Here is a 62,184-nt window from a genome sequence, read left to right as displayed (position 1 = left end):
TTAGGGTTTAGGGTTTAGGGTTTATGGGTGAGGGATTAGGGTTTATGGTTTATGGTTTAGGGTTTAAGGTTTATGGGTGAGGGATTAGAGTTTATGGTTTAGTGATTAGGGTTTAGGGTTTAGGGTTTATGGGTGAGGGATTAGGGTTTAGGTTTTAGGGGTTAGAGTTTAGGGTTTAGGGTTTAGGTTTTATATTTTAATGTTGGTTAATGAACCAATAAAATTAAAACAAAACAATAAAATTAAACCCTATACTTTTTCCTTAAAAACAATGTAACGAGATTCGTGGGCAATGGTGCTCATAACCGGGATAGGAATAGCTACTACTAATCCGCGCACGATAGTGGAAATCAATATCCGCCACTAATTTCCTTGCAATACGCACGATGCGAAACTTTATGACGCGCTGACCTAGAGTCTGGGTAGCTGCAGACGAGCGGGTGTGATGAACGTAAATATTCTTATGCCGATTAAAAACTAGTGATAAATCCGATCGTGAGTATAGTCTAACCAACATTCGAATATCGCATCAAACAATTCTAAAATCTATGACCGAGAGTATTGATCCCGGGTCGTTCTCCCTAGGAATTGCTTTAGAATGTGCATCATTGATTAGGAAAGCTTTTATGGTTTTGAGTGTTGGTGCAAGAATTCAAACTAGCAAGCAATCAACAATTAATGAAAATAAAAGCCTTGGCCAAGGGTAAGCATTGGAAGTTCCATCATTATAGTTTCCTTCAATTATGATAAGAGTTGATTATTGCTTTACTTAATTAACCCCCTAACAATGGAGAAAAGTCAAGTGAGAGTAACTAACTTGAGTCACAAGTCCTAGTCTCACCCTAGGGAAGTCTAGCTTTAGTGCACTCCAAGCCAATTAGCAATTCTCAATTCATAATCTACAATTGATATCCACTATTCAAGTGTCTCCAATAACTCAACCCCTAAGCCAAGTGAGAGAAATCTACTCCATAGCTAAGGTTGTCATTATCACAAACAATTGGTAGGCAATTATAGAAAACATGAGGCAATTGAGAGAAGAGAATCGAATTAAAGCTATCTATTCCAAACAATCATCAACAATCACACAATTGAATGAAACCTCAATTCATTAATCCACATTCAAAGTAGCAAAGTGAACCAAATCTAGATCTAAGAGATTGAACAAAAGAACATCAATTAAGAGTAGAAGAAGAGTAGATCTATACTTGTAGCAAAACAAAAGGTCAATTAGCAATGGATCTCACCAAGAATTCAAAGGAAACTTGCAATGGAGGATGAAAACCTAGAGAGAAGTTGGAGTTTCTCTCTCTAAAAACAAAATGTAACTAACTTCCTAAAAAATATCTAGAATTATGACTCTCTCCCCAACACCCCTAAGCCTTGGTCTTCTTAAGCTTTTCCCTCCAAAATCTGCTCCAAAACAGGGCCTAGAAACCCCTTGAAATCGCTGGGCACGTGTTTTATTTAAAAAAATCATGTGCGCATATCGGCGCGTACACGCACTGCATGCGTACGCGTCCTTGGGCTCTTTTGCGATCTGCGCGCAGGCGTACGTTGCACGGGAGCGTCATAAGGGATATGGCCAAGCCATATAAGTGTGTCGGCTCCTCGCTCGGCTCCACTGCGGTGGCTTTGGATGAGCGCATCCACACGTACGCGCACGGTGCACGTGCGCGCACATGTCCAAACTTCAATTCTTTGATTTATTTCAAGCTCCTTCTATTCATGCATGCTTCCTCCATTCCCCTTGGCCGTTTTTGCTCTATAACTTCTGAAATCACTTAACAAACGGATCAAGGCATCTAATGGTAATAGAGGAGGATTACAATATCTCAATTTTGATGCAAAAGAAGCATGTTTTCATCTATGAGGTAAAAATGGGAAAGAGACACGAAATCATGTAGTTTTATGAATAAGTGTGGAAGATCATTGATAAAACCCTTGGATTCTATGCATGATAAACCCTAAAAACGGGGTTTATCAACCTCCCCACACTTAAAGTATAGCATGTCCTCATGCTATGAGAAAGCAAAAGATCAAAGGACTACAAGGGTGTAGGACTCATGTGATGCGATCTACCTACATGAATGCAACTAGGGTACATGCTACTATCTACTTGGCCAAGAGTAATTCAATCTTTCTAGAAGACACATATGTATGTGCACATAGAGCAGAATGATGGCAATGTATGAACTCTACCAATTCTAGTCATCAGAGTAAAGTATGCATAACTTGTATGAAGAACGCTCGCGAGAGCCGGGAACAAGGAATTGAGCTTCGAACCCCTTACCGGAAGTGTTTGCGCTCTATTCGCTCGGTGTATAGGGTTGATCACTCAATCCTTCCCTACTTCATGCTTTTCCATGATTTGTTTTTCTTCTAACAATCAACATATATTCCATGCATGCATACAAGTATCATGGGGTCTTTTCTTTAGGTTGTAATGGGGCTAGGGTCAAGGTAAGGGTGCATATTTGGTCAAGTGAGCTTGAAATTTGAATATTTGATAAGCTTAAACTTCCCACCTAACCTATGACATCCTATACAATTCAAAAGCTAACCTAACTACCCATTCTTCACTTTTTTAACATACTCATGCATTTACTTTTCATTTCACAACACTTATGCATTGATCCTTATTGAGCTTTACTTTGAGGCATTTTGTCCCCTTTTTTATTTCTTTCTTTGTTTCTTTCTTTTTCTAAAATTTTTTTTTCTTTTCCTTTTTGATTTCTCATTTTTTTTCTTTCTATATACAAGAACATCAATGCATAAGGTTTTACATTCATTACACATGAGCATGTACCCAATTCCCAATATTTACAATAAAAATACAAGGCTACCTTTTTATTCACCAAATATCCCAAGTCTTCCTAATAAACCCGTATTTTATGATATATTTTGTACTCAAATTGAGTGATTTATTCAATCCTTCACCCACTTATTCATATTAATTGCATGGTTTTACTTTCCCTTTCCTTATTATGTTATGTATGTGAAAAATATGTTTCCTATTCTTAAAAATAATTATTTTAATTACCCTTTATTTCCATTCGATGCCATGATTAGTGTGTTGAGTAGTTTCAGATCTTCTAAGGCAGGAATGACTTAAAGGATGGAAAGGAAACATACAAAAATGGAAGGAAAGCACAAAACGGAGTTTTTGAAGAAACTGGCATCCACGCGATCGCATGGGCGACGCGGTCGCATGCCAGCGCGAATCAACAGCGACGCGACCGCGTGACTGACGCGATCGCGCGCCACAAGCAGAACGCACATGATGCGGCCGCATGACTGACGCGACCGCGTGATAAGAAAAACTCCAAATGACACGACCGCGTGACCCACGCAGACGCGTGACAGAGGCCACGTACCAAAAATTACAGAAAACGCTCCCAGCGATTTCTGAAGCCCTTTTTGGCCCAAATCCAAGTCCGGAAGGCATAAACCAGAGGTTATGAAGTGGGAGAATGCATCCATTCAGTGGAGAGTCTCCAATTAGTTAGTTTTCCATGATTTAGATTTAGTTTTGAGAGAGGTTCTCTCCTCTCTCTTTAGGATTAGGATTTAGAATTAGGATTTTATTCGCTTTCAGGATTATCTCTTTACCAGGTTCAATATTCCTTTTTCTTATTTTCTCAATTTTATTTATTAATTCTTCCATGTTACAGATTACTCTTTGAATTAATGTTATTTGGGGTATTTCAGTTTACAATTGCTTTCTTTTATTTATGTTACTTTTATCCCCAATATGAAGATATTTTTATTCCAATAGATTTACTTTCCCCCTTTTGGTCTTGGTTAAGAAATTAGTAACTCAGGAGTTATCAAACTCAACATGATTGATAATCGTTATCTTTGCTAATTGAATTGAGCTTCAATAATCCCAATCTTCCCCTAGGGATTAACTAGGATTTGAGGATCTAACTAATCAGTCACTTGACTTTCCCTTGCTCTAGCAAAGGTTAACTAAGTGGAATTAAGATTCAATTTTCATCATCATTGATAAGGATAACTAGGATAGGACTTCTAATTCCTCATACCTTGCCAAAAGTGTGTTTTACAGTTATTAATTTAAATTACAGTCTTTTACTTACTTTAATTACAATTTAAATTACTTGTTCCTCATCTTCAAAACCCCAATTTACAATCTTCATAACCAATAATAAGAACATACTTCCTTGCAGTTCCTTGAGAAGACGACCCGAGGTTTGAATACTTCGGTTATCAATTTTTTTAGGGGTTTTTTACTTGTGACAACCAAAACGTTTGTACGAAGGGATTTCTGTTGGTTTAGAAACTATATCTACAATGCGACTATTTTTACAAAATTCTTTACTGGCAAAAATCCTAATGTCAAAATGGCGCCGTTGCCGGGGAACTGCAACTGTGTGCCTTATTATTGGTTATTATAAATATTTTTCTTTTACTCGTCTATTTGTTTTTATTTTTTCCTTTTATTTTTGTTAGTCACTATGAATTCTTACCCCTCTCGCTTTGCGTTTGGTTCTAATATTGTTGAACTTCCATGGGAACCCAGAGTTGTGGAGAATTCTGTCGAGGCCGTTATAATTGATGCTAAAGAGGATAGTGTACAACCCCCAAAGCAAGTCTCTTATGAAGAAATAGATGGAATAATCCAAGAAGCAAATTTTCTTGATGATGATAGTCACAAGTCAAGTTCTCCTAGTAATGAACTTGCATCCGCAAGTGAATTCCCTGAGATCGAAGAATCTTCCCTAAGTGAATACGAAGATGACGCAGAGGTAGATTTCTCTCAACCTCCTGTTTATGACTTAAGTGACGAGGAAGACATAGAAGGCTTTGATCAGGACATGGATGCATTTGAAGAAGTCTGCATGGAAGTGGAGAAATTCACAGAAGAGCACAAGGGAGTAGAGCTCACAGAACCACTAGAAACACCTATCCCAAGGCCATTACCACCCAATACAAGCTTCAAGTGGGTACAATCCTTAACCTTTAGCTTTATTTTTCCACTTGAATATGGTTTGCTTGAAATAGATGGCCAGCTTAGAGCTCTCTGCGGCTTTAAGAGTAAAAGGGAAATGGCTCATGCTCAGAGCTGGTGCACAAAGTTCCATAAGGTTCCACGCTTCAACTCGAAGTGTGCGGATTGGCATCATGATCTATCAAATGGATCTCGGAAAATGTTTGGTTATCTTGGTGAGAATCTAATTTCTAAACCGCCCGGATGGAAAAATATAGATCAAGACGAAGGCGGATTTAAAAGCCAAGTTTGGGATCCTAGAATCTATTCTGACATTCGTCACCCCGGGAGCCTGAGAATCTATTTGAAGCTGCTCAGAAGCTTTACATGCCTAGTTTGGGAACCCGGAGGCTATTGGCATTCCAAGCATTGGTGGAGATTCCTGGATGAGTTCAAGCACAAGCCACCATAACAGGAAGCTCATCCAATGTCCAACTTAAGGACTTTAACTAAAAGTGCTAGGTGGGAGACAACCCACCATGGTATGATCATTCCTTTTTCAGTTTTAATTTTATTTCGTTTTATTTATTTTTGAGTTTTATTTTATTTTATTTCATTGAACCTGGAATCATGCATAACATTCATATTAGCACTGCATTCTGCATTTTGCACAAAAAAAAGGGTGTGCGACGCGACCGCATCATTCATGCGATCGCGTCAAGTTGCGAAAACACTCTCTACGCATCTGCGTCTTTCACGCGGCCGCGTGATCTGGAGATTGGCATAAACATCCAATGACCAGAAAGTTAGGCTGGAATCGTGCGGCCATTGTGCGTTTTGTACAAAACGCCCACGCAGTCGCGTTCCTGACGCGATCGCGTCCCTTGCACAACGTCAATCCCACGCGACAGCGTGAGCGACGCGATCGCGTCGCATGGATTACATAACAACCCAAAAGGAGACAGAGAGTTGCGCTGAAATGATGCTGGAATCGTGCGTTTAGCACAATTTCCAGCAACGCGATCGCATGCCCCAGGCGATCGCGTCATTTGCTCCCTAATCCATTCCATGCGATCGCGTGTCCCACGCGATCGCGTCAACCACCATTTCAGCCCAACCACACGAACGCATGCCCCACGCGATCACGTGGATTCAAATTTCATAAACCCCCCAGTCACGCGAACCCTACCATTCGCGCCCCCAAACCCTTCTCCTTCCTCTCTTCTTCTCCAACCACCCAACCACCACCCAGCCACCATCACCGACCGCCGCCACCCTGCCGACCACCCAGACCCCGTCGCCACGCCACCCCCCTTCCTCCTTCCCCTTCTTTCTTCTTCTTCCTTCTCCTTCCTCCCTCCACCGCCACTGCCCCCCTCCGCGATCACCACCCCACCGCGCCGCCGTCACCGCCGCGTCCCCATCCGCCACCCACGCCCCCTTCCCTTCCTTCCCTTTCCCCTACCCCCATTACCCTTCCCGAAGCCCCTGCTTTCGAATAGTACCTGCCGCCACCACCATCCCCCAGCCACCTCTCTACCCCACTTTTCTTTCCTGCACTTTCTAGGTTCCGCTTAACGCCACCCTTCTATCATTCGTAGTTAACTCCATATTTTTTCTGATTTTGTTCATCATTAGGCTAGTTAGAGAAGCATGTTGTAGTGGATTTTAGGTTGTTAGATAGCCTAGGATGTGGTTAGTGGATTTAGGCCTGATTAATTGCGCTGTTTGTGTTTCTTGTTTTCTACTTTTTGCAATTCTGCTGTTACTGTTAGTATTGTTCATATGCTGTAATTTCCTGTTTCATGCTGCTCTTTACACTACTTTTCCATGTTCATATTCCTTATATGTAACTGCAGCTATATTTTTAACTCATATAAACGCTTATGACTGCTGTTTATTTTCTGGGACAATCCAATTTTAGCCTGAATGCTGTCCAATTTTCTGTAAAACTGTTCTGCTTTCATTCATGTTTTGGTTTTAGCACTTTTAAATTCTACTTCACTCTGCTTTTACCAAACCAATTCATGAATGCCAGGGCAAGCTTTCTTATCCTTTTTCTTAACCTTTAACTGTGTTTTTCCACTTGAATATGGTTTGCTTGAAACAGATGGCCAGCTTAGAGCTCTCTGCGGCTTTAAGAGTAAAAGAAAAATGGCTCGTACTCAGAGCTGGTGCACAAGGTTCAATAAGTTTCCACGCTTCAACTTGAAGTGCACGGATTGGTATCATATTCAATCGAATGGATCTCGAAAAATGTTTGGTCACCATGGTGAGAATCTACTTTCTAAACATGCCTAGTTTGGGACCCCGGAGGCTATTGGCATTCCAAGCATTGGTAGAAATTTTTGGATGAATTTAAACATAAGCTACCATAACAGGAAGCCCTTCCAATGTCCAACTTAAGGACTTTAACTAAAAGTGCTAGGTGGGAGACAACCCACCATGGTATGATCGTTCATTTTTCAATTTTTATTTCGTTTTGTTTGTTTTCAAGTTTTATTTTATTTTATAATATTGAACCTGGAATTTTGCATCGCATTCATATTAATCATTGCATTCTGCATACTGTATAAAAAAAAGGGTTGCGCGACGCGACCGCATCATCCATGCGATCGCGTCATATTGCGAAAAACACTACCCACGCGACCGCGTCATCCATGCGGCCGCGTGATATGGAAATCGGCGTAAAAATCCAACGTCCAGAAAGTTAGGCTGGAATCGTGCGGCCGCGTGATATGGAAATCATACAAGACGCCCACGCGATCGCGTGCCCCATGCGATCACGTCACTTACACACAACCAATCCCACGTGACCGCGTGAGTGACGCGATCGCGTCGCATGGATTGAACAACACCCCAATAGGAGACTGAGAGTTGCGCTGAAACGATGCTGGAATTGTGCGTTTAGCACAATTTCCAGCGACGCGATCGCATGCCTCAGGCGATCGCGTCATTCACTCCTCGATCCATTCCATGCGACCGCGTGTCCCACGCGATCGCGTCAACCACCATTTCAGCCCAACAACGCGACTGCGTTCCCCACGCGATCGCGTGGATTCAAATTTATAAATCCTCCCCAGTTATGCGAACCCTACCATTCGCGCCCCCAACCCCTTCTCCTTCCTCTCTTCTTCTCCAACCACCCAACCACCACCCAGCCACCATCACCAACCGCCGCCATCCCGCCGACCACCCAGACCCCGCCGCCACGCCACCCCCTTCCTCCTTCCCCTTCTTTCTTCTTCTTCCTTCTTCCTCCTCCCTCCACCGCCACTGCCCCCCTCCGCGATCACCACCCCACCGCGCCGCCGTCACCGCCGCGTCCCCATCCGCCACCCACCCTTTCCCCCTACCCCCATTACCCTTCCCGAAGCCCCTGCCCCCGAACAGCAGCCACCGCCTCCGCCACCCTCCTCCGCCGCACCAGACGCCACCGCCACCATCTCTCAGCCACCTCTCTGCCCCACTCTCCTTAATTCGCCTACCAGGTTCCGACGAACGCCTAACCATTAACCATCCGTAGTTAATTCATATTTTTCTATTTATGTTCATATTTAGGCTAGTTAGATATGCATGTTGTAGTGGATTTTAGGTTGTTAGGTAGCCTAGGATGTGGTTAGTGGATTTAGGCCTGTTTAATTGCGTTGTTCGTGTTTCTTGCTTTATCAATTCGCAATTCTGCTGTTGCTGTGATGTTCGTATTGTTCATATGCTGAAATTTACTGTTTCATGCTGCTCTTTACACTGCTTTTTCATGTTCATATTCCCTATATGTAATTACAGCTGTATTTTTAATTCATATGAACTATTCTGATTGATGTTTATTTTCCGGGACAATCCAATTTTAGCCGGAATGCTGCCCAAATTTTTATAAACTGTTTTTGACTTTCATTCATGTTTTGGTTTTGGCTATTTAAACTCTGCTTTACTCTGCTTTTACCAGAACAATTAATGAATGCCAGGGCAAGCTTTCCTATTCTCTTTGATTTCCTGGTTCATAATCTACATTTTTGATGATTAGATTCCAATTTTTGCTATTTCTATATCTATCTGAATCATCATCAACCTAATTTCCTTGTTTGAATATGAGTTACCTATATCTTCTCATTGTGAATGCCTGTTACTTAGAATATGATCATTATGCCACTTTCCTTAAACCACTTTTTACTAACTCCCTAGTTTTAACTTCCTAAACTCTTTTTCAATTCTAACCAACCTAACCTTTCACAACATCTCTTCTGTTTTTTTTTTCACTTTCTTTTAACCTTCTAACCAAGGCATAATGTTAATTTTCATAATTAACATGACTTCCATTACATTTTGGATTGTGAATTCTTCTTTTTGGACTTTTAACTCCTATACAATCCTTAATGCACATTTACTTAAATCATTTTCATTATCCTATTGCTCCTTTGCCACTTTGTGTTTCTTTTGATTATTTGCCTATTTGCTTTCCCTGTTTTTATTATATCCTGGTTTTCTATTTTTCAGGATGTCTGCCAGCCAAAGAAAAGGAAAAGCAAAGGCTACAACTGGCAAACGTAAGAGAGGAGAATCCTCTATGTCCATCATGGATATCATGCACGATGACTCCTGGCGGGAGAAAAACTTTACCCCACAGGAGAAGGCCGACCAGCTACTCCCTGCTACTGATCCAGCAAAGTTTGCAAACCGATACTGTGAGCTGAAGTATCCGGTGTTTGCAACCTCCAGGAACCTGTACTTGGAGAGGACTTTGAAAATCCCAAAAGAACTCCAGCAATACACCTTTGAGCAAATCAAACAAAGAGGCTGGTTCTTTCTCGAAAGAAACTTGACTGAGGTCAATGCATCTTGGGTAAGGGAATTCTACTGCAATTACTTCAAGACTTCCCTAGATGCAGTGAACCTAAGAGGGAAGCAGATTCTGGTCACTAAAGAGGCCATAGAGGATGTTCTGAAGCTTCTGCCTAAATCTGATCAGCTGGATGGTTATGAAAAAACTGAGGAAGATATGCGCTTCATGAAGTTTGATTGGGATGCAGTCAAGGCCAGGATAGCCCTTGACACGACCGTTCCATGGATCATGGGTCAGAACACCACCATGCCAAAGGGAATCAGGCAGATTTACTTAAATGATGAGGCTCGGCTATGGCACCAGATCCTGAGCAATTTTGTCATGCCAAGTACCCATGAGACAGAGATACCTGCCGCTATGATCACCCACCTATGGTGTGTAATGGAGGGTAAGGACCTGTACCTGCCACGCTTTATCCGGTACCACATGGCCAGGGTCCACGTCCGAGGCACTCTTCCCTTTCCATATCTGATTACACAGCTAGGCCATCAAGCTGACGTGCCTTGGGAGGATGCTGATGAAAAGCCACCTGCTGTAGAATGCAAGAAGATTATCCCTCACAGCAGGAACTTTCTGGCTTTGGGCTACAGACCTCTATTCCTCACTACTACTACTGAGATAGCCACACCATCTGCCGGCCCTTCTTCTTCCACAGCTGCCCCAGCTACCCCTGTCACCACCACTGCACCTCTACCTGCCTCAGAGCCAGTTTATCACCTAGTGCACTGCCTGTTTCGGCAGCTTGACCAGATGGAGCGTCGCAACAAGCGATGCTATGAGCACCTGAAGTTGATGATACGATCTGGCGACATCCCCTCCGAGCCTGACACACCATCCGAGGCATCTGAGGAGGAGGCAGATGATCACGAGGCAAAGACCCATCCACAGAGCGAGGCTGCGCCGGCAGGCACAGAGCAGGCCGCATCACATCAGGAGGCCCCGCCTCAGATTCAGGCTGTAGACCCCGAGATCCCTATCCAGTCAGCACCTCCTCTGCAATAGGCAGATCCTCAGACCACCACCACAGAGAGTCCAGCTACCCACCCTTCCAGTGATGACACCCCTTCACACCCTGCTTGAGTGAGCATCAGGGACGATGTTTCATTTTAAGTGTGGGGAGGTCGCCATCTCTGGCGTATTTTTTCTGGTGAACCACTACAGACTCTTTCATTTTATTTTGCTATTTTTTGTATTTTTCTCTTTATTTTTATTTTTATTTTCCCAATACTTATACATTGCTATTTTCATATATTTATACTCTATTTTCTGCATTTTGCACTTTAGTTCATATTTTAGCCATTTAGTTTAGTTACAATTCTAACTTATTAGTTATAGAAATTGTGGATTAATTAGTATAGTTTACCCTTTTTAGCATAAGATAGCTTAGTTTATATTGAAAATATAAAAAGGAAGTAAACTAGGAACTTGAACATAATAGAAACAATCCACACACCTTGTGTATATAGCATTATATGTTAGTTAGTTAACAACATTTCATCAAGGAAAAACACTAGAACTTTAAAGCCACCTTAAGTTTTACATTGAGAATAATGGGAACTTTTAATTTTACTTGCATGACATACATAATTGATAAATGATTTTTGAGCTAGAGAATACACAGCCTGTGAGTTTTGAGCTTAATTGTATGGTTACATTCAAACTATAAATTTTATTCCTGTGTGTTCCGCCCTTCTTATTTATTCTGGTGCTCTTTACTTTGTTTTAATCTATATGTCCGATTATAGAATAGAAATACATACCAAGAGAGTGATTGAGGCCATTGTTTAATTTTAGCTCACTTATCCCAAATTAGCCTAACTTTTACATCACCCTTGTTAACCCCCTTGAGCCTTTAAGTCCCCTCTTATTCTATAAGCCACATTACTAGCCTTAAGCAGAAAAATAAAATAAAAATCCCAAGTTGAATCCTTGGTTAGCTTAAGATAAAAAATGTGTAATTGTTTAAGTGTGGGAAGCCTATTGGGAACATGGATGATAAAAACAAAGGGTAGAAAGTTGAAAAGAATAAAATAATTCAAAATAAAATTTTTGGGAAGCGTGCTCATGTGAAATCAAAATAATTGAATTACCATGTGCATTAAAAAAAAAAGAGAGAAAAATATTTATTTTTCAGTATCTAAATAAAGGGGATACAAAAGAATTCCCCACATGCAAAATAAAGCAATGCACATGGGATAAGATAAAAAATTAAAATATGAGCATGTATCAAAAGTGGGAAAAATATGGGAAAATAGGTAAAGAAGCTCTGCTTTACAAAGTATGTATGTTAGGTGAGATCTTAGACTAATCAAGGATTCGCTTAATTAGCTCACTTAGCCTTATACATATACCCTTACCTTTACCTTGGCCCCATTACAACCTTAATTAAAGACCTCATGACTTTGGTATGTCTATATTCTATAATTGTTGATTGGTTAGATGAAGAACAAAGTTATAGAAAGTAAGAATAAAAAAGAAGAATAGAGTGTTTAACCCAATAAACACTGAGTTACTAGAGAGTAAACACAAAATCCAGTGAGGGTTCAATAGCTCATTAACATATATCTCTGCTTAAATTATAAATTGTCTTGCAGGTTTATAAAATATTTTTCTCTCCCATCTCAATTGTAAAGGAACTTTATCACTATCTAAGGCTTGGCTATATATATATTTCCTTGAGAATGTAAATTAATTGAACTACATGTAAGCTTTAAATACAAGTGAATAAAAATTTAGAATTGCATGATTCATTTAGGTAGTTGCATTTAGATTAGATTGCATTGCATGACATTCCACCACTTTAACCTAACATTATTCTTGGATTTAGCATGAGGACATGCTATTGTTTAAGTGTGGGGAGGTTAATAAACCCATATTTTATAATATATTTTGTGCTCAAATTGAGTGATTTATTCAATCCTTCCCCCACTTATTCATATTAATTGCATGGTTTTACTTTCCCTTCCTTATTATGTGATGTATGGAAAAACATGTTTCCTATGCTTAAAAATAATTATTTTAATTACCCTTTATTTCCATTCGATGCCGTGATTAGTGTATTGAGTAGTTTCAGATCTTCTAAGGCAGGAATGACTTAAAGGATGGAAAGGAAACATACAAAAATGGTAGGAAAGCACAAAACGTTGTTTTTTAAGAAATTGGCATCCACGCGATCGGATTGGCGAAGCGGCCGCATGCCAGCGCGAATCAACAGCGACGCGACCGCGTGACTGACGCGATCGCGCGCCACAAGCAGAACGCACATGACGCGGCCGCATGACTGACGCGACCGCGTGATAAGGAAAACTCCAAATGACGCGACCGCGTGACCCACGCGGACGCGTGACAGAGGCCACGCACCAGAAATTACCGAAAACGCTCCCAGCGATTTCTGAAGCCCTTTTTGGCCCATATCCAAGTCCGGAAGGCATAGACCAGAGGTTATGAAGTGGGAGAATGCATCCATTCAGAGGAGAGTCTCCAATTAGTTAGTTTTCCATGATTTAGATTTAGTTTTGAGAGAGGTTCTCTCCTCTCTCTTTAGGATTAGGATTTAGAATTAGGATTTTATTCGCTTTCAGGATTATCTCTTTACCAGGTTCAATATTCCTTTTTATTATTTTCTCAATTTATTTATGAATTCTTCCATGTTACAAATTACTCTTTGAACTAATGTTATTTGAGGTATTTCAGTTTACAATTGCTTTCTTTTATTTATGTTACTTTTATCCCTAATCTGAAGACATTTTTATTCCACTAGATTTACTTTCCCCCTTTTAGTCTTGGTTAAGAAATTAGTAACTCAGGAGTTATCAAACTCAACATGATTGATAATCGTTATCTTTGCTAATTGAATTGAACTTCAATAATCCCAATCTTCCCCTAAGGATTAACTAGGATTTGAGGATCTAACTAATTAGTCACTTGACTTTTCCTTGCTCTAGCAAAGGTTAACTAAGTGGAATTAAAATTCAATTTTCATCATCATTGATAAGGATAACTAGGATAGGACTTCTAATTCCTCATACCTTGCCAAAAGTGTGTTTTACAGTTATTAATTTAAATTACAGTCTTTTACTTACTTTAATTGCAATTTAAATTACTTGTTCCTCATCTTCAAAACCCCAATTTACAATCTTTATAACCAATAATAAGAACATACTTCCCTGCAGTTCCTTAAGAAGACGACCCGAGGTTTGAATACTTCGGTTAACAATTTTTTTAGGGGTTTGTTACTTGTGACAACCAAAACGTTTGTACGAAGGGATTTCTATTGGTTTAGAAACTATATCTACAACGCGACTATTTTTACAAAATTCTTTACTAGCAAAAATCCTAACGTCACTTTTCCACACTTGAATGATACACAAATACTAGCTTAAGCCAATCAAAGATCCAAATAAGGACATTTATTGTTTTCCGCTTTAAGGCTTGTAATGTGCTAAATTAAGAACAAGTGGGTTAATCATAGGCTCAAAGTAGCTAACAATGGGAGATAAAAGGTAAGGCTATTTGGGTAAGTGAGCTAATGAAATGATGGCCTCAATCATATACATGCATAAATACAAGGAATAACGGACATATAGAATTAAACAAATCAAAGATGACAATCATAGGAAGAGAACAATTTCACACAAGAAGGAAAAATAAGTGATTATAAGATGTAACCACACCATTAGGCTCAAAACTCACCTGCTTGCGGTCTTGGCTCAAATCCCATGTTCCAAAATACATTCTTCAAACAAGTTAAGCATCAAAAGATTTTCAAATTTCAAAATTGGTAAGTTTGCCGTAAAATTTTAGTTTTCTAGAATAGAAGTCTTTGCTCTAACCAAGTGGATTTATTAAGAGATACTAATATGCAAAAGATGCCAAGAATGAAAGACCTAGTATGCAATCTACTCTAGTTAAGAAAAGAGGTTCAAGGAATTTATTTGGGTGTTACCTACAGAGACCGGTCGGTTGACCGACCTCCCCACACTTAGAAGTTGGCACGGTCCTCCGTGCCTTGAGTGAGACGGAGTAGTTGATCGGCTTCCGCGTGTCCATCCACTTCTTCATCATTATCGCTTTCATCATTATTGGTATCGGTGGATGTGAAAATTTCCAGTTCTTCCATAGGCGGTGCTAGGCAACTTAGAAGCTTCTTGACAAAAGTGTATCGGCGTTGGTTACGCCGCTCATAACAGTCAAGCTTCTTGTGGAGTTCCTCTATGCGTTGCATGGATGACTTTGGTGGTGCGGATGAGGAGGGGGGATGCACATGGGGATGGATAAATATGGCTCTTCGGTGTCCGTCGAAGGGTAAAGGTACCTCCCGCTTGGAACAACATCTCCATCCATCGGGATCATGGTCCTTCTATCCTTGGTCTCTCGGGGAACGCCGGCTGCGGCGACAAAGTCGGTCACTAGAGCGGGAAAAGGTAGATTCCCCTTAGCGTGAATGCGGCCCATAGATTGGTGGATGAGGCGAGGAATATGCACCGGTCTCTCTGTGAGGACACACCAAACCAACAAGGCTAACTCGGCAGTGATAGATGAGCCATGGGTGCTTGGGAGCACATAGTGGGCTAGAATTTGGGCCCATGCTTGAGCCTCTCGGGTGAGAAAACGTGCGTCAATGCCCTTGGGCCGGGGCCTCATCCTTCCTCGAATCCAGAATGATTTGGGTGTGGCAATGACCTTAAGGATAGCATCCCAATCAAACGCATATTCGCACCGGGCCGACAAAATCTCCTGATAGATATCAGCCCCGTCCGCTAATGGTCTGGTCTTAAGCACATTTTGAATGGCCTCCTCCGTGATGGGAACTTGCCTTCGGCACACCAATACCGATGTGAGGGAAGGGGAATGGTAATTGGTGTAAAATTCAGCCACCCATGACAAGTTCGCCTCCCGTGGTTTCCTCAATAGGAATTCTCATTGCCGCCGTTCGATGCGAGGCAAAATGAATGGTAGGACATGCGCCGGAGGGGCCAAAAGGGGCTCGGGATGATAATTCCTTGGCTTGATCGAGGGATAGACAAGTTCACAGTAGCGGTTGGGGAACTTGTTCGGATCCCTCGCCAGATTGTCTTTTTCCAAAACATCAATGTTAGCAACGCTCCTGGGCTTGGTGAGGAGGGCCTTAGCTTGCGGGCCTTGGTGTGCTTTGCCAGTAGACCGTGATGGTGCCCGTTTGGGCACCTTTCCATTGTCTCTTTTGAGCACCATCCTAGAAAAGAAGGAAAGGTGGTGAAATTAAGCTTAAAGAGGCGACAAGAAAGAACAATCATGCAAGTGATAAAGCATAAAAGAATAAGTGGCTTAGATACATGACAGCTGCAACATGTAACTAAGATAATAATAAAGATCATAGCAAGTCACTAGCATGTGATACATGAGTGGTATAGGCATGCGAACACGAAGCATGAGAAGCACACACTCATAACAATAACAACAAGAGGTAAGAAAACTATGGGATGAGCTTGTAGAAAGGAAACAAGAAATGTAGTAAGTTCAATGTATACATGAACAAACAAGTGAATGAGAAGGAACACCAAAATAGAGAACACTTAGTCAAAATGAGTCCAAGAAGTCATATAGTTCTTTCATCAAACACTTGGTGTGCATCCCTTTATGACAAAAACTTAGAGAAGAGGGACAATGTAGCATCCCATAAAGTATTAACACTCATCATATCACACCACTAAATACAAAAGAAAGCAAGTAAATCAAACAAACTCATCAATGCCCATGAGAAAATGAAAAGAAATGAAGAAATAAAATGCAATAAACAAGGAGAACATGAATGGCACTACTTAAAAAAATATAAGAGTATGTAATTGGGGGGATGGAAAAAAAAGGGAAACTAAAAATAAAGATTTAGAAAGGAGTGGTACCTTAAAGGGGGAGAGAAGGAGATAGGGTATGGAGGTGAGAGAAGGGTTAGTGAAGGAGAGGAGAGGGAAAAGAGGTGTGGGTATGCCGGAGGTGGTGGTTGCCACCGGAGGTGGAGGAGAGGAAGAGGTAGGGATGGTAGAGGAGGGTAGAGGTGAAGAAGAGGGGTGATGGTAAGAAGAAGGAAAGAAAATGGAGGGAGAAAGGCACACTCTCATTCAATTGTTTCGCGAAACCGACGCGGACGCACCATGCACGCGTGCGCGCGCATGGGTAAAATAGTAACGACGCGGACGCGCACGGTGCGCGTGTGCGTAAAGTAGCGAAATGTGAGTGTGCGCGTGAGCGCCAGGTGCGCATGCGCGCGCATATGTGTTGTGCCCTCAGCACAGGTTGGGCACAACTCTGGCCCAACTCTCGGAAAAAAGTACTAGAAAGTAAAATTTGTTGAGCGATGCGGACGCGCATGGTGCGCTGACGCATCGATTGGCATTATGATCGGGGTACGCGTGGCGCCAAGTGCGCCTACACGTCAGTTGAGCTGGGCCAGTAGCATGAAATTGGCCCAGCTCGGGCACAACTCTCTGGATGATGGCCCAGGGCCACAAAACGCAGCAGTGACGCGGGCGCGCACGGTGCGTGTACGCGTGTATTTGCGTGAATTGACATGGACGTGCACGCGTCTCGTGCACGCACGCGTGACGTTGGTTATGCCCAGGGCCCAAAGCTGGCCCACAATTTGCACAACTCTCTGGTAAATGACCGAGGAGTTGCGAAAGCCTAGGGCCACATACGCGCACAGTGCGCGCATGCGTGCCCCCCCCTTTTTTTTGAATGAATAGAACAAATGCCTAATTATCATGTATTCACTGGCCAAACAAGCCAAAGAAGTCAAAAACACCTAAAATCAATGCAAAATCTAAAGAGAAGTGTGCTTCTACCATACAATCAACTCATTCATGGAGAAATCAATGCAAGTCTTTATGAGCAAGTCATCCATGGTAGGCACAAGCAAAAGTGTAGCTAAGCAATTACAAAACAATGAAGAGTTCAAAAGGAAAGATGGTATACAAAGGAGGGAAAGGATAGATCTCACCATGGTGAGGTGTCTCCCACCTAGCACTTTTGTTTAATGTCCTTAAGTTGGACCTTCACTTGTTCATTGCTCTTTGCTAAGAGGTGTGTCTTCCAAAAGGAATACCTCAACCTCTTTGTTGCTCTTCATTTGCTCACCATGATACAACTTGAGACGGTGCCCATTGACCTTGGAGATATCTGACCTTGAGGGATGGCACAAATGGTAAACCCCATAAGGTTCCGCCTTCACTACTTGATATGGGCCTTCCATTTTGACATTAGTTTACCGGGCAACAATCTCAATCTAGAATTGTAAAGAAGGACTAGATCACTGGCTTTAAATTCTTTGCCTCTTATGTTCCTATCATGCACGGCTTTCATCTTTTCCTTGTAAAGTCTAGAGTTCCCAAAAGCTTCAAGCCTCAAACATTCCAACTCCGCTAATTGTATCTTCCTCTCAATTCCGGCTCCACCCAAACTTGGATTACACTCTTTGATGGCCCAATACGCCTTGTGCTCTATTTCCACCGGCAAATGGCAAGCTTTGCCATACACCAACCGAAAGGGGCTCATGCCAATTGGCGTTTTGTATGCCGTTCGGTAGGCCCATAATGCATCGGTGAGCTTGGCACTCCAATCTTTTCTATTGGGTTTCACAATCCTTTCTAAGATGCGTTTAATCTCCCGATTGGAAATCTCAGCTTGGCCGTTTGTTTGTAGGAGGTAGGCCATGGCTACTTTATGCATGATGCTATACTTCTTCATGAGTCCTTCCATTCTTCTGTTGCAAAAGTGTGAACCTTGGTCGCTCACGATTGCTCGTGGCGACCCAAATCTACAAATGATATTACTTCTCACAAAAGAAAGGACTACATTAGCATCATCCGTCCGGGTGGGTATCGCTTCCACCCATTTAGACACATAATCAACGCCGAGTAGAATGTAGAGAAAACCATTAGAATTTGTGAATGGCCCCATGAAGTCAATTCCCCACACGTCGAAAATCTCACAAAATAGCATGGTTCGTTGGGAAATTTCATCCTTCTTAGAGGTATTACCAAATCTAATGCATTGAGAACAAGATTTACAAAATTGAGAAGAGTCCTTAAAAAGAGTTGGCCACCAAAAGCCACAATCTAGGATCTTCCTTGCCGTTCTTTGAGGACCAAAATGGCCTCCTCCTTCGGAGGAGTGCCAAGCTTCCAAGATTGAGTGGAATTCGGTTTGCGAGATGCACCTTCGAATTACTTGATCTGCCCCACATCTCCAAAGGTATGGGTCATTCTACACATAGTATTTGGATTCACTTTTTAGCTTATCCCTTTGGTGTTTGGAGACATTAGGAGGGAAGGAGCGAGATACTAAGTAATTGGCGATGGATGCATACCAAGGAATGGTTTTCGAGATTGCATGCAAGCCCTCAAGGGGAAAAGAATCATTGATAGAAGTAGTATCACCTTTTGTGTGTTCAAGGCGACCTAGGTGGTCCGCCACTAGGTTTTGCGTACCACTCCTATCCTTGATTTCCAAGTCAAACTCTTGCAACAATAAAACCCATCTAATCAATCTCGGTTTGGATTCTTTCTTTGCCAGCAAATACTTTAATGCCGCATGATCCGAGTACACTACCACCCTTGAACCGAGAAGATATGCTCGGAACTTGTCCAAGGCAAAAACAATGGCCAAAAGTTCTTTTTCGGTAGTAGTGTAGTTGGATTGGGCTCCATCTAATGTTTTTGATGCATAGGCTATGACATATGGATTCTTACCTTCGCATTGTGCTAACGCGGCTCCCACGGCAAAATTTGAAGCATCACACATTATTTCAAATGGCCTACTCCAATCCGGCCCTCGCACAATGGGAGCTTGGGTCAATGCTACCTTGAGCTTGTCGAAAGCCTCCATGCATTCCTTGCTTAAATCAAACTCAACATCCTTTTGTAGCAACCTTGAGAGAGGCAATGCTACCTTGCTAAAATTCTTGATGAATCTCCGGTAAAATCCTGCATGTCCAAGAAAAGAGCGGACCTCCCTCTCGGAAGAGGGGTAAGGAAAACTAGATATAACATTAATTTTAGCCGGATCTACGGAGATACCATCCTCGGAAACAATATGTCCTAAAACAATGCCTTGTTTGACCATGAAATGACATTTCTCAAAATTTAAGACAAGGTTGGTTTTAGTACATCTTTCCAAAACTTTTTCAAGACTATCCAAGGAATGATCAAAAGAATCACCATATACCGTGAAGTCATCCATGAATACCTCCATGCATTGCTCTAGAAAATCCGCAAAGATGCTCATCATGCACCTTTGGAAAGTTGCCGGTGCATTGCATAAGCTGAATGGCATACGCTTGTAGGCATAAGTTCCAAAAGGGCAAGTAAATGTTGTTTTTTCTTGGTCCTCTAGAGCAATGTGTATTTGGAAGTATCCCGAATAGCCATCTAGGAAGCAATAATGAGACTTACCGGATAATTGATCGAGCATTTGATCGATAAACGGGAGTGGAAAGTGAACTTTCCTAGTGGCCGCATTCAACCTACGGTAGTCTATGCATACTCGCCAAGAGTTTTGCACCCGTGGTGCTATGAGCTCCCCGCTTTCGGTCTTAATTGTAGTTACTCCGGACTTCTTAGGTACAACTTGAATGGGGCTCACCCATTCACTATCCGAAATAGGGTAGATGATGTCCGCCTCAAGTAACTTTGTTACCTCTTTCTTGACAACCTCCAAAATAGTAGGATTTAATCGCTTTTGAGGTTGTCTCACGGGTCTGGCTCCCTCTTCCAAAAAGATACGGTGCCCACATACTTGGGGACTTATCCCTACTATATCCACCAAACTCCACCCTATTGCCCTTTTGTTCTTCCTCAAAACGCGTAGCATCTTCTCTTCTTGTTCAGGATTAAGTTCCCTTGCTACAATCACCGGAAACTTGTGGGCTTCATCAAGGTATAAATACTTTAAGTGGGGTGGTAATGGCTTCAATTCTAGCTTTTGCTCTTGGCTTGCCGCTTGAACTTCTTCACTTGGATCTTCACTATTTTCTTCAATCATATTTTTCTCTTCTAGCTTTGCACAATGCACTTCCGCCACAATGTTGTCAATTAAATCACATCGGAATACGAAATGGTTCTCCGGTGGGTGCCTCATTGCTTCTTCTAGGCTAAAACTTACAACTCTCCCATCTATCTCGAATGAATAAGTTCCCGAACGGGCATCCAACTTGAATCTAGAGGTCCTCAAAAATAGCCTCCCAAGTAGGATAGATGATGCCCTCTTGGATTCGCTTGGTGGCATCTCAATGATATGAAAATCAATTGGGAATATCAAACCCTTTATGTCGACCAACACATCTTCCGTAATACCCGACACGGTTATTATGCTCTTGTCCGCCAAGACAAACCTAGCCGCCGACCGCTTCAACGGTGGGAGCTTCAATAGATGATAAATGGAAAGAGGCATAATACTAACGCATGCACCAAGGTCGCACATACAATCAATGAATTGGACTCCATCAATGACACAAGAAACTAAGCAAGGGCCCAGATCAACACATTTTTCCGGAATGGATCCCATCAAAGCCGAAATGGAACTACCCAATAGAATGGTTTCCAACTCATGAATTCTATCTTTGTTCATACACAAGTCATTAAGAAATTTTGCATATTTAGGCACTTGGTGTATAGCATCAAAGAGGGGGATAGTTACCTCCACTTTTTTGAACATCTTTACCATTGTTGGGTCAAGCTCCACACGCTTCTTAGCCTTTCTTGCCAATGTAGAAAATGGAATTGGTTGAGCCACTTCCTCTAAAATTTACTCCTTTCTAGGGACTTCACTCCTTGGTTGTGGTTTTTCATATTCAACTATTACATGTGACTCCTCCTCCTCTTCAATTTCTTCTATCTCAACTCCATCCTCTTCTTGAGCAACTTTCATCGGATTAGGTGCCATTGAATCTCTTTCCTTCAATTGCATTTCGGACCCCAAGGTTACGGTGTTGATGCCACCCTTGGGGTTGGGCGAAGGTTGAGAGGGTATGGCACTAGAGGTTGAGGCTTGAGGAGTGGGAATAGAAGGTGGCTCCATGCGAGCAATGAGAGCTTGGAGAGTAGAAGTGAGGCCATTAAGACTTTAGTTGAGGGTGTTTTGGAGTTCCTTTTATCCTTAGAGTATGGATCGGAGTGTGTCATCTTGATTTGGAGATGTGGAAGGGTAGGTAATTTGTGGTGCTTGGGGTTGATTGGGTGGAAGTGATTGTCTATGAGGTGGTATGTAGGTTTGATAGTTCCTTCCTTGATTTGGTTGTTGGTTTGGAGGGTTTTGTGAATAACGGTTTTGTGAAGTGTTGTTGTTCTATCTTTGGTTGCCTCCGTTGTCCCTTCCTCCTTGTTGATAATTGTCCCGCCAACTTTGGTTGGAGCTATCCCTCCATCCTTGATTGGAATTGTTACTCCCTTGGCTATAGTTGCCTCCATGTTGGGGGTACCCTTGGTTAGAATTGCTCCCTTGGTTATGGTATCCTTGATTAGAACGTTCATAGTAGGGGCGATCATAAAAGTTATGGGTAGCCGCTAGAGTGTTATCTTCTTGGAGACTTGGACATTCGTCCGTGTTGTGGGAGTAGCATAAGCAAATGTCACACACTCTTTGAGGGACCAATTGTTGACATTGTTGGTTTTGAGGAGGAGGTTGTTGTTGAGATGGAGGTGGTTGTTGATTCACTTAGAGTTGCTTTAGAAGGCTTGTTATTTCACTCAAAGTCTTGGTAAGGGTAGCGGTCTCACCACTAGAGGAAACTTCATTTACGGCCTTTGGACGGTTGACTCTTCGTCTAGCATGTTGAGTGGACTTGGCCAAGTCGATAATGAGTTGCCATGCCTCCTCTGCCGTCCGATACTTTGACAAAGAACCGTTGCTTGAAGCATCCAATAAATTCTTATCTTGCTCCCTTATGCCTTGGCACACATAGCTAAGCAAGACTTGAGTGTCAATCATATGGTTGGGATATGAATCAAGAAGTTTACGAAACCGTTCCCAATATTCATACAAAGTTTCCATCTCGCCTTGTACAATACATGAGATCTCCTTCCTTAACTTGTTCGTCATTTCCACGGGCATGAACATATCAAGGAATTCTCTCCTAAGAAAATCCCAATCGGACATAACATCACTAGGCAAGGTATAGAACCACTCCTTGGCTCTTCCCTCAAGAGAGAAGGGAAAGGCAAATAACCATATAGCCACTTCATCCGATCCTTCCCGCCTAGTAGTCGAGCATACACCATGAAAATCCTTGAGGTGTCTAATTGGATCTTGTGCGGGAAGTCCATGGAATTTTGGTAAGAGATTGATGATAGTGGTCTTGAGTTCAAAGTTTGCATTCAAGTTGGGATGAAGCACATGTAGAGGTTGGAGAACAAAATCCGGACCCGCTTCCTTGAGAGTAACTCTTCTTGAAGCGGCTGAACGATCGGTTTTTCTATCGGTAAAGAAATATAAAAATATGATCGCGTTGTAAGTATAGCTTCTAAACCAACAGAAAATCCTTTCGTACAAACGTTTTGGTTGTCACAAGTAACAAACCCCTTTAAAATTGATAACTGAAGTATTTAAACCTCGGGTCGTCTTCTCAAGGAACTGCAGGGAGGTATGTTCTTATTAATGGTTATGAGTTTTGTAAATTGGGGGTTTTGAAAGTAGGGGACAAGTAATTTAAATGACAAATAAAATAAATAAATTACTGTAAAATAAACTCTTGGCAAGGTATGAAAATTCAGAAGTCCTATCCTAGTTACTCCTATGAGAATGGAAGTTAATCCCACTTAGTTAACGCTTATGAAAGCAAGTGAAAGTCAAGTGAACTAATTAGTTAGATTCCCAAGTCCTAGCCAACTCCTAAGGAAAGACTAGAGTTAGTGGAATACCAGTCACTTTAGCCGACATAACAACCAATCACGGATAGTTGATAACTCAATAGCTTCCAGTTAATCAATTGAAGCCAACAATATAAAAAGCTAAATAAGAATCTTAGATCTGAAATACCTCAATTGCATTAATAAGAGAAAATCAATCTAAACATAAAGAGTTCATAAGCCAATCTGGCAACATAACTAATTAAGGGATAGCATTAAGATATCTGAAAGTAAAAGAGAAATATAAAGTAAAAGGAATATTGAACCTGATGAAGAGTTGAAATTCTAAATCCTTTAAGAGGAACCCTAATCCAAAAACCTAAGAGAGAGGAGAGAACCTCTCCCTCTAAAAACTACATCTAAATTGTGAAAAGTGAATAATTGGAGGCATCATAATGAATGGATGCATTCCCCCACTTTATAACCTCTAATCTGTGCCTTCTGGACTTGGATCTGGGCCAAAAAGGATTTCAAAAATCACTGGGAGGTTTTCTATAATTTCTGGTGCGTGGCGTCTGTCACGCGTCCGCGTGGGTCACGCGGTCGCGTCATCTAGGAGTTTTTCTTGTCACGCGTTCGCTTTGGTCACGCATACGCGTCATCTGCGTTCTTCTTAAGGCGCGTGTCCTCGTCAGATACGCGTTCGCGTCGCTGCTTTTTCGCGTTAGGCATGCGGCCGTGTCGTCCATGCGTTCACGTCACTGCCAGTTTCTTCAGAAACTTCATTTTGTGCTTTCCTTCCATTTTTGTATGTTTCCTTTTCCATCCTTTAAGTCATTCCTGCCTTAGAAGATCTGAAACTACTCAACACACAAATCATGGCATCGAATGGTAATAAAAGGTAATTAAAGTAATTATTTTCAAAGCATAGGAAACATATTTTTCACATATATCACATAATAAGGAAGGGAAAGTAAAACCATGCAATTTACATGAATAAGTGGGTGAAGGATTAAATAAATCACTTAAATTGAGCACAACATATATCATAAAATATGGGTTTATCAACCTCCCCACACTTAAACAATAGCATGTCCTCATGCTAAGTCCAAGATAAAGAGTAAGGTAAGGTTAAAGTGGTGGAATCTCATGCAATGCAATCTATTCTAAATGCAAACTACCTAAATGAATCATGCAATTCTAATTTGTTATTCACTTGTATATAAAACTTACATGTAGTTAAATTAATTCACATTCTCAAGGAATCATATATGCATAGCCCAACCCTAGATAATGTTAAAGAACTTTTACAATTGAGATGGGTAAAACATTTTACAAACTTGCAAGACAATTAACAATTTAAGCAGAGATATATGGTGATGAGCTATTGAACCCTCACTGGATTTTGTGTTTACTCTCTAGTCACTCAGTGTTTATTGGGTTAATCACTCTATTCTTCTTTTTATCCTTACTTTCTATAACTTTGTTCTTCATCTAACCAATCAACAATTATAGAATACAGACATACAAAAATCATGAGGTCTTTTTCAAGGTTGTAATGGGGCCAGGGTAAAGGTAAGTATATGTATAAGGCTAAGTGAGCTAATAAGTGAATCCTTGATTAGTCTAAGATCTCACCTAACATACATATTTTATAAATCAAAGTTTCTTACCATATTTGCCGAAATTTTCTCACTTTGTATTGCAAGCTCATGCATTAACTTTAATTTTATCCCATGTGCATTGATTCTTTTTATTTTGTAATTGGGGAATTTTTGTATCCCTTAATTAAATACCGAAAATGTAAATTTTTATTTTTATTTTTATTATATATATATTTTTAATGTACATGGTAATTCAATTGTTTTGATTTCACATGAGCATGCTTCCCAAATTTTTATTTTGAAACATTTTTATTCTTTTTAACTTTCTACCTTTGTTTCCATCATCCATGTTCCCATAAAGTTCCCCACACTTAAACAATACACAATTTCTATCTTAAGCTAACCAAGGATTCAACTTGGGATTTTTATTTTGTTTTTCTGCTTAAGGCTAGTAATGTGGTTTATAGAACAAGAAGGGATTAAAAGCTCAAGGGGGCTAACAAGGGTGATGTAAAAGGTAGGCTAATTTGGGATAAGTGAGGAAAAATTCAAATGATGGCCTCAATCATCTCTTAGTATGTATCTATACTCTATAATTGGCCATATAGATTAAAACAAAGTAAAGAACACCAGAATGAAAAAGAAGGGCAAAACACACAGGAATAAAAATTATGGTTTGAATGTAACCATACAATTAAGCTCAAAACTCATAGGCTGTGTGTTCTCTAGCTCAAAAATCATATATCAGTTATACATGTTACACAAGTAGAAATTAAGAGTTCCCATTATTCTCAATGTAAATCTTAGGGTGCCTTTAAAGTTTTAGTGTTGTTCATTGATGAAATGTTGTTAACTAACTAACATGTAATGCTATATATACAAGGTGTTTGGATTGTTTTGATTTACTAGAGTTTCTAGTTTACTTCCTTTTATTTTTAATTTAAACCAAACTATCATATGCTAAAAGGATAAACTATACTAATTAATCCACATTTTCTATAACTAATAAGTTAGAATTGCAACTAAACTGACTGGCTAAGATATAAACCAAAGTGCAAAATGCGGAAATAGAGTAAAAATACAGCAAAAGAACAGTGTGCAAGTACTGAAAAATAAAAACAAAGATAAAAATACAGAAAAATAAACAAAATAAGATAAAAAGAGTCTGTAGTGGTTCACCAAAAAGATATGCCAGGGATGGCTACCTCCCCACACTTAAAATAAAGCATCGTCCTCGATGCTCACTCAAGCTGGGTGTGAAGGGGTGTCATTACCGGAAGGATGGGCTGCTGGAGTCTCTGTGGTGGCCTGAGGGTCTACGGACTGGATGAGGGTAGGAGGATCTGTCTGCTGCAGTGGAGGCTCTGACTGGATAGGAATATCTGGATCTGCGGCCTGTATCTGGTGTGGCTCCTCCTGCTGTGGCGCAGCCTGTTCTGGTCCTGCCTGTGCAGCCTGGGTAGGTGTCTCCTCCTCGTGATTGTCCTCCTCCACCTCAGATGTATCAGAAGGGGTGTCAGGCTCGGAGGGGATGTCGCCGCCGAATTGGATCATCAACTTGACGTGCTCATAGCATCACTTGTTACGATGCTTCATACGATCCAAGCGGGCGAAGAGTCGATGCACCAAATGGTAAATAGGCTCAGGAGCAGGTGGAGGTGCAGTGGGTGGGGCTGGTGTAGCAGTGGAAGAAGAAGGGGTAGCTGAAGGCGTAGCTGTCTTATCAGAAGCGGTCAGGAATAGAGTTCTGTAGCCTAAAGCCTGAAACTTCCTGCTATGAGGGATAATTTTCTTGCAGTCCACAGCAGGTGGCTTCTCATCAGCAAGCTCCCGAGGCACGTCAGCTCGATGGCCGAGCTGGGTAATCAGATATGGGAAAGGGAGAGTGCCTCTGACATGGACCCTGCCCATGTAATACCGGATGAAACGTGGGAGGTACAGGTCCTTACCCTCCATCACACACCAGAGGAGGGTGATCATAGCAGCAGGCAGCTCTGTCTCATGAGTTCTCGGCATAACAAAGTTGCTCAGGATCTGGTGCCAGAGCCGAGCCTCATCATTCAGATACATTAGCTTGATTCCCTTAGGCATGGCGGTGTTCTTTCCCATGACCCATGGGACAGTAGGGTCAAGGGCTATCCTTTGCTTGACAGCATCCCAGTCAAATCTCAGAAAGCGCATGTCCTCTTCAGCCTTTTGGTAACCGTCAGGCTGATCTGACTTAGGCGGAAGCGCAGAATATCCTCAATGGCTTCTTCAGTGACCAGTATCTTTTCCCTCGGAGGTGCACTGCTTCCAGGGAAGTCTTGAAATAGTTGCAGTAAAACTCTCTTACCTAGGAAGCATTGACCTCTGTCAGGTTTCTCTCCAAGAAGAACCAGCCTCTCTGTTTGATCTGATTAGAAGTGTACTGCTGTAGTTCTTCTGGAATTTTCAGAGTCCTTTTCAGGTACAGGTTCCTGGAGGTGGCAAACACTAGATACTTCAGCTCACAGTATCTCTTTGCAAATTTAATGGGATCATTGGTAGGGAGGAGCTGGTCAGCCTTCTCCTGCGGGGTAAAGTGCTTTTCCCGCCAGGAGTCATCATGCATAATGCCCAAGATAGACATAGAGGATTCTCTTCTTTTCCTTTTACCAGTGGTAGCCTTGCCTTTTCCTTTTCTTTGAGGGTCAGACATCCTGAAAAGCAAAAATTCCAGGATATAAATGAAGAATAGAGCAGGAAAATAAGTAGGCAGATAGAATAATCGCAATATAAGCACATAGTGGCAAAAAAGCAGTAGAATTATGAAATGCGTTGAATAATTGTGCATTTTGGATTGTGTCGGAGTTAAAAAGCTGAGATAAAAAAAATCACAATCTAAAATATATTATAAGTAGAATACCTGTTAATTAGGAGAAACAATAATCATGCTATGAGTTAAAAAGTTGAAGGAGTTAGTTAAAAAGCAAAGGGAGAAGTTAGAAAGTTAAAAGTGGTTAAAAGTGAAAAAGTGGAAAGCAGTGAGTTAGGAGAAAGAAAGTGAAAGTAAGTGGCATTGAGAATTGTTTCCTAAGTAACAAGAAATTCATAAATTTAAAGACTAGTCAACTCATATTCAAAAATATCAGGTTATTGATGATGATTCATAAATATATAAAAATAGCAAAAATGAATCATCAAAAGTGCAATTTATTAACCAGGAAATCGAAAGAAATAAGAATGCCGGCCCGCGCATTCATAAATTGGTTTGGTAAAAGCTAAGTAATGCAAAATTCAAATTGCCAATACCAAAATATGAGTGAAAATCAAAATAATTTGCAAAAAATTGGGCAGCATTCTGGCTAAAATTGGATGTTCCCGGGTAATAAACAGCAAGTAGAATAGTTCATATAAATTTAAATAAAGCTGCAAATACACAAACGGAATATGAACATGAAAGAGCAGGGTAACAGTAGCATGAAATAGTAAAGAACAGCATATGAACAGTATTAACATCACAGCAACATCAGAATTGCGAGTTTGATAAAACAAGAAGCACAAATAGCGCAATTATCAGGCCTAAATCCACTAACCACATCCTAGCTACCTAACCACCTAGAATCCACTACAAACATGCATCTCTAACTAGCCTAATTTTTAAACATAAACTGAAAAAATGTGCAACTAACTACGAATGAAAGAAAAATGGCATTCGGCAGAACCTGGTAGGCGTATGAACTAAGGTAGGGGGCAGAGAGAGATGGCAGGGTTGTGGTGGTGTTGGGGCAGACGCGGCGGTGAAGGGCGGTTGGCGCGGCGGTGAAGGACGGCTGTTCGGTGGTAGGGGTTTCGGGTTGGGGTAATGGTGGAGAGGGGGTTAAGGAGGAAGGAAGGAAGGGAAGAGGGTGATGGTGGTGGGAGTCGCGGCGGTGATGGCGCGGTGGTGGTAAGGGGGGTTGGGGGGAAGAGAATGGGGGCACGATGGGGGTAGGGTTTTGCGTCACTGGGGTTAGTGAACTTGAATCCACGCGAACGCGTGCCGGCACGCGATCGCGTGGCTAGGGTGGAATGGGGTTGACGCAATCGCGTGAGTGACGCGATCGCATGGAATGGGTAAAAGGAAGAATGATGCGATCGCGTGAGGCACGCGACCGCGTCGCTACAAATTGTGCTAAACGCACAATTCCAGCGTCGTTTCAGCGCAACTCTCTGTCTCCATTGGGGTGCCATAATATCCACGCGACGCGAACGCGTCGCTCACGCTTTCGCGTGGGATGGGTGTTTTGCAAGTGATGCGTTCGCGTCAGGGACGCGAACGCATGAGCCGTTTTGTGCAAAACGCACACCAGCCGCACGATTCCAGCGCAGATTTCTGGGTGTTGGATTTTTACGCCGATTTCCAGATCATGCGTCCGCGTGATTGACGCGAACGCGTGGGAGGTAGTCTTCGCAATTGACGAAAACGCTTTAGCGATACGGTCGTGTGGGACAATTTGTGCCAAAGGCACACCTCCAGCCACGCTTTTGCGTGACTCTCTGTTCACTTTCCTTTTTGTTCTAATGCACTTATGACGCAGACGCATCAGCGACGCTTACGCGTCGCGTGCAAAAATATATATATATTTATGCAAGTATGCAATTATGCAGTATGCAATGCTAATGCAAATGCTACGAATAACATCCAGGTTCAAGAAAAATAATATAACATAAAAACAAACAACACGAAATAAAACTGAAAAAAAAAAAGAAATGACCATACCATGGTGGCTTGTCTCCCACCTAGCACTTTTAGTTACAGTCCTTAAGTTGGACATTGGATGAGCTTCCTGTTATGGTGGCTTATGCTTAAATTCATCCAGAAATCTCCACCAATGTTTGGAATGCCAACAGCCTCCAGGGTCCCAAACTCGGCATGTAAAGCTTTTGAGCAGCTTCAGACAGGTTCTCAGGCTCCTGTGGTGACGAATATGAGAATATTTTCCAAGATCCCAAACTTTGCTTTTGAATTCGCTTTTGTCTTGATCTATATTCTTCGATCCAGGCGGTTTAGAAATTGTATTCTCACCAAGATGACCAAACGTCTTCCGAGATCCATTCAATTGAAAATGATACCAATCCGTGCACTTCGAATTGAAGCATGGGACCTTATTGAATCTTGCTCACCAGCTCTGAGTACGAGCCATTTCCCTCTTACTCTTAAAGCCGCAGAGAGCTCTAAGCTGGCCATCTATTTCAAGCAAACCATATTCAAGTGGAAAAGTAAAGATAAAGGTTAAGGATTGTACCCACTTGAAGCTTGTATTAGGTGGTAATGGCCTTGGGATAGGTATTTCCAGTGGTTCTGTAAGCTCTACTCCCTTGTATTCTTCTATGAATTCCTCCACTTCTTTGTAAAACTCTTCAACTGCAACTGCATCCTAATCAAAGTCTTTTGTGTCTTCCTCATCACTTAAGTCATACGTTGGGGTTGAGAGAAATCTACCTTGATGTCATCTTCGTATTCACTTGGATAAGGTTCTTCAGGTTCAAGGAATTCAGTTGCGCATGTGAATTCGTGACTAGGAGAGCTTGATTCATGATCATCACTGCCCATGGAATCAACTTTTTGGTCTGTTCCGTCCAATTTGTCACAAGGTATATGCTTTGGAGGTTGTTCACTATCCCCCTTGGCATCAAATTTGGACTTCTCAGCGGAATCCTGTACAGTTCTTGATTCCCATGGAGGTTCAGCATCTCCTAAATCTTCAACCACTTCTTCCTCTACAACTATGATGGCTTCCTCTACTTGTTCCAATACAAAGCCATGCTCCTCATTGTCCACCAGAGTTTCTAGTGTTTCCTTCATGCTACGCTCTTCTTTTGATTCTCCACATGCAGCCATGGGAGTACTTTGAGTTCTCAGATGTCGGGAAGCTATTAAATTTACTACCTCAGTTACGGCATTAGTGAGTTCCAGTACGCTCCTTTGCATCTTCGCTTGCCCTTGAAGAAGAACACAAAGTCTGTTGTCCATAGGAGGTTGGGGTGGGTATGAGGGTTCAGAACAAAAATGTGGTGGTTCTCGGGAGTAATTGGATTGGGATTGTGGTGGATAAGGGTCATACGGTGGTGAATGGTGAAAAGGAACTTGTGAGTGTGGTGATTCAAAGCTACGTTGAGAGGATGGTCTATAAGCACAGGGTGGGGATTGTTGGTAATTACAAGGGGGTCCACCATGTCTGTCAGCTTGGTATGCATTGTATAGTGGTCCTCATCTATGATATCTTGGAGGGTGTTGTTGCCTAAAGGGTTGACCAGATTCTCTTGGCTCCATCCATCTTTGATTGCTCTGACCTTGATGCATGTTCCTGCTATAACTTCCGTTCCCTTCAACAATATTAGAACCAAACTCAAAGCGAGAGGGGTGAGAATTCATAGTAGCTAATGGAAATAAAAGAAGAAAACAAAAACAAATAAATAAATAAAAGAAAAATATTTACAATAACCAATAATAAGGCACACATTTGTAGATCCCCGGCAACGGCGCCACTTTGAACGAACGGTTTTTCTATCGGTAAAGAAATATAAAAATATGATCGCGTTGTAAGTATAGCTTCTAAACCAATAGAAAATCCTTTCGTACAAACGTTTTGGTTGTCACAAGTAACAAACCCCTTTAAAATTGATAACCGAAGTATTTAAACCTCGGGTCGTCTTCTCAAGGAACTGCAGGGAGGTATGTTCTTATTAATGGTTATGAGTTTTGTAAATTGGGGGTTTTGAAAGTAGGGGATGTAACAACCCCGATTTTCGAGTACGCGAGAACTTTTCTAAAGGCACGGATTTCTCTGGAAGATTAGTAAAGAGAACACCTCTTCTATATCAACAATTATCTCGATCCTCATTGTCATTATGTCATCCTTAAGCTAGAACCTTTTCTGAGGCAAGCTCGATAATGCAATCACGAAGAACCTAGTTTTTGAACCGTACCGGTTTGGAGTTTTGATTCTGATTTTCGTAAATAGTCTCTGTTTGACGAACCGGACTCGATTCATGAGAGGAGAGAGATAATAGTATAATATTTTCATTATATTAGTATTAGAAAATGCTTGAATGATATTATAAGGTTACCTGGTCTATTTTAGTTAAAAACAGAAAATCGGTTTAACCGGGTTTACGGTTTACTGGTGCAGCGTAGCACCAGCACTCTCTGATGAATATAGCAATGCTAAGGCCTCATTATACATGTTCTATTCTCATAATAAATATGTTACTAGTGTCATTTATTCTAGTAGCTCAGAAAATAATTTTTAGAGATGTTTTTACGAGTGTTCCGATACACCTAGTTTTAGTAGTTGTACACCAGAGATATTTTAATGTTATTTTAATCCACCTCCAAGACAACCAATCACAACTCACCTTACACCCCCAAGACACTCCAAGGCTGTCTCATTTCTTCATTTTGGACGAAAATAACAAGAGAGAAAAGAGAGAAACTTTCATGAACACTTAATCTTCAAAGCTTGATTTCTTCTAAACTAAAACTCAAATCAAAACTCCGATTTCACCAAAATAATCCTCTCTTCTTCCTCTACATAACCATGTAACTTATCAAGGATGGAAATAAGGTGAGATGGCTGTCTCCCTCCCATTTCAATTCGGTTTTCAAGGAAAACCATGCAAAACATGTGTTTTCTTGATGTTCTTCCTTAGGAATCATGCTTAACTTGACTTGAGGGCCAAGAAACGTGAATTTCCAGAAAGTCTAAGGTGATATATCTCTTCCTAACATACTGAGTGATATTTGGTCAGTTGAGAGTTTTTGGATTTAAAGTTGTTCTTGATGTGATTTAGGAGGAAAAAAGTGCTTTAAGAACACTTCAAAGAGTAACCGGATTTGGAGCAGCAAATCAAGGTAGGGTTTGACGAATTTAATCTTGATTGATTGTGTTTGAGTTGTGTGATTATGATATGGTTTGGCTGTGCTTGAAATTGATGATTTATATGAGTGATTCTTGTTGAAATTTTGGTGAAAATTTGATGAAATTTGATGATATTCAACTTTGAAATTATGTTCTTTATGGCTGCTGGAAAACGAAACCCTAGAGCTTAAATTGAGGTTCAATTTGTGTTAAAATCATGTAGAAAAGATGGAGTTTTAGTGGCTGGAAATTTATTTTGAATTTTGGTAAAAAATCGGTTGCTGAAAAGACTGAAAAACGGGTAAAAACAGAGAAAGAATTTGAAGAATATACGATACGAAGAACACGAAGAACACTTTGAGTGTGGTGAAGAACATTGAAGAACACCTTTTAGATCTTAGAAAGTGCAAGGAAGTAAAATTCTTGGTGTTTAAGGGGTTATATGGTAATTTCTGGAAGTTAGGGTGGTAAAAGTAGAAATATTAAAAGTTACGGGTGGTAAAAAGTGAATTTTAAAGGTTAAAAGTAAAAGGAAAGTTAATTTTCGAAAATTTAGTATCAAAATAATAAATAATAATAAAATATTAAATAATAATATTTAATTAAAAATAATATTATAATAAAAATAATAAAATAATGCGGAAAAGGCAGTTTTCTGTAAAAGCTTTAGAAAGACAACTTTAAGCGCAGAATCTCATAATTACCTTCATAAAACACTTAGGGAGTGGTAAGAACATATTAGTGAGGCAAAGATAAATAAAAGATAAAAAGTTAAAGAAAAGATAAAAACCAAAGAAAAAGCCTGTAAAATTTTAATGACAGAAAAACAGACAGAGACTAGTGAACGAACTAGGGCAACTTAGTTAGTACTTGAGTTGCGATTAGGGTTAGGTGTTATATGAAAAGTTAAACTATTTCAGTATAGACTTAATGAACCTATACCTAGGACAGGCTAACTATTCATACCGAAATTTACATAAGCTTTAAATACACATGTTAAACAGAGAAATCAGAGCAGAATAAAGTAACAAATTAATTCATACACAGCTAGAATGCCGCACTTGTAAGGCAAGGATTGCTTACAGAGAATATGATTTCATACACGGCTGGAATGCCGCCACCTGTAAGGCAGAGTTTGCTTACAGAGGATATGACGCATACGTCGGTTAGTGAGAACTGTACCTATGCTGACTAGAAAACCATACCCGTTTCAGCTGCTTCGGGTTACGTCGGGAGCGGGTAGAAACCGACAGATGAGCTCATTACCTGCGCTAGGGCTAGACATGCATCATACTTGGTTGCGCATTTCCTTTGTTATGGTTGTTGTTTGAATGTATGCTTTCTTTGTTTGTATTCTATTCACTGTGTCTGTGTTTTGTTTTCTTGTATTCTCTTGTTTGTGTTTTGCTTTCTATTTTCTCTGTTTCCTTTAGTTATCTGTTTCTTCTGTTCACTGCTTCTCGGTATTCTGCTAGTTATCTGCTAAACAACACGGAATTAATGAACGTAACTAATAACCCCGACCCTACTAAGAACTCCCCAGTTCTTACCCCTTCTCTCTCCCTTCCCTCTTCAGATGGAAGCATGAGTTCCCTTCCGTAATTCGCTGACGATCGTACGCAAAAAAAAAAAAGAATTCTGCTCTAGGTAGTCTTCTGAGTCTAGAGTGAACTCCGTTTCTGTTTATATGTATATACTGTGAGACCAGCCAACGTCTGCACCCCGTTCGTATGCGCACTTTAGCCTAAATCCTGTGTACGAGACTTCTGTTGTGTCACTACTTGATGGAGTACCAGTAGGACGTCATATGGAAATGTATGATCGTACAGAGGAGTAGTAGACGACCTTCAACCTTTTGATGAAATTCGACTTGACTCGATTTTTGAAGACTTGGAATGTACTTTCCCTCAGTTTAGTAGTTTAGAGGGACTAGGTGAGTATAGAGTCTAGGCTAGCCTGGGCGCCAGCTTAGGGACTTCTTGAACAGGTCAGGGCCTAGGATGTTGTATGTATATAGTTATTATCTAGCTATATCTAGGGGTGTTCTAACTAAAAGTCTATACTTAAATAAAAGTTGGATCACCAAATGTTGTCAACTACTTGTGATGTATTTATGTGTGGTTCTTTATAACTATTTTATCTGTTATTATTTGTGAATTTATTATAAATGATTCTGTCTATTAATCCAAACGTTTTCAAAAAAAAAAATACACCTCGCAAATTAACTACGCTTTTAACAACGAATCAGGCTCATATGATAAGTAATAGATAATAATTAGGAAGACAAATTGGTAGTGCTCAGTTTCCGGTATAATATAGACATATTGAAAATTGGGTCGTTACAGGGGACAAGTAATTTAAATGACAAATAAAATAAATAAATAACTGTAAAATAAACTCTTGGCAAGGTATGAAAATTCGGAAGTCCTATCATCGTTACTCCTATAAGAATGGAAGTTAATCCCACTTAGTTAACCCTTATGAAAGCAAGGGAAAGTCAAGTGGACTAATTAGTTAGATTTCCAAGTCCTAGCCAACTCCTAAGGAAAGACTAGAGTTAGTGGAATACCAGTCAATTTAGCCGACATAACAACCAATCACGGATAGTTGATAACTCAAGAGCTTCCAGTTAATCAATTGAAGCCAATAATATAAAAAGCTAAATAAGAATCTTAGATCTGAAATACCTCAATTGCATTAATAAGAGAAAATCAATCTAAACATAAAGAGTTCATAAGCCAATCTGGCAACATAAGTAATTAAGGGATAGCATTAAGATATCTGAAAATAAAAGAGAAATATAAAGTAAAAGGAATATTGAACCTGATGAAGAGTTGAAATTCTAAATCCTTTAAGAGGAATCCTAATCCTAAAACCTAAGAGAGAAGAGAGAACCTCTCCCTCTAAAAACTACATCTAAATTGTGAAAAGGGAATAATTGGAGGCATCATAATGAATGGATGCATTCCCCCACTTTTTAACCTCTAATCTGTGCCTTTTGGACTTGGATCTGGGCCAAAAAGGATTTCAAAAATCGCTGGGAGCATCTTCTGTAATTTCTGGTGCATGACGTCTGTCACGCGTCTGCGTGGGTCACGCGGTCGCATCATCTGGGAGTTTTTCTTGTCACGCGTTCGCTTCGGTCACACATACGCGTCATCTGCGTTCTGCTTAAGGCGCGCGTCCACGTCAGTCACGCATTCGCGTCGCTGCCTTTTCGCGCTAGGCATGCAGCCATGTCGTCCATGCGTTCGCGTCACTGCCAGTTTCTTCAGAAACTCCATTTTGTGCTTTCCTTCCATTTTTGTATGTTTTCTTTTCCATCCTTTAAGTCATTCCTACCTTAGAAGATCTGAAACTACTCAACACACAAATCACGGCATCGAATGGTAATAAAAGGTAATTAAAGTAATTATTTTCAAAGCATAGGAAACATATTTTTCACATATATCACATAATAAGGAAGGAAAAGTAAAACCATGCAATTTACATGAATAAGTGGGTGAAGGGTTGAATAAATCACTTAAATTGAGCACAATATATATCATAAAATATGGGTTTATCAGCGACCATGTTGTCAAAACCTAGATCAAAAGAAAAACTATTAGTAGTATCAACGGAAGAGTAATTGGTGCCTTCGTTGGATTACGATGATATAGTTGGTGAATTGGTAAGAACCTTTTCACCTTCCCCAAAGACCAACCGCCTCCGAGCTTGCCTAATATGAAGCAAGGTTCTTTTAATTTCCGAATCAAAAGGTGCTAAGCTCGGATTTGGTAGTGAACGCGTCATACAATGAAGGAGATAAGAAACTCATGACATCAATCGGCATCTAAACAAAGACTAATCCTAACTAACAATCAAACAAGCAAACAATCAATTAAGAGAGAAATGCAAGTATTCACATATCAACATATTCACACTAACCAATAGAATGGGACACATAAGCAATTCCCCGGCAACGGCGCCATTTTGATGAACGTAAATATCCTTATGCCGATTAGAAACTAGTGATAAATCCGATCGTGAGTATAGTCTAACCAACATACGAATACCGCATCAAACAATTCTAAAATTCTATAACCGAGAGTATTAATCCCGGGTCATTCTCCCTAGGAATTGCTTTAGAATGTGCATCATTGATTAGGAAAGCTTTTATGGTTTTGAGAGTTGGTGCAAGAATTCAAACTAGCAAGCAATCACACAATTAATGGAAAAAAAAGCCTTGGCCAAGGGTAAGCATTGGAAGTTCCATCATTATAGTTTCCTTCAATTATGATAAGAGTTGATTATTGCTTCACTTAGTTAACCCCCTAACAATGGAGGAAAGTCAAGTGAGAGTAACTAACTTGAGTCACAAGTCCTAGTCTCACCCTAGGGAAGTTTAGCTTTAGTGCACTCCAAGCCAATTAGCAATTTTCAATTCATAATCTACAATTGATATCCACTATTCAAGTGTCTCCAATAACTCAACCCCTAAGCCAAGTGAGAGAAATCTACTCCATAGCTAAGGTTGTCATTATCACAAACAATTGGTAGGCAATTATAGAAAACATGAGGCAATTGAGAGAAGAGAATCGAATTAAAGTTATCTATTCTAAACAATCATCAACAATCACACAATTGAATGAAACCTCAATTCATTAATCCACATTCAAAGTAGCAAAGTGAACCAAATCTAGATCTAAGAGATTGAACCAAAATAACATCAATTAAGAGTAGAAGAAGAGTAGATCTATACTTGTAGCAAAACAAAAGGTCAATTAGCAATGGATCTCACCAAGAATTCAAAGGAAACTTGCAATGGAGGATGAAAACCTAGAGAGAAGTTGGAGTTTTTCTCTCTAAAGACAAAATGTAACTAACTTCCTAAAAAATATCTAGAATTATGACTCTCTCCCCAACACCCCTAAGCCTTGGTCTTCTTAAGCTTTTCCCTCCAAAATCTGCTCCAAAACAACGCCGGGAAACCCTTGAAATCGTTGGGCACGTGTTTCATTTAAAAAAATCATATGCATATATCGGCGCGTACGCGTCCTTGGGCTCTTTTGCAATCTGCGCGCAGGCGTACGTTGCGCGCGAGCGTCATAAGGGATATGGCCAAGCCATATAAGCGCACTGGCTCCTAGCTTGGCTCCACTGTGCTGGCTCTGGATGAGCGCATCCACGCGTACGCGCACGGTGCACGTCCGCGCGCATGTCCAAACTTCAATTCTTTGATTTATTTCAAGCTCCTTCCATTCATGCATGCTTCCTCCATTCCCCTTGGCCATTTTTGCCCTATAACTTCTGAAATCACTTAACAAACGGATCAAGGTATCTAATGGTAATAAAGGAGGATTACAATATCTCAATTTTGATGCAAAAGAAGCATGTTTTCATCTATGAGGTAAAAATGGGAAAGAGACACGAAATCATGCAGTTTTATATGAATAAGTGTGGAAGATCATTGATAAAACCCTTAGATTCTATGCATGATAAACCCTAAAAATGGGGTTTATCATGTAGCAGGCCTGTTAATAACTATCTTTATTTACTCTTCATTTATTACCAAACATCCATGCATGTTTCATTTTTTTTGAAGAAAGAAAAGAAAAGAATGCACCGAGAGAGAAAAAGAAAACCGTGAGAGAGAATGAGAGAAACCATGGCACCATAAAACTTCCAACTCTGATTTCTTGTGATCCGTAACTCCAATAAAAAATATAATCTGATAAAAGTGTTCGTATCTTCTTCTTCTACGTGTTGGTGTCATTTTTGTTCGACAAAAGTTGACGGTGACATAGCTCTCCTTCCCCTTGAGTTCAGCCAACTAGAGTTCTAGGAGGTACAGACGATTTCTGACATTTTCTTCTTCGACAGCTCGGTCAAAAAGCTTCTCCGTAGCCTCAAGTATTTTGATTTCGTACGGAGGAAAGGTTTTGATAAATTCTCACTAATTAAATTGGTGTTGGATAAGTGAATGGTTATTGTGATTGATTATTAGAGTTTGATTGACTTTATATTGAATTTTCTTGATATATTGTTATATTGATTAAGCTTGCAATTTGGTCATGTTTGTGCTGCCCAAACTGTGATAATGAGGCTGATTTGGGGCTGTCATTGTGTTAGTTTTTGAATAAAATGGGTGAGGTTTAATGGCCGAGGAATTAAAACTTGTGAAAAATCGGTAATCGTAAATGTAACAACCCAACTTCCAATACGTCATGATCGTACCAAAAGTAAGGCGTTACTGACCTATTTTCCTTATTAACTATTTACTATTAAGCTTTTAGTTTGATATCGCGATTCAATTTTAGTAAAAATACCAGAAATTTTTGTTTTTATTAATTAAAATCATATAGCAAACATCACCAAGTAATAATAATCACATAATTATTAATAATAATATCTGTCATACAAAAGATTTCAAATAAAACTCAGATACAAATCCTATCCCTCTGTATAAAATAAAAATCTTAAGCAATAAGGGCGAGGGAATTCTATGAAAGCAACTCAATTCAAAAAAACTTAACTCATAAATAAGGTCTAACAATCACCCGCAGCTTCAAACTGAGTCTTCGAACCTGTATCACTGAAAAGGGTGGAAGATTTTGGGGTGAGAACAAACCACATGTTCTCAGTAGGGAATGGGAATGCCGTAAAAGTAATGATTAACATGCAAATAATTAACTCAAGTTTCTAATGTAGTTTTCTTTATCAAACCTTTTCAAAAATTTCTCAAGACTTACTTGAAACCGTTTAAATCCCTTTCTTCAATTCGTATTACTTACATAAAGTCTCAATCGCACTAGCAATTCATCAGCTACAAATAGCATTCCTCAACCATCACAGTAACTAAGTAAATCAGCAACATAAATAATATACCCAAACCTCATTTCACAAATACCATTCCTCAATACTTTACTAAGTTCACAGCATCAACAAATATATCTAATCAAACACACAAGCAAGTCACTAAAACAAACAGCACAATCACAAAGAAACAAGACAAGCAACACAAATTACAAAGAAATAAAACAAGCAAACACAATCAAATGCAGATGCGCAAATAAGGATGATGCATGTCTAGCCCTAGTGCAGATAATGAGCTCATCTGTCGGTTACTAACCCGCTCCTGATGTTATCCAGCAACCTCTGTCTAGATAAGGCTTTCCTATTGGCTATACCCCTGTGTACAGGAAATAACCCCTCTGCCACCACAGGGTCCACTGCATACAGGAAATAACACATCTGCCACTGCAGGGATGTATGCCGACACACCTTTTGTATACAGGAAATAACCCATCTGCCACTACAGAAATGGAACAGGTGGTCACGGTACTTCTGTAGCATGAAATAACCCCTCTGCCTTACAGAAATAAAATATGGATCTGTACCATAGGAAAGCGTTCTCAGTGATCACACCATTATCTATCTGACTGCCTCACTGCAGCAGATAATCACACAAGTATATCTGGAGTTGCCTTAATGCAACAAATGAATAAACACATCTCTTAGGTTGCCTTAAGCAACAAATGACCTTTCAACAGGTCCTCTGCTTTGTATTCTCTTTTATAATCATAAATATGCAAGCGGGACAAAACCCACGTCCTTGCCAACAATTTCATAAACTGAATACCTTTCCTCAAAAGAATCAGTGTAATTATCATTATAAGTTATCATTCTTGATATTCATCTCCAGTTACATATTCTTATACAGTATCTCTCTTTCTTTGTTCAATCATGATGCACAAACTTTACGACTTCCACTTTTGCAACCTCTTAACTCGAACCAATTTTAAAACTATTTTCTAGTTAAATTTTCTTTCAAAAGACTCAAGAAAATCATTTATTTTAAATTCGCTAAATACTTTTCAAAACATCACCCTCTTACTAAAACTAACCAAATAAGACTCTTTTTCAAGTTTACTAACTTCCCAAAGACTCAAAAATCATCTCTCTTTACTGTTTACATTCAAATATTATAAATTCATCAAACTTCTAAACAGCAATCCTTTATTTTAAACCCAAAACATAATTCTCTTCATATTAATTCAATCTTAAAAGATGGTTTCTTTCTTAAATAATTTATTTTTGAAGCATAAACCTTTCCTTGTTAAATAGAATTCAAAATAGAATAATTCTTTTCTTAACTAAATAAAACTCAAGTAATATAATTTTCCAAATTCAAAGCTTCTAAAATAACTTTTCAAATAAAACCTCAGATTTTTATAAAATTTCGGCAGCACCTCCCCTAAAACTCGGACTTAGCCACCCTTACGGGTTCCCTCTTTTCAACATCTCATCAAACTTTCTCATCAATTATCACAACAGGAGATTCTCAATTAATCAAAAATTCATAATTCGCAATAATCAACAATTAAATCATAGTCCGCAATTTCCACATAATCCATCTATCCCACTTCCATCTCATCAATTTATAACTATTTTCATAAGCCATAGAATCCTTTCAAATTAAAGTCAATCAATTCTCCATCTGTTTATCAACAACTATCATAACAGATTCTCAATAATTATTTTATCATAATTCAGGTTATGAACTAACATTATTTCATCAACTAAAATCAGAATCTCACCCAGTCATCATTTTTTTTCTAAAAGTAAACGAGTCTAACTTTAAAAACTCATAACCAATCTCCCAAACCAATCTTCAATCAGTCACCAACCAAATCCACTACCATTACAATATATCAAATAACCAGCACATCATTGAATCCAACATATATCCATCCAAGAACAGAATTTCAGTCAATTCGCAACCATCAGGCAAACCAGCCTATAACAACCAGCTCAACATAATCAAATAACAGGATTCTCAGTAATTTCAAACAATCAGAAAATCGGTAACAGTTACAGCCTCAAATCAAAATCAATATCATCAATTAATCACTTAAAACCATGAAACCGGCCACAATCACAGCCAAGTCAAAATCAATAAATCAGAAAATTAGTCTAACCATTACAAAATTATTTATATACTCTTAAAATTTACTATATTATTTCAGAAAATCAGGTTCTCAAGACAGTTTAATCCTTTAAGTTCTAATCCTTCAATTATAACCAAAATGAATTTCAGCCAGTCACAAGTCAAATTCACAGCCATTCATATATATCAGATAACTAAAATCAACAGTAAGCACTTATCCTCAATAAATATAATATAACCACATCTCAACCAATTTAGCATAATCACCTAAAATCAGAATTTTCAACAATTACATCAAAATCAAAAAACCAATATCAATCATAGCCTCAACCAGAATTAATCTAATCAATTAATCTATCACTCACAACAAGAACACCCAATGATTTTCACAGCCACACTCTAAAATCAATAAATTAGTTGAAATATTAGAAAATCATCTCAATACCAAACTTAATCCAAATTTCACAATCTCAAATCAATCAAGCTTATTTCTATCAATTAATCATAATTATGAATTATTTGCAATTACTCACTAAACCTCATTGGCATTTATAAGTTAAAACTGTTAATTTTGAAATAAATCCCTACCTCGATGTCGAAACTCACGATCACTAAACCCAGCAGCTCCATTGGGAGTTCTAACATCCATTCTGCTCTCTTAGCAGCTACTATGATGATTCTGGGCAGCTCCAGTGATGGTGAAAGGTCTCAGCGTCAGCCAAACAGTGATGGTAACGGCTCAGAGTGGATCTAGAGCAAGGACAGAGCAACACAACCAACAGTTCCAGCAGTGGCGGTGGCTTCTTCTCAGATTCCATAAACTAGAAGCAGAGGTAGAACTGGCGAACCTTCTTCCTCTAGCAGCGGCTTGGTGAGACTTAGCAGCAGCAGGGTGCGACAACAGCGGCGCTGCAGCTCAGTATCGGCGATGCGGTGGCAGCTCGCAAGGATGGCGACGGCAACCCGCAGCGCTGACGGCGACAAGGCTGGTCGCGGGCTTCTCTTCGTGTGTCTCTCTCTCTTCACGTTTATGTTTCCTCGACGGAGGCTTGTGGACGGATCGGCAGTAACGCAAGCTTGTGGCTCCGTGGACGGGACGGCGCTGTGAAGCAGCTCGACGGCGAGCTCTAGGGTGGCGACAACGACGGCAGACAACATCTCTTATCTCTCAGACGCAGGCTCTCTCCTCTCTACCCTTCACGCTTGACGGCAAACGCTCAGTGGAGGCGACGGTGCAGGCAAGACGTGGCGGTGGCGGCGACGGTGACGGTGGTACCAGGCCGGCGACACTCTTCTTCCCTTCCGCCGGCGCTATCTTTTCCTCCGGTATCCTCTCTGCGCATGTGTGTTTGTTGCGTTGAGGGAGGGTGAGGCTGCGGCTGTGTGGTGTAGAGGAGGGGGTTAGGGTCTCTGATTGGGAATTTAGGGTTAGGGTTTCCAATTTGGGAATTTAGGGTTTCTGAATGAATTTGGGAATTTTGGGATTTAGGGTTAGAAATTAGGATTTTACAAAAGAATATGGATAGATATGAATAGATATTTTGATAAAATTGGAGGGTAGGATAATTTTAAAATCAAATATACTCTCTTAAAAAATATTTAGGAACATTATTTATCAAGATATTGCTAAGTTCAATCAATTATTTCTAATTTACATTATAAAATGAACAAGTTAATTATATTTTGTAAAGTACAATTTAAATTCAAATATCAATTTTCTAGATTAAATCATACAAGTCTCTATTATTTTTCTATCTCTGAAACTTTAATTTCAATTTATAAAATACCTAATTATAATAAAAATTGTACATAAATATTAATTGACTTAAACTTAAAGTATTTATAAATATTAATCTAATCATTTCTAATAAAATAATTTTTAGGAGTTCAAATTAATAACATAATTCATTCAAAATAGAATTTATTTAAATTAAATTATACAATTCTTTTTATTTTTCAATTACCAAAATTATAATTTCATTTATACCAAATATCTAATAAAGATTATACAAAAATTCTAATTAATTTAAACTCCAATTATTATGAAACTCTATTTAATTACCTTTAGTAAAATAATTTTCTTAAAATAAATCACAAATAACTAATTATTTGATTTTCAAAAACTAGGGTTGTTACATTCTACCCACCTTAGAAAAATTTTCGCCCTCGAAAATTGCTAGAATAAAATAAGTTTAAACTTAAATCAAAGAATATAGAATATATGAACAGAAGCATAGGCATTATCAAGAAAGAATATTCTAAGTGTCAGATTCATGGGCAAGCAAAGGTATACAAGAATGACAAAGTCTTATTGGGAAACAATCAAATCACATTTTAAGGAGAAAATTCAAACTAGAGAATTCCAATGAAAGCAACGAAGAAAAAGATGGCACGAGTTTGCGTGGCACGAATAAAGATTACACGTCAAAACGAAGCTAACTTTATAACTTCTAACGCTCCTAAACCCCATGAATCGAATTACCTATTCTTCTATTTCGTCTATGATAACCTATTAGTGTTCCCATATACATAAATCATTAGTATTAAGTTGGCCAGACCTAATACCATGAAGTATGAAATGGTAACCTAACAGCGTTAATCATCAGACAGTCATGCATATAAAACTCAAACTCTTGTTACCAGAACAAGTAACAAAGCATGACAGACACTCAGAGTATGCAATGAAGCATAGTCAGTCCATTCCCAAGGCGCTAACAGGAACGAACTGCTTTGATACCATATTGTAACGACCCAACTTCCAATACGTTATGATCATTACCAAAAGTAAGGCGTTACTGACCTGTTTTCCTTATTAACTATTTATTATTAAGCCTTTAGTTCGATATCGTGTTTCAATTTTAGTAAAAATACTAGAAATTTTTGTTTTTATTAATTAAAATCATATAGCAAAAATCACCAAGTAATAATAATCACACAATTATTAATAATAATATCTGTCATACAAAAGATTTCAAATAAAAATCAGATACAAATCCTATCCCTCTGTATAAAGTAAAAATATTAAGCAATAAGGGCGAGGGAATTCTATGAAAGCAACTCAATTCAAAAAAACTTAACTCATAAATAAGGTCTAACAATCGCCCGCAGCTTCAAACTGAGTCTTCGAACCTATATCACTGAAAAGGGTGGAAGATTTGGGGGTAAGAACAAACCACACGTTCTCAGTAGGGAATGGGAATGCCGTAAAAGTAATGATTAACATGAAAACAATTAACTCAAGTTTCTAATGTAGTTTTCTTTATCAAACCTTTTCAAAAATTTCTCAAGACTTAGTTGAAACCGTTTAAATCCCTTTCTTTAATTCGTATTACTTACATAAAGTCTCAATCGCACTAGCAATTCATCAGCTACAAATAGCATTCCTCAACCATCACAGTAACTAAGTAAATCAGCAACATAAATAATATACCCAAACCTCATTTCACAAATACAATTCCTCAATACTTTACTAAGTTCACAGCATCAACAAAAATATCTAATCAAACACACAAGCAAGTCACTAAAACAAACAGCACAATCACAAAGAAACAAGACAAGCAACACAAATTACAAAGAAATAAAACAAGCAAACACAATCAAATGCAGATGCGCAAATAAGGATGATGCATGTCTAGCCCTAGTGCAGGTAATAAGCTCATCTGTCGGTTACTAACCCGCTCCCGACGTTATCCAGCAACCTCTGTCTGGATAAAGCTTTCCTATTGGCTATACCCCTATGTACAGGAAATAACCCCTCTGCCACCACAGGGTCCACTGCATACAGGAAATAACACATCTGCCACTGCAGGGATGTATGCCGACACACCTTCTGTATACGGGAAATAACCCCTCAGCCACTACAGAAATGGAACAGGTGGTCACGGTACATCTGTAGCAGGAAATAACCCCTCTGCCTTACAGAAATAAAATATGGATCTGTACCGTAGGAAAGCGTTCTCAGTGATCACACCATTATCTATCTGACTGCCTCACTGCAGTAGATAATCATACAAGTATATCTGGAGTTGCCTTAACGCAACAAATGAATAAACACATCTCTTAGGTTGCCTCAAGCAACAAATGACCTTTCAACAGGTCCTCTGCTTTGTATTCTCTTTTATAATCATAAATATGCAAGCGGGACAAAACCCACGTCCTTGCCAACAATTTCATAAACTGAATACCTTTCCTCAAAAGAATCAGTGTAATTAAAAAATAGAATAATTCTTTTCTTAACTAAATAAAACTCAAGTAATATAATTTTCCAAATTCAAAGCTTCTAAAATAACTTTTCAAATGAAACCTCAGATTTTTATAAAACTTCAGCAGCACCTCCACTAAAACTCGGACTCAGCCACCCTTACGGGTTCCCTCTTTTCAACATCTCATCAAACTTTCTCATCAATTATCACAACAAGAGATTCTCAATCAATCAAAAATTCATAATTCGCAATAATCAACAATTAAATCATAGTCCGCAATTTCCACATAATCCATCTATCCCACTTCCATCTCATCAATTTATAACTATTTTCATAAGCCATAGAATCCTTTCAAATTAAAATCAATCAATTCTCCATCCGTTTATCAACAACTATCATAACCGATTCTCAATAATTATCTTATCATAATTCAGTTTAAGAACTAACATCCTTTCATCAATTAAAATCAGAATCTCACCCAGTCATCATTTTTTTTCTAAAAGTAAACCAGTCTAACTTTAAAAACTCATAACTAATCTCCCAAACCAATCTTCAATCAGTCACCAACCAAATCCACTACCATTATAATATATCAAATAACCAGCACATCATTCAATCCAACATATATCCATCCAAGAACAGAATTTCAGTCAATTCGCAACCATCAGGCAAACCAGCCTATAACAACCAGCTCAACATAATCAAATAACAAGATTCTGAGTAATTCCAAATAATAAGAAAATCGGTAACAGTTACAGCCTCAAATCAAAATCAATATCATCAATTAATCACTTACAACCATGAAACCGGCCACAATCACAGCCAAGTCAAAATCAATAAATCATGACACAGAAAATTAGTCTAACCATTACAAAATTATTTATATACTCTTAAAATTTACTATATTATTTCAGAAAATCAGGTTCTCAAGACAGTTTAATCCTTTAAGTTTTAATCCTTCAATAACCACCAAAATGAATTTCAGCCAGTCACAAGTCAAATTCACAGCCATTCATATATATCAGATAACTAAATCAACAGTAAGAACTTATCCTTAATAAATAGAATATAACCACATCTCAACCAATTTAGCATAATCACCTAAAATCAGAATTTTCAATAATTACATCAAAATCAGAAAACCAATATTAATCATAGCCTCAACCAGAATTAATCTAATTAATTAATCTATCACTCACAACAAGAACACCCAATGATATTCACAGCCACACTCTAAAATCAATAAATTAGTTGAAATATTAGAAAATCATCTCAATACCAAACTTAATCCAAATTTCACAATCTCAAATCAATCAAGCTTATTTCTATCAATTAATCATAATTATGAATTATTTGCAATTACTCAGTAAACCTCATTGGCATTCATAAGTTAAAACTGTTAATTTTGAAATAAATCCCCTACCTCGATGTTGAAACTCACGATCACTAAACCCAGCAGCTCCGTTGGCAGTTCTAACATCCATTCTGCTCTCTTAGCAGCTACCATGATGATTCTAGGCAGCTCCAGTGATGGTGAAAGGTCTCAGCGTCAGCCAAACGGTGATGGTAACGGCTCAGAGTGGATCTAGAGCAAGGACAGAGCAACACAAGCAACAGTTCCAGTAGTGGCAGTCGCTTCTTCTCAGATTCCATAAACTAGAAGCAGAGGTAGAACTGGCGAACCTTCTTCCTCTAGCAGTGGCTTGGTGAGACTTAGCAGCAGTAGGGTGCGACAACAGCGGCGCTGCAGCACAGTATCGGCGATGCGGTGGCAGCTCGCAAGGATGGCGACGGCAACCTGCAGTGCTGACGGCGACAAGGCTGGTCGCGGGCTTCTCTTCATGCGTCTCTCTCTCTTCACGTTTATGTTTCCTCGACGGAGGCTTGTGGACGGATCGGCAGTAACGCAAGCTTGTGGCTCCGTGGACGGGACGGCGCTGTGAAGCAGCTCGACGGCGAGCTCTAGGGTGGCGACAACGACAGCAGACAACATCTCTTATCTCTCAGACGCAGGCTCTCTCCTCTCTACCCTTCACGCTTGACGGCAACCGCTCAGTGGAGGCGACGGTGCAGGCAAGACGTGGCGGTGGCGGCGACGGTGACGGTGGTACCAGGCCGGCGACACTCTTCTTCCCTTCCGCCGGCGCTATCTTTTCCTCCGGTATCCTCTCTGCGCATGTGTGTTTGTTGCGTTGAGGGAGGGTGAGGCTGCGGCTGTGTGGTGTAGAGGAGGGGGTTAGGGTCTCTGATTGGGAATTTAGGGTTAGGGTTTCCAATTTGGGAATTTAGGGTTTCTGAATGAATTTGGGAATTTTGGGATTTAGGGTTAGAAATTAGGATTTTACAAAAGAATATGGATAGATATGAATAGATATTTTGATAAAATTGGAGGGTAGGATAATTTTAAAATCAAATATACTCTCTTAAAAAATATTTAGGAACATTATTTATCAAGATATTGCTAAGTTCAATCAATTATTTCTAATTTACATTATAAAATGAACAAGTTAATTATATTTTGTAAAGTACAATTTAAATTCAAATATCAATTTTCTAGATTAAATCATACAAGTCTCTATTATTTTTCTATCTCTGAAACTTTAATTTCAATTTATAAAATACCTAATTATAATAAAAATTGTACATAAATATTAATTGACTTAAACTTAAAGTATTTATAAATATTAATCTAATCATTTCTAATAAAATAATTTTTAGGAGTTCAAATTAATAACATAATTCATTCAAAATAGAATTTATTTAAATTAAATTATACAATTCTTTTTATTTTTCAATTACCAAAATTATAATTTCATTTATACCAAATATCTAATAAAGATTATACAAAAATTCTAATTAATTTAAACTTCAATTATTATGAAACTCCATTTAATTACCTTTAGTAAAATAATTTTCTTAAAATAAATCTCAAATAACTAATTATTTGATTTTCAAAAACTAGGGTTGTTACAGTAAAACTCAAAAATGGATTAAGATTTAAATGTATATTTTAAAAAGAAAATATGGAGGGTTTCGGTTCTTGGTGAAGAGAAAAATCAGCCAATAAGAATTATTTTTGAGGAAATATACTTGTATTTTAATGAAAAGATTGAGTTTAATATTATAAGTTTTTTTGGGTATTTTGGGTAATAAATAAAGTTCAAGGGTAAAAACGGGTATTTTATAAAAGTTCGGGGTTATTTATATAAATTTTAGTAAATTATTATTACAAATTATTATTTATCAAGATATTATCTTTTTAGAATATTATTGTATGTATTATGAAAAAAAAAATAAAATAGAGAGTGGTAAATAGACAAGTTTTTCAAAAACCTTTAGAAAGACAAATCTAAACTAGGGATTTCATGATTCCCTCTTCATAAAATATTTAGGAAAAGATAAGGGAAGAGTGTGAAGATGATTTTTTATGTTAAAAGCAAGGAATTAAAAGAATAATGAGAAAAGAAAAGAAAAGAAAAGAAAAGAACATATTAGTTAAAAGAACCTCTGCCACAGGAGAGCAGAGAGTCAAAAGATTAAAAGAATCTAAATAACCTCTGCCACAAGAGAGCAAAGAATAGAAAAGAAAAGAAAGAAAGAATGAAAAGAAAAAGAGAGAAGTAGAGATGATTGTTTACTTGCTAAAAACGAGCAGAGATATGGTGGTGAGTCCACCGAGATTTGCTTTCCAGAGATACATCGGCCAATCCAGGGGATGGTCGCACTTGTAAAATAGAGGTTGCTTAAAGAGGTTATCGCTACATACATTGGCTAGAGAAAGCCTCACCTGTAAGACAGAGGGTGCTTACAGAGGTTATGTTTGCATACATCGGCTCAAGAGAGTCACACCTGTAAGACAGAGGTTGATTACAGAGGTTATGACACTGGAAACCAAACTCAGACAAAGGTTGCTGAGTTGCGTCGGGAGTGGGTCGAAATCGACAGATGAGCTCATTACCTGCGCTAGGGATAGACATGCATCATACTTGTTTGCGAATATTTGTTTTTGAGTGTAAATTTTTGTGATTGTGGGTATATGCTAAATGACTGTTTGAATTCTGTGTTCTTTAATTGTTGAATTAGATGGTACCTTGTTGACTGTTATTGCTGACCAAGTATATATAGAATGAACTTAACTCCTAACCCCGACCCTGCTAAGAACTCCCTAGTTCCTACCCCCTATCTCCACCCCTTTCAGCTATAGGTGCGAAGGCGCTTATTGCGAAGCTGTGGGAACACAGTGAAATATATTTACGAGTTAAGTTATTAGAATTTATTTTTTTCTCGCCTTGTTAGTTAGAGTTTTATTTAGAGGGGTAGTGTTCATACCCTGGGTCGAGCTAGACGATTTAGGTTGGACGAAGACAAACGACGACCGACCTCTTATAAGGTTGGCTGTCACCGACCTCTTCCTAAAGAGCTCGGCCAAAATCACCATGGAGGCCCAAGCAAGCCCAAACAAAAGGACGCAGTCCACTCTAAAGGCAGCTGGCCTAAAAGATAGGTGAGCTCGCCGAAAGATAAGATAAGATAACTAACTTATCTCAAAGAAAGGTCACTCCCCGCTACTATAAATACACTGGAGCACCCAGGTATAACTCATACTCTGATTCTATGAAAAAAACTATCTAAAACACGTGCTAAATTAAGCATCGGAGTCTCTTGTAGGTACCACCACCCTATGGTGATGAAGCATCAGCAGCATCTCCAACTCACTCAGGTCGGACACAGCAGAACCGACCAGCATAAAAGATCTCGTCCAAGATCGACCTTCAGTTTCAGGTGACCCTCGGAACATTGGCACCGTTGTCGGGGAACCTGGAAGTCATTCCATCATCATGGCGGACAACCTTGACAACGATCACAACTCCAGTTTGGAGGAAAGAATGCCGCTTAAAAACACAGATGACGTATCAAAGGATACATCTCAACCCAACAGAGACAAGCAGTCTCCAAGAACATAAATTCTAGATGCTCTCCGAGAACAACAGGATCATTTCAAACAGCTCGAAAAAGAGGCTGAGCATCAGCGGAAAGCCGAGAGAGACCTCTAGAGAGAAACAAGACAGCGCCGAGAGATAGAGGACAAGCTCCTAAAGCTCGAGGCCGACCTTAATACTAAAACCACTCGATCCAGTCACGAAGATAGCCCCCACAAGGACCAAGACCCGTTCACCAAAGAAATCATGAAAGCTAAAGTCCCAAAGGACTTCAAAGCTCCAGACATGACCCCATACGATGGTACATCTGATCCAAGCCATCATCTCAACAATTTCAGAAGCAGGATGTATCTCACAGATACCTTGGACGCCATTCGATGCAAAGCTTTCCCGACTACTCTAACTAAAACGGCAATAAAGTGGTTCGACAGTTTGCCTCCAAGATCGGTCACAAGCTTTGACGACCTTGCCAAAAAGTTCCTCGCCAGGTTCTCCATCCAGAAAGATAAAGCCAAGCATGCTCCAAGTTTGCTGGGAATCAAACAAGGAGATTGGGAAAGCCTTCGTAGCTACATGGAAAGATTCAACAAAGCATGCTTTGACATACAAAGTCTTCCAATAGAAGCGGCCATCATGGGGCTCATCAACGGCCTAAGAGAAGGACCTTTTAGCCACTCAATATCTAAGAAGCACCCAACATCTCTAAACGAGGTTCAAGAAAGGGCGGAAAAATATATCAAACATAGAGGAGAACTCCCAATTGGGAGATAGCTCAAAAGCCGGATTCTCCTACCCACCTCGGGACAAGGATAAAGAATCCAGAAGGAAAGAAGACCAACCCACTGAGAAACCTAGAAAATATCACAACTACACCCCTATTCGGGTGTCTCTTGTGGATGTCTACTGAGAGATATGCAACACTGAGAAGATCCCACCGCCTCGCCCGATAAAACACAAAAGAGGAGGAAGTCGGACAGAGTATTTCAAATACCAACAAATCTACGGATATTCTACCAACGAGTGCTTCGACCTAAAGAATGTCATAGAAAAATTGGCACGAGAAGGGCAACTAGATCGGTTCTTAGGCAATAAAGTGGATGAACCGAGAAAGAAAAGAAGGGACAAAGAGTTCGAACGAGTTGAACATCCACCTCACACCCCTTATAGACATATTCATATGATAAATGGAGGATTCGCAGGAGGAGGGATCTGTAAATCATCTCGCAAAAGACACCTTAAAGAGGTATATCATGTCGGAGAAGGGGACAGGTCACCCGACCTCCCCACTATTACATTTACCCAAGAAGACACAACAGGCATCATCCCGGGGCATGGTGATCCCAAGGTCATTACCATCATACTCACCAACGTTAATATCCACCGAACGTTGGTAGACCAAGGAAGCTCTGTGGATATCTTATTCAAATCCGCCTTCGACAAACTCGGCCTGCAAGAAAAAGAGCTCAGAGCATATCCAAATAGCTTGTTCAGACTCGGAGACACCCCAATTCAACCACTAGGATACATCTCACTGCATACAACCTTTGGAAAAGGAACTCGGTCAAGGACACTAAGCATAGACTACATCGTAGTCAACGTAAGCTCAACATACAATGCCCTAATAGGTCGAACAACCTTGAACCAGCTCGCCGCAGTAGTCTCCACTCCACATCTGTGTATGAAGTTCCCAACTCCAGAAGGGATTGCCACGATAAAAGGAGACCAGAAGCTTGCGCAACACTGTTACAACGAAAGTCTGAACCTTAAAGGCAACTCCAGAGGAGAGGAAATCAACACCATCGAACTCGGGGGAGTTCAAGCTCGCGAAGAACTTCGTCCACAACCTGAAGATGAGACCGAAGAAGTCCAGATCGGGGATTTCCGGGATAAAATAACAAATATAGGGGCAACCTTAAAGGGAGACCTAAAGGAGATACTGATACAGTTCCTAAAGGATAATTCCGATCCCTTTGCATGGAAGGCCACAGACATGCCCGGCATAGATCCCGTGCTAATGTGCCATAAACTAACAGTATATCCTGGATCTCAGCCAGTGCAACAGAAGCGTAGCAAGCTTGGCCCAGAAAGATCCCAAGCTGTGGAAGAGCAGGTACAAGCCTTACTCGAGGCAGGGTTCATAAGGGAGGTCGAGTACCCATTGTGGCTAGCCAACGTCGTCTTGGTAAAGAAGTCAAATGGAAAGTGGCGGAAGTGTACCGATTACACCGACCTCAATAAGGCCTGTCCTAAAGACCCCTACCCGCTCCCAAGTATAGACACTCTAGTGGATGCCTCTTTCGGATATAAATACCTCTCCTTCATGGACGCTTATTCAGGATACAACCAAATACCAATGTATCTTCCCGACCAAGAAAAGACCTCGTTCCTAACCCCAAGAGCAAACTATTGCTACATAGTCATGCCTTTTGGACTCAAAAATGCAGGAGCTACATATCAAAGATTGATGAGCAAGGTTTTTGCCGATCACATCGGAAAGCTAATGGAGGTTTATGTAGACGACATGCTGGTAAACACACAAAGTGAGGAATCGTTGTTATTCGACCTCAGCAAAGTGTTCGACACCATAAGAAAGCATGGGATGCGACTTAACCCAGCAAAGTGTACCTTCACGGTAGAAGCTGGCAGATTCTTGGGCTTTATGCTCACCCAGAGAGGAATTGAGGCAAACCCAGATAAATGCCAGGCCATACTCAACATGAAAAGTCTGACCTGCGTCAAAGAGGTACAACAACTCAATGAAAGACTGGTAGTCTTATCCATATTCTTAGCTGGATCAGCTTTAAGATCTCTTCCATTCTACGTAACACTAAGGAAGGGAAAGATTTTCGAATGGACCCTAGAGTGTGAACAAGCCTTCCAGTATTTCGAGAAATTTCTGGGACAACCACCCATCCTTACCCGACCACAGGAAGGTGAGGAACTAATATTATACCTCGCCGTATTATACCTCGCCGTAGGAAGTCGGGCAATAGCTTTGGCACTAGTCAGAGAAGACGAAAGTGGGCAACAGCCCATTTACTTCATTAGTAAGGCTCTACAAGGGGCCTAATTAAACTATCAGAAGATAGAAAAATTTGCCTACGCCCTCACACTCACTTCTCGACGACTCCGTCCATACTTTCAAGCTCACACTATCAGAGTACGGACCAACTAGCCCATAAAAGGCATCTTGCAGAAAACAGATCTAGCGGGAAGAATCCTATAATGGGCAGTCGATTTATCTGAATTCGACCACAAATATGAAGCTCGGGCAGCCATTAAATCACAGTATCTGGCTGACTTCATCGCAGAGTACACTGACACCCCGGGTATCTAATTAAATGGAATCTCTACGTGAATGGCTCCTCAAACAAAACCGGGAGTGATGCAGGCGTAATTATAGAGAGTGATCAGGGAACCCAAATCGAGCTTTTATTAACGTTCGAATTCTCTATCTCAAATAACCAAGCCAAATACGAGGCACTACTAGCTGGTTTGAGACTGGCTAAGGAGGTGGGAGTTCAAAAGCTTACCGTCTTCAGTGATTCACAAGTAATCACCTCACAAATAGAAGGAAGCTATCAAGCTAAGGACCCACCATGAAAAAATACTTGGACAAAACCAAAGAATAACTCAGACAATTCAAGGGATATGAGGTCCGACATATACCCCCAGAACAAAATGCCCGAGCTGACGCACTTTAAAAACTAGCCAGCACCAAACCAGGGGGCAATAATAGAAGCCTCATCCAAGAAACACTATAAAATCCATCAATCTCAGATAAAGAAAAGGTCCTAACCATATCAGGTCGGGATCAAGGATGGATAACTCCCATAATCAACTATCTCCAGTCTGAAACACTGCCTACAGATAAAAAGGAGGCAAAAAGGCTAGTACGGGAATCATAGTACTACACCATAGTAAACAATATCTTATATAAGAGAGGGATCTCAACACCCCTCCTAAAATGCGTTCCAACCCCCGCAACAAAGGAAGTCTTAGAGGAAGTCCATGGAGGCATGTACGACAACCACCTCGAGGCAAGAGCTCTTGCCAAAAAGGTACTCCGAGCTGGTTTTTACTGGCCGACCTTACAAAAAGAAGCAATAGAGTTCGTCAAGACATGCCTACCATGCCAGAAGCATGCCAACTTCCACATAGCTCCACCAGAAGAGCTCATCTGTGTTACCTCACCCTGGCCATTTGCAAAGTGGGGGCTTGATCTCCTTGGACCCTTCCTCCAGGGATCACGGCAAGTCAAGTTCCTCATCATAAGAATATATTACTTTACAAAGTGGATTTAAGCAGAGCCATTGGCTACTGTCACTGCCCAACGAAGTCGGAAATTTTTTTTATAGAAATATTATCACAAGGTTCGGGATTCTTTCCTCCATCACCATAGATAATGGCACTCAGTTTACAGACACGGGTTTCAGAAACTTGGTAGCTGACTGAAAAATAAAGCACCAATTCACCTCTGTAGAACACCCGCAGGCTAATGGACAGGCAGAAGCCACCAACAAGGTCATATTGGCCGGGTTAAAATGGAGACTACGGGATGCAAAAGGAGCTTGGGTAGAAGAGCTCCCACAAATCCTATCAGCATATCGGACAACACCACACTCCACCATCGGAGAGTCACCGTTCCAACTTGCTTACGGAATGGGGGCAATAATTCCTGTGGAGGTAGAAGAGGAATCCGTTAGAGTGATCCTCTACAATGAAGATACCAACTCCCAAACTCAAAAGGAAGAGCTCGACCTACTTCCAGAAGTCCGAGAAAGAGCTCGGATTAGAGAGGAAGTGCTAAAGCATCGAATGGCCCTAAGGTATAATCAGAAGGAAGTTGATAAATCCCGATTTCACGGTTTATCTTGTGCTTATTTTAGGGGATTTTACCACCTTTTTCCACATTTATTTAATGAAATAGCATGGTTTTGTAATTCTCCTTTGAATTGTGCTTAAGTGTAAAAACATATTTTTTAGGCCCTTAAATTGGTGATTTTAACTCACTTTAATTCCATTCAATGCCTTGATGTGTTTGTTGAGTGATTTCAGGTTCATAAGGCAAGTATTGGATGGAAGAAATGAGGAGAAAAGCATACAAAGTGGAGAATGCATGAGAAAACAAGAATTGGGAATGCATCGATGGGCGCACACGCGTACAAGGCGTGCACGTACAGAAGTGACTTCACATATAGACGTGCACGCATACATGTCACGTACGCACGGATGAAGAAACAGCCAATCGATGCGCACGCGCACATGGCGCGTACGCGCAGATACCAGCACGTGACTCACTTAAAGGCAAAATGCTGGGGTGATTTCTGAGCTGCCCAGGCCCAAATCCAACTTTTTTCTGAGTGTATTTCATGCAGAATTGAAGTCCAAGCAAAGGGGGAGTAGTTAGTTAGTCAACATGAGTCTTTAGTTAGTTTTCTAGAGAGAGAAGCTCCCTCTTCTCTCTAGAAGTAGGTTAGGATTAGGTTAAATTGTCATAGATCCATGTTTAATTCTTTGCTTTCATCTTGTTTCTCTTATAATTTCTCATTTCTACATCTTGATTTTCTTAGTTGTATTGTTAATTTCTCATTTTGCTCTCTTGTTTGCGATGATGAACTCATGTTGGAATTGGATCTCTTTTATGAAATTTGTGTTTGATGTCCTTTTAATTGTTAATTTGAGTTGTTACTTTACTTTTCTTGCAATTGGTAGTTGGTAGATTTATTATTCTTGCATATTTACCATGATTTCCTTTATTACCCACCAAGTGTTTGACAAAATGCTTGGTTGGGCTTTAGAGTAGAATTTGAGCATTCTTGGCTTGGAAAGAGTAATTAGGCAATCTTGAGTCATGAAAACCCAGCCTATGTTGGTGATCTAGAACTGTTAGTTAGTATAATTTCCATTGACTATAATCTCTTACTAATCCAATTAGTGAGTTGATTAGGACATTTCGATTGAGATTAGCTAATCTTGTTAGACTTTCTCTCATGGAAGATAACCTATATCTTCTTCTATCATTGGGGATAACATAATAAGATAAATTCTTGTTAAGCATTGCTATGATTAATGACTAGGATAGAAAGCCTATGATCTCAACCCTTGCCATGAATGTTTCTCTTTACTACTTGCTTTCTTTAGTTACTTGCTTGATTTACTTTTTCTTGTTCCTCTTATAAACCAAACCCCCTTGCCTCTTCATAGCCAATAATTGACCACTTCATTGCAATTCCTAGGGAGACGACCCGGAGTCTAAATACTTCGGTTAATTCTTATTTGGGGTTTGTTCTTTGTGACACAAAACCACACATCTTTAATTTGATTTAAGAGTTATTTGTTGGTTTGGAGCTATGCTTACAACGGAGTAATTCCTTTTTTTAGGAGGAAAATCCAGACCGACGACAATTCTTTCGTATCAAATTAATGGCGCCGTTGTCGGGGAATGCCAACCGCCGTATGAGCCATATCTAGAGCCACCAATATTCCAACACCAGTACTCCCAAGAACCACAAATTCCACACACACCACCTCAAGAGTTTCATCAATATGAACCACCTTCCAATTACAACAACCTTCCCCCAAACGATGAACCATCTCTTCCACCACCACCTCCCGATGAAACCTTCATGTTAAAACTGAGAGACCTTGAATCTTGTATCTTAAGGCGACAAGAGGAGGATGAAAATAAGTTTAAGGAGTTAAGAGTAAGGGTGGCTAGCATGGTAGAAGCCGTGAGTCACCTAACATCCCACCTAAGCTCATGCATCCTAAGTACTCCAATTGGTGAATGTGGAGAAACAATCAAGGAGCCTAGCAAGGGAGTGAACTTGAAGCTCCATGATGAGGAAGAAGAGTTAAAGCAAGAAGTGCAACAAGAGGAGGAGGTAGAGATTAGTGAACAAAGGGAAGTAGTGGGTGGATGTTTAGGATATGTTGAGCACATAAAGGAATCTCAAGTTGAATAGCCCTTTTTCCAAGGAGTTTGGAAGGGATGTTAAAGAGGAGAGTGATATTGCGGAAGTAGACAGAGAGTTGAAGGAAATTGATCAAGAAGTGGATTCCATCATTAGTGATTTTTTGCCCACATTGATCAACCCCCTTGACGATCTTGCTAAGCCTTCTCCCAGTGGACTAGAATGCAATGTTGAGGAGGATGTGCAACCTCCAAGGCATATTGTGAGTGAAGAATTAGAAGAAGTGTCCCAAGCAACAAGCTCCCTTATATACGATGATTCCGCATCAACATCTGACCCTTTCGAGTTTGAAGAGTCCTTCCCCAATATGCTTAGACTTGATGATGAGGTAGACTTCACTAGACCTCCCATCTATGATGAGAGTGATGGGGAAGAGATAGAAGAAATTATTGAAGAAGAATGCAAACTTGAGGAAGCTTGGCAAGAGGAGGAACCTGAAAAACCTTGCCAAGTGGTGGAAGCCTCTAGAAGAGGATGGACAGGAGTGGAGCGTGCTTTATCAAGATCATTGGGAAATCCTCCACCTAGGTTGTCATCCAATCCTTCATTTGAGTGGGTAAAACTTATAACTCTCAGCTTTATTACCCCACTTGAATATGGTTTGCTTGAGACGGATGACCAACTTAGGGCGCTTTGTGGGATTAAGCGAAAGAGGAGGATGTTTAGTGGTTGGCTTTGTAAATCTAGGCTCATTATGGTTGGAAGCTCAAAATTGAAGAGATGGATTGGTATAATGCTCAATTAAATGGGTCTAGGAGGATAGTTTGGTACTTTCATGAGAATTCTGCTTTCTTGTCACCCGGATGGAATCAAGGCGATAAACTAGAAGACGGGTGCGAAGATAAGATATGGGACCCTGGATCACACTACGAAAATTAATTTTGGGAACTCATATCTTGGAGAGAACCTCACCCAAGCTCGGTGAAATTGGTTGGAACTTCTGACAACCAATTGAAGGACAAGCACTCTTGGAGGTTCAAAGATGGATACAAGCATAAGCCACCTTGACAAGGAGCCTCCCAAATGTCCAACTTCAGGACTTAAACTAAAAGTGCTTGGTGGGAGACACCCTACCATGGTAAACTCTTTCCATTATCTTGTAGATATAATGAATGAATACATTGGGTTCCATTGTATATAATTTCTTTACTTCTTAGTATATTTTGCTTTGCTTGCCAAGGTGTTTATAGATTCTATGCCTTAGTTAGGGATGATTCTTTAAATTTGAGTTTTTGCTTGGATTGCAAGTTTCCTCAATTTATTTGAAAAATCCCCAAAAATTCAAAAATATGTTTGATTTTGCATCTTAGCTGGTTTTAGAGTCTTAAAGGAGATTGGGAGGATTATGAGCTCTTCTTGGTGCTCTTGAAAAAAAAAAAGAGAAGCCACGTGCAAGCGCACAATGCGTCCGCGCGTCGACTGTATGTCCTTTGATTATGAGGCACTGAAGCATGTGATTGCCACACCGGACGCCCTTGGGTGATGGATTCTAGTAACAAGAAGCCCAAGGGGATGCTGTTCACTTATTTGTCGAGAGAGGCTAAGACTTGGCAGCATATATTCTCCCATTTTGTCTTGCCCACCACTCACTTTTCAGAGATTCCGATGGATATGCTAGTTCTGATTGGTTGTGTCATGGAGGGGAAGGAGGTAGACTTCCCCTGGTTGATCAGGCAGAGCATGTGGCGCGCACACATCCGTGGCCTACTGCTATTTCCTACATTGGTCACCAGCATGATTGAGCTAGCTGATGCCCATGGGAGGACGATGATGTAACACCACCACCCCCATATGACGACGACAAGGAGATTACTATTCTGTGGGGTGGGTGGGTGCATGAGAAGCCTCCACCAAGACGCCGTTCTCAAGCTGGAGTGGTGGCAGAGGCAGCTCTGCCTTCATCTTCTGCAGTAGCAGCAGGACCTTCTACTTCAGTAGCCGCAACATCCTTGCCACCACCGCCAGCACCTGAGCCGATATACCTGTTTTGCTTCATGGAGCGCAGCAAGCGGCATCGTATCCTGCGACGTCTCGATCGTATAGACCAGGCCTTCACATCACAGGGTATTGAGCTACCTCCGCTCCCAGACTCTCCACCTCTGATGAGCTTTGAGTTTAAAATCTATTAGGATTTATAAAATTTTCTAAAATAATTGAGTATTTTCATATTGGAGATTTAAACTTTTAGTAATTAAAAATAACGAGAGTTTTATACAATTTAAATTGAATAATTGAAAGTTTTGATTAATTTTATAAACTAAAAAAATTAATTCATTTATCTCTAATTTTAAAATTAGAGTACTTAATTAAAAATAATTTGTAAGTTGAAAAAATAAATAGTATTCTTAAAGTTAATTATATTGGATTAAATTTGGTTTTAATTTAATACTCTACCAAAACCCTAATTCCTAAATCAAAATTTTGAATCCCCGAAACACAACCCTAACCCTAATTTCTCTAAGCTTAGCTGCTATTTCTCCCTTTTTTCCTTTCATCTTCAACACACACAGTATACTAACACAGCACATGCGAAAATAAGAAAGGAAAAAAAAAAAGAAGAAAGGGAAGTGGGAAGAGAGGAAGGCCCGAGGAAGAAGAAGAGAAGAAGAGGGGGGTGGAGACTGCCGGCGCCACTTGGTCTTGCCACCGTCGACGAACAACCGCGCGATGGAGCAGGGGAAGAGATGGCACGATTGGGATTGTGGAGCCTATCGCATTTTGTCACTGCCGATGCCATTCTGCCGATCGTCTATAAAGCTAATCTCGTCGCCATCATCACTGATTCACCGAAAACTTATCTCTCAACAAATTTCCTCTGGCAAGTGCACCGGATTATCATCAAGTAAAAACTCACAATAGAGTGAGGTTGAATCCCACAGTGATTGGTTAGTTGATTAACTTTAATTGGAGAATTGTGCTAGTTAAACGAAATCAGAATTGGATTGAGGTTTGTAGAATGTAAATTGGCGAGAAACTTAAAGTGCAAGAAATGTAAATAACTGAAGGTAAATGACAGAAATTAAATGGCGGGAAGGAAATTTCAAGTAATTAACGTGCCGAAGATTAAATTGCAAGAAATTAAAAGAGAATAGGGTTGCTGAGCATCAAAGTGAATTACAGAATTAAGAGAATAGGTAAGATCGGAATAGGGAGAGCTCATTGGGGTCAGGAGATGTGATAATCCTTCGGATCAAATTCATTTTTCATCTCTTCCTCAATCAATGTATTCATTGATCTCCTTGGCAATCTTAGGTGATTAGATCCCAATTCCTTGGCAATCTAATCTCTCTAAGCATGAACAATTGCCCAATTCCTTGATTTAAGTGCTCATGGGAAGAGATGAAGTATGGTCACTGATTATACCACACATATTCATAGATCAAAGTATTGGTTGCATTACATGTCACTATATCCATCCAAATCCCAATCTAATCCAATGTGAGAAAGCATTTCTAGCATGATCTCTTCATTCCTCTTCCAAGGTTCAGAGGAGATCCAATTATGAATAGCTTCTTTTCCAAGACAACTATCCAATTGGATGAAGAAGGAAAGCTCTCTAGCAAAATCAAGAGAAAAGATAGAAGAAGGAGATTGAAAACTAATATTGATACATTGAATTACATAGAGCTCCCTAACCCAATGAAAGAGGGTTTAGTTCATCATAGCTCAATTCAAATTACACAGAAAGAAAAATGCAGAAAAGCAGAAAGTACAGAGAAGATGATTATGGAATTTTCCTAATTGGGTTTCTGACTGCCTAACCCCCCAACTAACTTAAACTCTAAGCTATTTATACATTTTCTTCAATTGATCTTCAAGTCATCTGGATTGGGCTTTTGGCCTTTGTTGAAGTTGACTGGATTGGCTCCCAATGCAGTTGAGGAGAGAGAGGTGCCAATTGTGCAGTTCTGATATCAACGTTGGAGTCAACGTTTTTGGGCAAACATTGAGTCAAACATTTCTTTAGAGAAAATGGGTTCTGGGTGTTGCAATCAATGTTTGACTCAACGTTGGAGCACCAATGTTCGCCTATCCACGCGTGCGCGTGGCCTACGCATA

At 39.9% G+C, this 62,184-nt stretch overlaps 1 protein-coding gene across 1 annotated transcript; it reads left to right on the top strand.

The window, feature by feature from the left end:
* On the top strand, positions 1,582 to 12,264 carry LOC107607387 (leucine-rich repeat extensin-like protein 3; the record flags this gene model as incomplete). The annotated part of the gene is made up of 4 exons (XM_016309350.1): positions 1,582 to 1,655; positions 8,113 to 8,414; positions 9,458 to 9,495; positions 12,250 to 12,264. Coding segments are annotated over exons 1-4 (429 nt in total), but the record flags the coding sequence as incomplete, so codon positions are not given.

The sequence above is a fragment of the Arachis ipaensis genome, chromosome B07, assembly GCF_000816755.2.
Source record: "Arachis ipaensis cultivar K30076 chromosome B07, Araip1.1, whole genome shotgun sequence".
Classification (NCBI taxonomy): Eukaryota; Viridiplantae; Streptophyta; class Magnoliopsida; order Fabales; family Fabaceae; genus Arachis; species Arachis ipaensis.
Note: the sequence above shows the minus strand (reverse complement) of the source record. Positions and strands in the feature narration are given on the sequence as shown.